The sequence below is a fragment of the Acomys minous genome (genome assembly GCF_964271855.1).
Source record: "Acomys minous genome assembly, chromosome: 16".
In the NCBI taxonomy this organism is placed as follows: Eukaryota; Metazoa; Chordata; class Mammalia; order Rodentia; family Muridae; genus Acomys; species Acomys minous.
In genome coordinates this window covers 10,621,988-10,692,562 of record NC_140498.1, presented here as the reverse complement: position 1 = coordinate 10,692,562, position 70,575 = coordinate 10,621,988, and the positions used below count along the sequence as shown (strand labels likewise).

General features: G+C 48.5%; 3 protein-coding genes across 4 annotated transcripts in view; 2 read left to right on the top strand and 1 right to left on the bottom strand.

Moving 5' to 3' along the window:
• TNFRSF13B (TNF receptor superfamily member 13B) overlaps positions 1-9,681 on the top strand; it is a gene marked incomplete at its 5' end in the record, with an annotated part of 143,367 nt that extends 133,686 nt beyond the window's left edge. For both annotated transcript variants that reach the window (XM_084763756.1, XM_084763757.1), the window contains 3 exons: positions 2,663-2,908; positions 8,650-8,820; positions 9,196-9,681. In XM_084763756.1, the coding sequence (XP_084619882.1) occupies positions 2,663-2,908; positions 8,650-8,820; positions 9,196-9,422 (644 nt within the window). In that variant the 3' untranslated portion in view covers positions 9,423-9,681. The remainder of the gene's footprint in view (positions 1-2,662; positions 2,909-8,649; positions 8,821-9,195) is intronic.
• Positions 9,682-19,648: 9,967 nt separating this feature from the next.
• Positions 19,649-43,902, bottom strand: USP22 (ubiquitin specific peptidase 22). The gene is made up of 13 exons (XM_084763739.1): positions 43,555-43,902; positions 37,218-37,350; positions 35,435-35,548; positions 33,117-33,218; positions 32,169-32,338; positions 29,324-29,471; positions 28,606-28,711; positions 27,120-27,278; positions 26,124-26,250; positions 25,004-25,095; positions 23,470-23,532; positions 22,878-23,027; positions 19,649-22,210 (listed from the first exon to the last, which is right to left on the bottom strand). The coding sequence occupies exons 1-13, from the start codon at positions 43,723-43,725 to the stop codon at positions 22,168-22,170; spliced, it is 1,578 nt and encodes a 525-aa protein (XP_084619865.1). The 5' UTR covers positions 43,726-43,902; the 3' UTR covers positions 19,649-22,167.
• Positions 43,903-63,084: 19,182 nt separating this feature from the next.
• ALDH3A1 (aldehyde dehydrogenase 3 family member A1) overlaps positions 63,085-70,575 on the top strand; it is an 8,651-nt gene continuing 1,160 nt past the window's right edge. The window contains exons 1-8 of the mRNA XM_084761870.1: positions 63,085-63,301; positions 66,122-66,288; positions 67,025-67,256; positions 67,775-67,860; positions 68,131-68,339; positions 69,100-69,217; positions 69,482-69,623; positions 70,348-70,514. Of these exons, the coding sequence (XP_084617996.1) occupies positions 66,127-66,288; positions 67,025-67,256; positions 67,775-67,860; positions 68,131-68,339; positions 69,100-69,217; positions 69,482-69,623; positions 70,348-70,514 (1,116 nt within the window). The 5' untranslated portion in view covers positions 63,085-63,301; positions 66,122-66,126. The remainder of the gene's footprint in view (positions 63,302-66,121; positions 66,289-67,024; positions 67,257-67,774; positions 67,861-68,130; positions 68,340-69,099; positions 69,218-69,481; positions 69,624-70,347; positions 70,515-70,575) is intronic.

Here is a 70,575-nt window from a genome sequence, read left to right as displayed (position 1 = left end):
TTTTCTAATTGTTCAGTAATTTTTCCAACCTTTTAAAAATGAAATGCAGGAAGAAGAGAAGAAATAGAACATCCACTCTCCCCCAAAATTCCACCAGAGAACTACTACAGCTGATAAACACCTTCAGCAAATTGGCTGGATACAAAATTAACTCAAAAAAGTCAGTAGACTTCCTATTTACAAATGACAATCATGCAGAGGAAGAAATTAGGAAAACTACACCCTTCACATTAGCCACAAGCAATATAAAATATTTAGGAGTTACTCTAACCAAGCAAGTGAAGGACTTGTTTGAAAAAAATTTCAAAACTCTGAAGAAAGATTGAAGATGACATGAGAAGATGGAATGATCTTCCTTGCTCGTGGATCGAGAGAATTAACATAGTAAAAATGGCCATCTTACCAAAAGCAATGTACAGATTCAATGCAATCCCTATCAAAATACCTACACAATTTTTAAAAGACATTGAAAGTTCAATTCTCAGCTTCATATGGGAAAACAAAAAACCCAGCATAGCTAAAACGATGCTTGTTTTTAAACTCTATTGTATTTGGGGGCGTTGAAGCCTCTACCCCCGGCTACCACCCTTTAGCCCTGGGTATGAGAAAGAATGTTAGTGGGGAGAGGGAGTTCAAACCCTTTACTTCTCCCACCTGTTTAGGGTCAATTAGGTTCTTTTGGGGGCAATAACAATCTCTATCAACAGCAAACACAGCAAGCAGTCTCCTCTGAGCCACTGCATTGAAACATTTCTCTATCTCCAACTGTCACACTGTCTATCTGTGGTCTCTCTAAACTGCTACATGCCACATGCCACCACCACACACTACACTTATCTCTCTCTCTCTCCAGGCTCTCCTATTTATCTTCTTCAGAGTCCTAGACCACACCCCTCTCTGTGCTGTATGAGGAAGGCTGTTACCAGCTGCCAAAGGCCATGCCCCACATGAGACAATTATCATCTGTGGACAAACTAAAACCCAAGCTAAAATCACACACTTGGGAATAAAACAAAAACATTTACATAACATAACTGAATTTACAAAGAAACCAAAACTTCCATTATACCTTTTCATTTCCAATCGTGTTTTTTCACTTGTGTATTTTTCAAACACTTACTGATTATGTTTCAGTTTTAAACTTATTTTTATGTATGCGCATGTGTGTACGTGTGTGTGTGTGTGTGTGTGTGTGTGTGTGTGTGTGTGTGTGTGTGTGTGTATAGGTCAGAAGATACTTTTGTAGTCAGTCCTCTCCTTCCAGCATGTGGTCCTGGGGACCAAACTCAGTTTATCAGTCTTGGTGGCAAATAAATATCTTTACCCACTGGGCAGTCTTGGCCACCCTTGTATACCTTACTTTTTTCCTTGTATACTTGAAATAAACTTAAGATCCATTAGTCTTAAAGGAGGAAAGCTCATAGGGTTTTTTTTGGGGGGGGGGGGAATGGGTATTCTCAATCCATCGTCACTTGGCTCTCTATTTCCTGGTGTGTAGTGAAGGAAGGGCAGCATCTCCCTTCCCAGATGGACCTCCTCCAGGTAGGACCATGTCCTCATAGCTTTCTGGCTGTGAAGCTGTGGATGAATTCACTCACCCAGGAGATGAACTATTCGCCAGCTGGGGTCTTGGGGGCATAACTTCTGCTCAGCATCACTACCTGTGTTGGCTGCTGTGGTTCCCACGTGTTACCTACACATCACCATGGCCTTTCCCAGATCCCTCCCCTACTCTCCAACGAGGGTTCTGGCTTTTCTTCTTCTTCTTCTTCTTCTTCTTCTTCTTCTTCTTCTTCTTCTTCTTCTTCTTCTTCTTCTTTTCCTTCCACAAACTTGAAGTGTGTTTTCAACTTCGGGAGAGTTGAAAATGCAAACAAACATTTTATATGGCAATGTAATAATCTAGATATTAATTTTGAAAAATATGTAGAGGGGGGCTAGAGAGATGTCTCAGTGGTTAGGAATATTTGACAGTTTTGCAGGAGATCCGGTTTTGTTCCTAGCAATTACATGGTGGCTACAATTCCTAACTCCAGTTTTGGAGATCTCATGCTGTCTTCTGAACTCCACAGGCACCAGGCAGGCATGTGGTGCACATACATATATGCAGGCAAAGCACTCATGCACATAAAATAAAAGAAATAACTCTTTCAAACTTTAAATATATGTAGAAAGACACCACATTTGAAAATGAAAAATTGTGAAGATTTTTTTTTTGTTTTGTTTTTTGTTTTGTTTTGTTGAGACAGAGTTTCTCTGTGTAGCCTTGGCTGTCCTGGACTCATTTTGTGAACCAGGCTGGCTTTGAACTCACAGGGATCCGCCTGCCTCTGCCTCCCGAGTACAGGGATTAAAGGCATGTGCCACCACCGCCCAGCCTGAATTGTGAAGAGTTTATGGGTCAAAGAAGAAACAAACCAACAGCAAACCCAGAAACATCTTGGACTGGGTGCAGGAAGATACATATAAACATAGATATAAATCTCAGAATGCAACATGCTAGAGAGCACCCAGGAGGCACGAGCATTCTGGAGTTACTGTTTTCACACTGAACTATAGGATTCATTTGGTTTTGTCTCTTCACTTTGACATAGTTTAGGGTCAGACCCCAAGCTCCTGGAAGTCCATAACACCCAGCAGCGTTGTTCTTTCTGCCCCACAGAGTTCCTCAGTTGCCGAAAAGAGCAAGGCAAGTACTATGACCATCTCCTGGGGGCCTGTGTCAGCTGCGACTCCACCTGCACACAGCACCCTCCGCAGTGTGCGCACTTCTGTGAGAAAAGGGCCAGAAGCCAGGCGAACCTCCAGCCTGAGTTCAGGAGACCCTGGGCAGGGGAGGTGGAGGCCAGGCTGGATACCTCAGGAAGGCACCAGGGAGCGGAGCATGGAGGCTTGCAGGAGGGCCCAGGTAAGTGGCCCAAGGCCAGCGCCTGTGGGATCTGAGGGTCACGATGGGTAGGAGGCCGGGCAGCAGGCTGCAGCAACAAGTGCCTTTGGTCCAAGAGGCCCAGACTCTAAGCAAACAGCCTGGGGCCAGGGAGGTCACTTCGGGGTAGGAAAATGTTTAGATGAAATTTTTAGAAGTCTATGGGACATTTTGTCACACATACATGGTCTACGGTGCTCACATCTGATACCCCAAGCACTTAGCCGTCTCTTTGTAGTGAAAATATTCATAATCTGTTTAAAGTTTCCCCTTGGTGTTGTGCAATGCTGGGGCTGGGCCCCGACACTCATGACACTAGTCAAGAAGTCAGCTGGGGAGCCATGTCTCACTCTGTTAGCTTCTGGGATACAGAATCTGTCGTCATGGGCTACCTAGCCAGCTTCCCAGGGTTGTCGCTTTCTACAGAGCCTCTCTGAGGTTCTTATTCTATGGGGTAAAAAGGCCCAGACCAGACCAGAGTTGAAGAGAATGATTCCGCAGGGCCTGGTGGGGGGTGGGGGTGGGGGATGGGGGTGGGGGTGGGGGTGGGGGTGGGGGGTGGGGGTGGGGGATGGGGGTGGGGGTGGGGGCAGCAAACTCTTGGTAAATGAAAGAATTAAACAATCAGAGGGAAATGGAAACTCAGAAAGACTTTGGTGGTGAAAGCTGGCATCTATTGGTCTGAAAGATGGGGCCCCAAGACCCAGAGGCACAACCTTTGAACTTGCAGAGGAATGCAAATTACATGGTTGTGGGGTGGGGGGGGGTAGGGGGGGTGGGAGGTATAGCTAAGAATAGAGAAGGAAGAAGGGAGGGTCTTGTCAGGGGCAGAAGGAGGAAGTGAGCTGCGTTTCCGTGTGAACTGTTTCTTGGGTCCGCAGGATGGAAGATAGGTCAGTTGCTTTTTTCTAATCCTCCAGGGGATTGGCTGATTTCTGGGAAATCCATGGGTGACAGATTTCCTGGGTCCTTGGGCTTGATTTAGGGTGCTGGTTTGGCACTAGGGCGGATTTCCTTTAATCCCAGACCTTTACATATAAGGATGGGGGCATCATTTTCTATCTGGCTGCTTTCTTCTGGGGCTGGGAGTCATTGTTTTTGGGGTTTTCAAGTCTGGGGTGATTCTAGAAGAAGTGTTACCTTTATCTTGTGTGGTGGACTAGGTGAAGGCAGTGATGCAGTCCAGGAGAAACCGCCATGAAAAAGATATAAAGGAGGTAGGAGAAAGGGGAGGAGCCAGGATGGGCGGGAACCTGGAGTCCATCTAGAGGGAGCTTTTTGCTGAATTTATTGCGCCTGGTCTTGAGCCAGTTTTGATCTGTTGGTGTGGAAGCAGCGCTGTTGCTGAGGGAGAGCCTGAGGGGGTGCGGCTGACCTGGAATCCAAGGCTCTCCCCAATCCTGCCTGAGGGGGTGCGGCTGACCTGGCTCTCCCCGATCCTGCTGTTCTCCTCTAGTCCTGGAAGAATGGCCTGAGTGGCAGGAGGAGGAATGGGTCCAACAGCCCGTTTTGCTCTTATTGATGTAGGTGTAGAGATAGAAATTGGAGCTTTGGGGGGACATTTTTCCTGCCACCCCCAAGAGTCCTGCCTTAAAGGAAAGACAGGGAGTGATATTCAAAATGGTTTCCTGGCGGATTTCCATTTGCAGAGTACTTTGAGGTGTGTTGGGCATGCCACATGGAGGAGTGTGCTAGGGACATGGCAGCGAAAGGCTGCAAGATGACCAAAAGAGACAGACTTATTTTTTTATTATTATTATTTTGTTGTTGTTGTTTGAGACAGGGTTTCTCTGTGTAGCCTTGGCTGTCCTGGACTCACTTTGTAGACCAGGCTGGCCTCAAACTCAGGTCGATCTGCCTGCCTCTGCTTCCCGAGTACTGGGATTAAAGGCGTGCGTCACCACGCCGGGCTTGACAGGCTTATTTTAATTAGCTAGTTCATTTTGAGCTAGACAAAAGGTATTGGTGTTGAGGGAACACTGGTAAGGGGAGGGGAGGTTCTAGGAGCCCACAGGAGGGTTAGGTTTGAATGGAGAGACGGGGTGGTAAGGATTTGAAAGGATTTTTCTTGACTAGGGAAGGCGGGTCTTCCTCCTTATCCCCAGCAATGCTGGGAACCAGAAGAGGTTGAGACAGATTGAAAGCGGATAGTACCAGTGAGGCGGGTAGTGCCAGGAGGGCTGTCTATGAGGAAGTGGTTCAGGGTCCTGTGGAGCAAAGGTGGTGATGTTGAGGCTGCTCTGGTGAGGATGGAGGGAGCTGACAGGAATGGGGTCTACGAACATTTAAGAGGGCCTTGGGAAGTCCAGCTGCTAAGGTGCCTTGAATAGATGTTGGGGTACAGCCCATTTAGGAGACCCCTCCTCACTGTTTCAAGGGTCCCCCAGTATCTTTATGGGTGAATCGAAGGTGTGAGGATGAGGCAAGTCAGACTAGAAGTAGGGCAGGGAATGCTTGATTGGGAGTTTGAGACTACTGAAGACTCACCCAGAAGAAGAGGGACAGAGAAAAAAACCTTGGCTAAGTAGATCAGGCACTTGGGAACTCCCCAAAATCCAATCTCTCTTCAGGGACCGGGCTTTGTTTTTTTTTTTTTTTTTTTTAAGTCTTTGAAGGGGTTTTCCCTCCTAATGTAGGGTTGGTTGGTCATCTTTGTTTTGTTTTGAGACAGGGTACTCCAGTGTAGCCCTTGCTGTTTCTAGAACTTGCTGTGTACACAGGCAAGCCTTAGACGCTCAGCCACCCACCTGTCTCTGCTTCCCAGGTGCTGGGATCAATTGAAGGTGTGCATCAGCGCAACCAGCGAGGGTTGGTTAGGACAGGTTTGAATGACAGTATAGCTGACTGGCTCACACCAGCAGCATCCTGATCTGGCCTTGAGCTCATACGGCCAGTCCTTCAGCAGAAGGTGGCACTGGGGGAGGAAATCCAGCAGGCCTTTGCTTTTGTCTCAGAGGAAGAAGCTGGCCGTCTTGGAAGTCCACCATCTTTATTACCTCGCCATGGCCTCTCTCCCTATCGGTCTGCTTCCCAGGGAGTCTGGCTAAGTCCTAGCCCCCCATCTCCCCCTTTTTAGAGGTCACCCTGGCTGCTTGAGGCTTGGAGGCACAGAGTGATGAAGAATGGGCAACATCCAGAGCCCTTGTGAGGTGGGGCCACCTAAGGGGCCATGATAACACTTACCAGAGAGTAGAGACCCAGACCATTAGACAGCGATGCCGGAGCGTGGTCTTAGAGCATGCGAGTGATGGAGCAGCAGCAACACACAGAGAGTGAGACTGTTGGCGTATTATAATTCTTATTGAGGGTGTAGTTAACATAGTTGGGTGGTTTTGCCCTTATTAGAGGAAGTAGAGAGGTCAAAGAACCCTTGACAAGCTCTGTCATAAGCATCAGTGAGATTGATGATTTCTTTGTTACCACTGTCCACTGTATGACGTGTACACACGGAGGGGACCATGTTTAAGTCCAGAGGCCGGCCACTGGGTCTCCTCTATTACAACTTCCTGGGGGGAATGTTAATAACCAACATTAATGATGAAAACGTCTCAACATCTTAATTAACATACGTTTTTCTTAGTAGTTATACTGCTGGCTGGACCCTGTACCAGAGCCCTGCAGAACGATAAAAATAGCTGTGCAGTAAGCTATCTGTTACATCACACTCCAGTTAGTATAAGGATGAATACCTGGAAACTAAGAGAAGTCTGTTAAAGCCAGCATCTAACCACCAACTTAAAAGAGAAACAGAGCAGGGTGGGGTGGCACACACCTTTAGAGACAGAGAGACAGACAGACAGACAGACAGACAGACAGACGGAGAGACAGAAAGAGAGAGATAGCATCCCATACAGTCTCTTTAAAATAGAATTTTCCAGAAATATCTCACGGACACTACATGGATATCCTGAAAAGTTTTCCCAAACCTGTCAGTGTGATGTACTAAATGCCCAGAGCAGGCCAGTCAGTCCATAGAGACAGCGGGTAGATGAATGTCGCTGGGGGCCAGGTGCGGGGAGATGGGGAAGGACCATTCATGGGACAGGAAGTTTTTCAATGGAGATAGAAATAGCCTCAAATTGGAGAGTGGAAATGGTCGCACAACTTCATGAAGATGCTTTTTAAAAACACTCAAAATTCACCAAAGTGGTAAATGTGATGGGTTACAAATCACACCCTAGGGCTGGAGAGGTGGCACAGAGGTTAGGAGCACTGGCTGGTTCTTCCAAAGGTCCTGAGTTCAATTCCCAGTGACCATATGGTGGCTCACCACCATCTGTAATGAGATCTGGTGCCCTCTTCTGGCGGGCAGGTGCACATGCAGGCAGAACTCTGTGTGCATAATAAATGAATAAATCTTTAAAACCAAAACCAAAATCAAATTACACTCTAGTTTTAAGAGCAAAGGTGTTGACAGCCCCCTCCATTCTCCATTCCACCCCGTCAGGGAACAGGAGAAGTAATGAAAGTGCACCTGGCGCACTTTCTCAGTGAGAAAACACCCCAAGCACCTAAGAGAGTCATAAAGGAGAATCTTCTGATTAACTTCATGCAACCAGTTCTGACTAACACACAGAAGGGAGCTGGCCCCTCTGCTCACAGAGGCCCAGGCCCCAAGTTACACTAAGCAGTTACTGTTCTACAGAGACAGGAATCCTAAGCTTTGGTTATTTGGACAAGTGGCGAGATTTACAGTGTAAAACATTGTCATTTCCCCCTCTGAGACAGAGCTGGGCTGCTTTTCCCAGGCAGCTGTAACTGAGGTCATCCCGTAGGCCAATCTCTGCTCTTCCTGATAAGAGGCATGAATTAGCACTGCCAGCCAGGGTTGTCCTCTGAACTGCCTGGCAGAGGCAGTGCTCCATTAGTCAAAATGTACTTTCGTGTAACTTAATGCTTTCTGAGAAAGCTTAGTGATACATCTTTTTATGCATTTACTGCTTTCACTTCCTCCTCAAGGGAGCAGTCCCCTACTTCCCTAGCACAGAGGATGCCTTAGTCCCTGGCTTGCTGGACCCAGGGGACGAATCGAATCGTTTGAGAGGAGAAATGGCAGGAGCAGAGCCTTGGCCTGAGGCAAGGTCTTAGTCCTGCACCCCAGTTATAAAGGGAACTATGCCCCATTTCCCAGAGCCTTTCCGCTTCACACCTGGGCCCAGACTCCTTAGTCAGCTCCGCGGGCCTGACCTCAAAGTCTAGGCCCATCCAGGAGACCCGAGGCTTGGCGGAGTCCCTTCCTTGGTCTATTATTACCCTTGTATACAAGTGTGCACGCATCCATCCATCCATCCATCCATCCATCCATCCATCCATCCATCCCTGGGTCTGTCTGCCTCCAAAGCATCTGGAGAAAACAGAATCGGCCAGCCCCAGAGGTGGTCCAGCTTTAAGGGAAAAGGTGCTATCCGTTTGGGGCGGAAACAGGGCCAATTCCCCCAGGACTCAGAAAGCACAGCAGTGAAGTCTTGGGACTGGGAAAGAAATACCATGTGCCCATCAGCACGGCTGGCCTGGGGATGGCTACTTGAATCGCTTAGGCCTAATGAGGTTAAAAAAAAAAAAAGCACAAGGTAGGGAGGGCATTTGGTTCTGAAATGGGGGAGGGTACAAGTAGCTACAGGCCTAAATATAACACCTTCCGAGAAGGGGAGACTGGGGAATCGGTGCCGCGTCCCCCTCGCACCCACGAACCTGTGCTCTTGTCTGTCTTGAACCACCCACAGGATTGAAGCTGAGCAGCGACCTAGTTCTAGTCTACAGCATACTGGGGCTCTGCCTCTGCACCATCTTCTGCTGTTTCTTGGTGGCCGTGGCCTGCTTCCTCCGGCGTAGAGGAGAGCCGCTTCCCAGCCAGCGTGCAGGGTCCTGTAGGTCACAAGCAAAGTCTCCCCAACGTAAGTGCGGAAAGCCACGCCTCCTCCCCTGACAAGCACCAGCAGTCGACTCCCCTCCCCCATCCACCACTACACCCGCTTCCGGGTGGACATTCTCTGAGCCCAGCGTCCTGAAGCATCATAGTAAAATCAGGTTCAAGCAACAAGGCCAGAAGAAAGGGTGGGTGTTAAGTTCGGCTTTGGGAGGAGATCTGGAAAGGGGTCACCCCGGGGCGGCAGCTGGATGGTTTCGGGGTTCAGAGAGAAGTGAGCCCAGCCTTAAAAGCCTCTTCAGGGGCGCACAGGAGAGCGAGCCCTGAAGTGGCTGTTGAAGCACTGGACCAGGCCGTGTGTCATGGTCCTTGGAGCATATGGCGTCCTCCTCTGTCCCCGCAGGGCCCGCGATGGAGGCTCCTCGCAGCGAGGCGGTCTTGCCACCCCAGCCTGTCGAGACGTGCAGCTTCTGCTTCCCCGAGCGCGGGTCGCCCACGCAGGAAAGCGCGCGTGCGCTCGGGATTCTCGACTTCGCGGGCACCGCCACCCAGCAGCCCTGTGAGCTCGCATCGGTCGGCGGCCTGGGTGTCTTGCGAGTGCCCACCGGGGACACGCGTCCCGGAGCTTGACAGCCAGTGAAGGAGGAGGACTGGGAAGTGAGAGGATGGAATGCGAGGGCTTGGGAAGTGGAGGACAAGAGACCAGATGAAGACAACAAAGAGGCAAAGGAGAGGCAGTCAACCAACTCGTGTGCTTCTCTTCAGTGGAGAAAGATGGCGAATGGCCAGCACCAGAACGTTGTCCTTACAAACAAGCGTTCTTTCTTAGGGCCTTGGGCTGATATGAGTGCAGAGTGAATGTTTTTTGTGAATTAAGTAAGTGTGTGTGTGCGTGCAAATGCTGAGTTGTGTCATGTGTACATGTCCATGTGCATTGTGTGTCTGTGTATTGTGTGCCTGTATTAATTTCATGTATATGTACACGTATATGTATGTGTGAATTTTGTGCACTCAGGTATGTGTGCACAGCGGATGTGGTGTAGCCAGAATAGTGAATGAAGGCCCCTCTGCGTGAAAAGTGACGGGTGTTTCCTGGACCTCAGCGGGAAGAGCAGGTTCCATTGCATCCCTTTTTTAGGAGTGCCTATGCTTATCTTTTCAATGGCACCGAAACCTCCAGATGCAGGAAAATATCCTCAGAAGCATTTTCCCAGCAAGCTTAAGGATGAGATTGTACACAGTGAGATTGCATTTCTACTACCCAGGTGCCTGGCAGGCCTGACCCACGGCAAGGGCCACCCAACAGGCGGCCCTGTTCTCACCACTCATAACTAGTAGGCTGCCACGCACAGTGTAACACCTACGACAGCTCTATCCTTGTCACTCTACAGTCTGTCTTCTGTCTCTGGGTCCATCCTCCCTTTTGTATTTCATGTTACAGTCTGAAATGGCTTCGTTTCGCCTTCTCTGTAAAGACTCCTTCTCCAAATAAGGACAAACTGAACCCACAGTGGAGGCCCCGGGAGACCACTCCTGCTTTATCTGTGTTGAAAAGTTAGCATCTAACAAGTTCTTGTCCAAGATGTGTTGAGCGAGCCTACATCATTACCGTGTGCACCATGATCAGCTTCCTCCAACAGGCTGGACAGGGACACCCTGGCTCCTGCGACAGACACGTGCTAGACGTGAGCCGAAGAGCACCAGCACATAAGCACAGACAACACTCCAGCGCTCAGCTTGTCTGGGAGATGAACCTGGTTCCAGTCTTTACGATCTGCAGTTTTAAAACCCAGAGTCTGGGGCTGGAGAGATGGCTCAGAGGTTAGGAGCACTGGCTGATCTTCCAGAGGACCTGAGTTCAATTCCCAGCAACCACATGGTGGCTCACAGCCATCTGTGGTGTGATCTGATGCCCTCTTCTGGCCTATGGGGGTAAATGCAGGCAGAGCACCATATACACAATAAATAAATAAATCTATTAAAAAAAAACAAACAACCAACCAACCCAGGGGCTGTAAACTCAAGATGTTTCTCAAGCTGGGGGTTGGGGAGCACAGGTGACAAGAACACAGCGTGAAGAGAGTCCAGCTCAGCTTCAGTCAAAGACAGTCCTGAGAGTTTTTGGTCAGCTTTTCTGTGGATCTTTTGTGTGAATTTTGTTTTTTACTTTCTGTCTGTAAAGAAAAGGCTCTTTGGCCAATTTTATCCATTGTGTTGAATCAACCAGCAGAATATCAAGCCAGCCTGACTCCTCTTGCATGGATCCCTTAAGACATTTTTATTAGTATATTATTAATTGAATAAAACTGGTTTTGCACAGCTTTTACAAAATTGTTTATAATGTGTTTTGTTAGTCTCTCCCACCCCACAACTCTCTCATCCCCCATCTCCTTCCTCTGGCCTCCTCAACACAAATCATTACCCTTCTAATTTCATGTCTTTAAGAAAAAAAAATCTGGATTCTGTAAATGTGAGAAAACCTAGCATTCTTCTTTCTTAATCTTATTTTCCTTAATACTCTTTCTAATTGCAACCATTTCCCCCAAAGATAATAAAAAATGTATTCTTTGTTTTCTTAATTTCTCACCTGGATTTCTGGGCCAGCCTCTTTGATGATACCTTTCTCCCGACCATGCATCAGTGTGCCTGTAAAGGACCAGGTGTGGACAACCAGGTGTGGTCTTCCTGAGGCTGCTCAGCAACTCTTCCTCTATAATAAATAACTTTTTTTGTCTTGTTTTTATAGTGGTCTGAATGTGATGCTTAAGGGTTTGTTGTTTTGGCTAATTTGTTTTATTTATCCTGTTTTGGGTTAAGATTGGGGGGGCGGGGTTGATATCGCCCTCTATCATCCATCTATCTAGATTATCATCTTCCTTCCTACCTATCTACCCATTTACCTATCTATTTACCTACATACCTATCCTCTATTTTCACGTTCTGAGGCCTTGTTGGTCTCTGTTTCTTTCTTCACCTGCTCAGTCTCCTCTTCAAGGTACCAAGGATAGATGCTACATCTCTCCCTCTCTCTCTCTCTCTCTCTCTCTCTCTCTCTCTCTCTCTCTCTCTCTCTCTCATTTTTTGAGACAAGGTTTCTCTGTGTTAGCCTTGGCTATCCTGGACTTGCTTTGTAGACCAGGCTGGCCTTGAACTCACAGAGATCGTTCTGCCTCTGCCTCCCGAGTGCTGGGATTAAAGGTGTGCGCCACCACGCCCGGCTTAGATGCTACATCTCTTACCACAGCTGCTGCCTCTAGTGGTTCTTCCTGACTTCCTGATGCCCCCATCTCTCTGCTGCCATCTCCACCTATTTGCACATGCTGTTTCTGTCCACTCCACTCTCTCTTGTAAAAGTAACTTTTATTCTCCTGGCTCAAGTGGAGAGGCTTACTCGGAGCCTCTTGGAGGCTTACTACCTCCATCTGCTAACCTAGGCTTAGCTCTAGAAGCTTCTAGCCTCTGTACAATCTAACCTAAGCCTAGAATGTTTTCAGCCTCTGAGACTTAGTGCTTAATAAGCTCACCCTTTCTTGTCCTTTCTGAGCTCTGGGCTGGCTGGTTCAGCTCAGCTGTTCTGGCTCAAACTCTTCTCCAAGCTCACTGATTCAAGCTGGCTTCTTTCTCCACCCAATGTTGTTCTGCTTGGGCCTCAGACTAATTTAGCAATCTACTCTGCTCTTCTGGCTTCTTCTCATTTCCTGACTCGTTCTGTCTTCACCTGAGTTCTCTCTCTGCAACCCATCTTTTTGTCAGTATCCTAGTAAAACTGCCTCTTACGTAGCTTCCCTTTCCTATCTCTTCTTGTGGGAGTTGGACATATCCTACTCTGTCAAATCTTCTCTGATTTGTCACTCAGACATCACTTTCAAACACTGGTGTTTCCTTCTACAAATTAACTTTACTTTCATTTGGTATTAAAAGCATGTACCACCATGCCTGGACCTAAGCTTTTCTTTACCTGATTCTTGCTCTATACCAGGCTGACCTTGAACTCAGATCTGCCTGCCTCTGTCTCCCGGATTAAAGGTATGTTTGTATTCCAGCTGGATCACACAGACCTAGGTCTTTGGATGTGATCTCTTGTCAGAACAGCCATGTTCTGAATTAACATTCCTCTAATCTCTCTCTCTCTCTCTCTCTCTCTCTCTCTCTCTCTCTCTCTCTCTCTCCCTCTCTCTCTCCCTCCCTCCCTCCCTCCCTCCTCTCTCTCTCTACCAAGCTGGCCTTGAATTCAGAGTTCCACCCGCCTCTGCCCCTCCCTGAGTGCTGGAGTTAAAGTTGTGCGCCACCATCCAGCATCGTTTATCTGTCTCTTGACAGTGGCTTTTCATTTGCTCTGACATGAGCAGGCCAGAAGGCTGGAGAGTTATTTATTCCTTCATTTCTGCTGGTCTGCTAGTAAGAGGTGGAAGTCAGTCTAGTTACGTACTGATGTGGGTTTGGGCTCTGTCACCTTGTTAACTTTCAGGGCCTGACTGGCTTCAGATTCCCCTAGTGCTGCTGGACTCTTGACGGCAGCAGAGTTCAGCATATACCTGTTCTATCTCTGCTTTCTGCTCTCCCAGGCTCTGACACACGGAGGGTCTTTAAGTGTCAGGAAGTGATTGTTCTTACCAAAACGGGATGGGGGCTATCTACAGCCTTTTTGCTCTCCCAGGCTGAGGCAGGCCAGGTACTCTAGACCCACGGGATGGGACCATCTAACGGCCTTTCTGCTTTCCCAGGCTGGGCAGGCCAGGAGCTCCAGACCCATGGGATGGGGCCATCTACGGCCTTTCTATTCTCCCAGGCTAGGCAGGCCAGGTGCTCCCAGGCCCAGGATGGAGAAATCTTCACTGATACCTTGACATCTCACCCCCAACAGGGCTAACCTCCGCCACTCAGCCACAGTAGAGGGTACTTCCTCTCCCCCCTCCAATCCCAATGGCCTGCACCTTGAGGCCAACAAGCTTTCCTGCCAGTTTGTTTGTTTTTTACCTAGTAGGTCCTGGAGTCTGATGAACTTCCTGCTGAGGTGGCTGCTCTCCCTGACCTAAGGGCTATGGCTGAGGGCCTCTCTGGTCTCTGTGCCCAGCACATGAAGGGTGGTATTAGGAGGAGAACCTGCGGTGCCTGTGAGTTCCCTTTGTGGTGAGGTGTTTGGATGAGGCTGTGCCTCCCCCATAAGGCTTTACTGATCAGAGAGGTATCATGGGAATGAAATGTGGTCCGACTGCTGTGCAGAGAGGCCTCAGGGAGGTGATGCTGTTTAGGTGATACCGGAGGAGAACGTGGTGACTGAATCCTGCTGGCTTTGTAAGAGGGAGAGAGACCAGAAGAGCTATGTGCCCATGCTGCCTGGGGGCTCTGGTGGCCCTATGAGAACGGGTGCATGCACCTTGTTTGCAGGTCCCACCCCACTGACCTACATGTAACAGAATCGTAGCTCTCCTATTTTGTAGGTGAAGGGTTGGAGGCTAGGAGAGCAGACTGCTGATACCCATCAGCAAGGACCAGCGGAGGCTCCCTGCTGTGGCCTTAGCCACTGGGGAACACTGTGTAGGCTGAACTGCTCCCAGGATGAAGGCAGTTGGAAACTCCATTTTAACCTAGAGTGATAAACCTGCCAGGACAGGATGACACACATGAGCACACTGGCATGGGAAGCAGAACAAATTCTTTCTGTAGACAGGGGAGTTGCTCATGGGTTCCTGGTGACATCCATGCTGTGACATCCTCAGAGGTGGAACTGACAAGTTCCCCTCTTGCAAGCTGCCAGCACTCCGTTCCCAGAGTGCACTTAACAGTGGCTAACAGTGAACTCCCCTGGGAACTGGTGTCTCTTACTTGCAATGTTCTGCCCTAACGGCATCATGGGAGGTTAGTGTTGGCTAGCTGCCTCAGCACAGCAGCCTGTGGCTCTCGCTCTACCCACTCCTCAGCCTCTTTTCTACACAGCACCCGGAAGAGTCTGCATCCGTCTCCCACTCAGAACACTCTCTGTGGCTTTTCTCACCCTCAAGGTCTGGAACCATTCACATGCTGGTTAATCAGGAGTCCAGGACTCATATGGGATCATTAGCTTTAACTCACATTCTTTCCTTTCTAGTGATGAAGGTCGCAGCCTGGTGCTCAGTGCGACAGAGCGGAAGGCTGTGACCCTGGGAGAGCCCCGGCCAGGAGGGCTCTGTTCCTGTGAATGGGCCAACCCACCTGTTGACTTGTTAATGGGCAGCTTTGCTACATGTGAGTGTTCCTGACACACGTCTCCCCTGCCGCACCATTGTTTACAGCACAGTACAAAGGGCCCTCACTGGATGCTGGGGCCGTGCTCTTGGATTTTCCAGCCTCCGGAGCTATGAGCAGCTAAAGCTGTATTTCTTCTAAGTTTCCCACAGATGTGGAATTACAGTAACAGAAATGGGCTCACTCTGCTGGGTCCAGACCATTGAATCTGCCCAGGGCCTAAGCACCTCTGTAGTGGATGTAAACATGTTTTTGTTCTGATCCCAAGTGTGGGATATGTAATGTATGTAAACATGTTTGTTCTGATCCCAAGTGTGGGATAGGGAACGGACTTGTAAGAGAACAGGTGATGTTTATCCACTAGAAGATGAACCACCTCATGCGGGGGCTTGGTTTTTGCCAGCTGAAACACATCTTAGTACAGACTCTGAGGGAAGGCGGGGCTTTTGGGTCTTGGTATTGTTTGGCTGTTCATCTCTCCGCTTTGAGACGCTCCTAGAGAGAACCGCTCCAGAGAAAGCTTCAGGGCTCCGGGTTCCGGCTGCTGCTGTTCCAGGTTCCAGCAGCAACTTTGGTTGAATTGCTGGTCTGCTGAAATCCTGCCGACTACACCAGGGGAATCGCTCCCAGGAACTGAGTCCAAAAAGGTCTGCTTCTCCTGTTCCCATTAACCTCTTTTCTCTCCTATCTAGGGTAGGTGGGTTGGAAGGGAGGTGTAAGCATTCAAGAACCTCAAATAAAGTAGGTTTGGAAAAGGTCAAAACCTACAGGAGGAACCTAACATGCTTTGGGCATAATAGTAACTTAACTTCTAATGTTGCGGAGGAAGATAAAAACTTTAAAGATACAGAGGTGCTGTTTCAGGGTGTCAGCAAAATCACAGCTGCTGTTGCAAAGTTCCTTCCTGCTTTATACCCAGAGGGAATTTTGTCTTGTCTTTGTCTTTTTACTGTATTACATTTTTAAAAAAGATTGGAAGGACTAATAGGATACAAAAACCAGAAGGGTCAGTAAATTCTACCATTCTGGAAAGGACTGCAGAGTTGGCTGTGTAACTAGAGAATTTGCAGGTAGAGGTTGAAGCATTTGGAAAGCAAAAATCACAGTTGGTAAAGGGAAAACACCTGGTAACAGAGAGCCAGTGTTTCCCACAATTGCTGCCCGACCCTGCTCCACAAGCCAGGTGTCCAGAGCACTAGCGTGTGGAAGGGGTTGGAGAAAACCGGGAAGCTGGAGAGGCTGTAAAGATTCTGGAGGAATGGGAAAGCAGACAGGCCAAAGGGGCTTTGGAGACATATATTCCTATAGAGGAATACTCTAGGGCCACACAGACACCATCAGCTTTTCCAGTCTCTGTGCGACATATCCCTGCTAATGATGGTGCTGAGGCTTATGATGAGATGGCACGGTGCCCAGTAGATATGCTAGATTTAAAGCATTTTAAAGAGGCTATGGTATGGAATGGAATGGAATGTATTCATCTTTTGTTAAACAAATGTTAACTGGGCTACGCAGCAAAGACTTATTCCCCAAGATTGGAAGGGATTGCTGTCAGCTGTGTTAGAAGCTGCTCCACAGTTACAGTGGTTATCGTGGTGGAGAAATGAAGCCACGAGAACGGAACAAAATACAGCAAGGGGGATAAGTGTTGTTAAAGATGAATCGCTTGGTGAAGGGCGTTATGCTGACTTCAGAGAACAAACCCGATCTGTAGATGTAGTAATTCAATAGTGTCGTGTTGCAGCCTTAAGAGCTTGGGACATGGTTGAGGAGCCTGGTAAAACAACCACTTCATTTCCTCAGGTATTTCAAGGCCCTGGAGAAGCCGTCACAGAATTCTTACAGGGATTGGGTTCAGCTCTAAATAGAGCCATACCAGACCCTGAGACCAGACAGACAGGCATTGACAGTGATCATGGCGTGTGAGAATGCAAATACTGAATGTCAGAGAGCAATTAGACCATTAAACGCACGAGGAGCCCGTTAGATGAATGGGTAAGAGAGAGCGTGAATTTTGGTTCTCAGGAGCATCAAAACAGTATCATAGGACAAGCTATAACTAGAGGTTTCAGATATCAAAACACCGGGTGCTTTAATTGTGGCAAATTTGGCCATTTTTCAAAGAAACTGTAAGGTTAAAAGTTCCAGACCTCAAAATAACAGGTGCACTAACTATGGAGTAAATGGTGCTCATAGAAGAGTACGAGGAGCTTCTGGCTGTGATGGTGATGATGTGCCAAGACTTCCAGGGTACTGTAGCCACTATGGGAAGGGAAAACGTTGGTCTATGGATTGTCAACCCAAAAGAGACATACAAGGTAATCTCTTGCCTTCAGGAAACGAAAGGAGGGGCCTGTTAGCTCGAAGCCCCGCAGCAGACAATGTGGAAAACGAAAACTAGGTATTGATTTAATACATGGCACTGAAGACAGTGCAGCTTTGGATCTGGCCTCAGATGTATAACCAAACTCCATTGCCTGCTGGAAGTAATCGTCGGGGGTACCAAAAGGAATGTTCGAGGACAGCCTCTATAAAACATGTACATAACAGCCAAGGCTACACAGAGAAACCCTGTACCAACTTTAAAAGGGCTAGCCAAAGGATGGATTCCAGAAACACTGGACAGAAACAGATACAGCTAACTTTTCCAGCGCTTGACCAGTATCTTATTTTTCTAAGGGTACCTAAAAGATGTTTTTACCCTGAGAAAGCAAAAAGTAACTTTGAGAATACAACACCCCCATTCCCAATAGGTGGGGTGGGTGTTTTTGGTGAGTTACCAACTTTTGTTATTGTTTAGGGGGGCTGGTTATAAGTTAGTAAAGATTACATTTAGGTTTTTGTTTTGTTTTTGTTTTTTTGTTTTTCTAGACAGGATCTGTGTAGCCTTGGCTGTCCTGGACTACCTTTGTAGACCAGCCTGGCCTCAAACTCAAAGCGATCCGCCTGCCTCTGCCTCCCAAGTGCTGGGATTAAAGGTGTGTCCCACCACCGCCCGGCACATTTAGGACTTTTTAAAAAAGTTTTACTTATTATTATGTATATAGTGCTGTCTACACATACACCTTCGCGCCAGAAGAGGGCATCAGATCACATTATAGATGGTTGTGAGCCACCATGTGGTTGCTGGGAATTGAACTCTGGTCCTCTGGAGGAGCAGTCAGAGCTATTAACCTCTGAGCCATCTCTCCAGCCCACATTTAGGATTTCTTTCTCCCTTCTATTCTTCTTGGTTTTTTTTCCAGGTGAAATACATAGTATAGACTCTGAGAATATAATATATATATATATATATATATATATATATATATATATATATATATATATATATATATATATATATATATATATATATAAAAACCCAAAACAGGAGGCAGGGCTTTTTGGGTCCTGGTATTGTTTGGCTGTTATCGCTCTTTGAGATGCTCCTAGAGACCTCTAGAGAATGCTTCGGGGCTCCAGGTTCCAGCTGCTGTTCCAGGTCCCAGCAGCAACTTTGGTTGAATTGCTGGTCTGCTGAAATCCTGCCAACTACGCCAGGGGAATCACTCCCAGGAACTGAGTCCAAAAAGATCTGCTTCTCCTGTTCCCATTAACCTCTTTTCTCTCCTGTCTAGGGTAGGTGGCTTGGAAGGGAGGTCTAAGCATTTAAGAATCTCGAAGTAGGTTTAGAAAAGGCTGAAGCCTACACACCTCCATCGGAAGCAGGCTTTATTAGAACTGAGGAGACTTTGTAGTCATCCCAGCGCCTGCATCTTCATTTTCTTTAAAGATTATTTATTATTATGTATAGAGATCTGCCTGCATGCCTGCCTGTTCACCTGCAGGCCAGAAGAGGGCATCAGATCACATGATAGATGGTTATGAGCCATGTGGTTGCTGGGAATTGAACTCATGACTTCTGGAAGAACAATCAGTGCTCTTAACCGCTGAGCCATCTCTCCAGGCCCCCTGCATCTTCATTTAACAGAGGAGAGACTCAGGGTCAAAGAGGGTAGTTGTTAGCTAGCACAGGAGACATTGCCAGGGCCACTTTAGTCCTGGCTGGGATCTGGTCTCCCAGTAAATGCTTCCTTCTGTCGTCAACTGCTTTCTGCGAGAGACAAAACTGGAGCGGGCGTTACATGGGTCTTCAGTTAACACTGGCCTTCAGACTTACTGCGTGAAAACACGGTTTCCAACAGTAATGAACCCACAGTGAAGTGAGTTAACTTTTCAAGCGGGTGGAAAAGCATCGTGTTCCTGGGTGGCAGGGGAACATGTGAATACAGAAGGGAGCTGAGAAGGGGAAGAGGCGTCACAGTACCTACTATGCACCTCTGGTGACTGAGGCATGTTCCCACCACACCTATTCTCCCCAAAGAGAACTTTATTGAGCCAGATCTCGCTGTGTACCTCTGGCTGATCTGAAATTTGCTATGCAGACTGGACAGAGTCCTGGCTGCCTCTACCTCTGCAGTGCAGGGAGGAAAGCATGGCCTCTGCACCTGCCTAGCAGGAAGGAGGGTTAAACAGCTGACCCATGGCAGAGCGGGCGGGCATGTCTACCCACAGGCATCCCAGAGCTAGCCTGCCTTGCCTCTGCTACCCACTATTTGGCTGCCTGTGTTAATAATGGGGTAAACAGCCAGTTTCAGAATAAAATGCAGCTTTATTATGATATAGGAAAGGAGAGTTAAGTAGCCCCTCAAAATGACAAAGGAAAGAAAAGTGACATAAATGTTTTGGTAATAAAACTTCTAACCACAGTACAATCATTTTTTTCCTTCACAATTTTTGATTTCAAAGCTACTTATAAATGAAACAAGCCACTTGTCAAAAAGAACAATGATTTTACACAAGGAAAGCATACACACCAAGCCAAACAGACGAGCTCTCAGGTTTGCATGGTGCAGCGAGCTCAGGCCCAGCTTGAGGCTCCTGGGATGAAGAGAGGACTCGCAGATCCCATCCTGAGTCTCCCACTGAGGACATCTAAAGAGAGGCGCTCTGTCGTCCTGTGAAGCTGGTGCCAGCGGCATATGGGAAGGGCTGCTCACCGCCCTACGCTAGAGGTAAGCAACGCAGCCCTGTGGCGAGACGCACTCTGAGCACATATACTGGGTAGTCCCTGGACAGGAAACCCTTTTCCTGCCTTGCCATCCAAAGGGGGAACTGAAAGAACCCCCCCAAACCCACTGCTCAGATATGCTGCTCCCTAACTATACACGCGTGCCTGTCCAGCCGAGCCATCAGGCTGAGGACCCGGGACAGAGGTAGGCCAGACAGACGTGTGTGGCAGTCATGGAGCTGGGTCGACCTCTTTGCCGCAGGTACAGAGCGAAGTGCTTAGAATGTCAAACCCACAGTAAAGGAGGGGAATGTATGTATTCGGATATAAAAGGTTAAAGTCACGCCGACAGAAAGCAGGTGCTGTCGTCTTCCTCCTCAGTGTCCCCAATACAGGTAGAGAGGGGCTGTGTGCTGTGGGGGCAGAGGAAGCAGGCCTGGCCAGCACACCTGTCATTTCCCCTGCCTATGGATGCCCCAACCATGAGAGTCAAGAAGGCCGACCTTCAGGAGGTTTTGGCTCTGGTTCCTGTAGGCCAGCTGCGGTGAAGTCTTTCCTATGGGTTTGTTCACAAGTAGAATGTGTTTCCCCAAGGGCATCTCCATAGCAGAGTCCCACAACAATGGTCTATGTCTGAGAATCTGGGCTCACCCATACTTCTCAAAAAAGGCTTTTTCTAAAACATGCTTCATGCCTGTTCTTTACTTTAAATGCAGAAACAAATACAATGGTGTCAGGGCAAATGTCATTCTATCACCACGAGGCTGAGGAGCTGGGCGCGGGACCCTGTTCTGCTTTTTTACAACCTGTCAGTGAAAAAAAGTTTTGTTTTTTTTTAAAAATCTGTACACATGATAATTATACGTAACTCAAATCACAGCTGTACTTGTTATGCAAACATGATGCTTATGTTACCTGCTATAAAACTACAGCTCAGAGCCTGGCTCTTAGGCAATACCTGCCTGCCCTGAAACTCCTGCAGTCAGGTGCCAACAGGCTACTGGGCAAGCACCACTGAAAAGGCAGTGGTATAAAGAGAAAATACCAAGACCCTAGATTTTAGTTTCTTAGAAGCAGACAACCTAAGCCTTGCCCAGAGATACATGCAAAATATCTTACAACAAACTTCCTGATTGACCCTGTTAGCAGAACTTTCAGTCTTTTTCTTCTGGCTGCCACTGAAACCAGAACAGAGAGGCAAGTGGATGATAGGACGCAACGCAGTCTCCACCTGGACTACCCAGCTTCAAATCTCACAGCCACTAAACCACCCCGGACAGGCAAAGGACCAAAGACCAAGAAGAAACATGGAGGATTGGGCCAATGGGACCACCAAGGAATATTCCGTCTACTGCAAGGCTCAAGGTAACAGGGACTCTGTCACTGCCAGGCCACCCATCGTGTGGGAGGAAGGCCAGGCACAGAGCAAGGAAAGAGCACTAACCAAAAAGCAAGACACTGGCTCTCAGGAGGAAAGAGGACCATCCAGATCTCCATATAAACTCTATAATCACTCACTTTACTACTATCACATTATGAAAGTCACCACTGTGGAAAAGAGCAAGGGGTAGGAAGACGCCTATTCCTAGAAAACAAAGGGCTGATGTTTCCACATGCAGTTGATGCTAAGCTACCTGTAGGACAGATGTGCTTGTAGCCTGTGGGTGGCCTCATCCTGGGCCGGGGGTGGGAGGTGGTTTAACAACTTAAGAATTCACTCTGCCCTTCATGCCAAAGGGCTGCTGCAAGCACTTTGCCGTCCTGCATCATTTGGTCTACTCCACAGCTTTGGCGGGCTCTTTTAAACCCGTGTGGGATGACAGGGGGAAGCACCAGCAGAGGCCCGTCTGCTCTGAGGACATCCACCCCCAGCCTACCACAAGGGTGAGAAGACAGGTGTGGTGAGGCAGCCCCTTAGCGCCTTTCCATCAAGGGCACATCCACTCAGCCTACAGCTCACCCCACCCTGACATGTCTCCTGGTGCAGGGGGGCCCCGTGTGAGGCTCGCCTGCACAGAGGAATACCATGGTGTTCTGATGGGGGGGGGGGCAGGGATCGTGTCAGGAAGCTTGTTCTTTCTTCTGGCTGGCAGGGCAGGGCTACTCGTATTCCAGGAACTGTTTGTGGTAGAAGAGCAGGTACCTGAGGAGGCAAAAGGGAAGTGGGCTCAGTCCTAACTTCCAAAATGGCCTATGCCAGTCATGAATAGTTCACAAGCCTGACTTTCCGAATGGCTACTATATCCCCTCAAGAAAGACACTGCCTGCCTCCCATCGCCCCACCTGACCACCTTGCTTACCAGGGAGTAAGTCACGGTGGCCTTGGTGACCTGTAGCTATTACCTATGCTGTTCACAGTGGTGCTACCTCATGCAGGGTCCATATCTCCCCAACCCCTGCCCAGTGGGGCACTCTCCATGACTCCTCTCCCAGGGCCCAGAGCCCTTTCTTGTCCCTGGGGCCAGGAATCCTAAGCAGGCTCAGGTCAACTGGGGACAGACCACAAGTAACAAAAGCAGCAAGGAGGCTGCCCAGAACCACTGCACAGCATGGTCAGGACAAACGGGGACCACAGCATTCGTTAATCTAGAGGCACAGACAGCAACTCTGTTCAGGAACACTCCCACCCTGTAACCATGACCTATAGGCGGCATCTGACTCAAGAAGCCACTGTCCCTTCAGTAACAAACCCAAACTAAGTTAAGGTGACTATCCAGAGTGTGGCAGATGCAGCCCAGCCGGTGGCTTTGGTCAGACAGGAGAGATGGACAAGCACCTGCATGGTTCCTCCAGCCCCACCCCAGACATACCCTTCACTGTCCAGCACATCCTTGATGCTGGCCTTGGTGATGATAGCATCATCACACTTGAACCACTGGTCTTTGTGCTGCCGGATGAAGCTGGTGTAGTGGCCACTCTCCAGGGTCCCTTGATGGTTAACAACAGCAAACAAGGAGTACCTTATGTGGAAGGAGACAGCATTTGAACTGTGGTCTGTTGAACTGGCCCAACACCTCCAAGCTAAAGCAGAACTTGCTGGCTGCAGAGCTGGGAGAGCCAGGCCGCATCACTCAGCTCTGGCCCAGCAAAGATAACTCCTAGAACTGCACTGAATGGAAGTGACGGCGGCAGTGACAACTTGCAGTTAAAGTAACTACTTTAATTCGTGCCACCTGACTGTGCTACCAATAAAAGGAATGGTACCAGAAGGAGCAGGCTCATTACTAAGCAGACCCTCCGACCAGAGAGGCCTCTCCAGTGGGGTTGTCACCAGGAGGGAGACTGGAAGATGCAAAGGACAGGTGGGTGGCCTGAGAGATGGGAGCCGAGCATGTGCCCTTCCCTACGAGCCATGGGCATAAGCCCACTCACCCTGCCCCCAGGCCCTGCAACCCCACGTACTTGTTGTCATTGTTGAGACTGTCCAGGGGCTGCTGGTACTGCCCATTCATCCTGCTCTCTTTGCTGTAAGAACAGTAATAAAAATTACTAACTCACCAGAGACACAGGCTCTAATGACAACATTAAGGATGCTAAGAGGTGTACTTTATACACACCGGTTTCCCTAGGCACACTATCCCCATGTGGTGGTGAGAAATCCAGCTTGGCTAGAGCTGTCTGGCCTCCTAGTGCCTATGGCTGTACACACCCCTCCACTCCCTGGAACCTAAAGTTACTTGCTACCCCAGAGGTTTCTGATGTTGGCTTTGTGAAGAGTTTTGCTTATAACACACCAAATGAAAGAATTCCTACCAACGGCTGTGTGTAAGTTAGCCCCACACTACATCCTTAAGGAGCCTAAGAGACACCATGAAGTATCTCATGGCAGCAGGCTAGGTAGACTGGGAAGAGTGGCTGTACAGGAAACGCCAAATTTCAAACTAGTTTGGTATGTTTCCCTACAGCCAATGCAGAAGACAGGAAGACCTGTGAGACCTTGCCATCAGTGACAATGTCACCCCATTTTCCACAGCTGATGGTCTGTGACATTTCAGTAAAAGCTAAAGGCCATCAAAGGCTCATAATGGGAAGCCTGCTCAGACAGCCCATGGGCGGAAGTGTGGCTTCTGAAATGCACTGTCTGCATTTTGACTCTCAGAACTGTGAACGGGATCCATTTAGAAAACCTGTGCAGATGGGATGAAGGATGCTGAAATGAAGCCTTCTAGACAAGCTACCCCTCCCCTCACCACCAGCACCTAGGAAACAGGCCACTGAACGAGACAAATTCAGGAAGGGCCTCGGGCCCAGGGCAGTAACAGACACAAACGGATCCAGAACCTCAAGGAGCTGGATGAGCCAAGGAGGAAACCCTGTCAGGATCCTTCTCACCAGGTTTCATAGTTCTGACTTCTATTACTTGAGAAAATAAATTTCTATTGTTTTAAGCCACACTTATAGCTGCCAGCCACAGAAAGCAAACACACTAGCAAGCACTGCAGTTCTTAGAAGGTTAAACCTTATGTGGTCTATGACATACAGGATTTAGTCTCAGAGAATCCACTGCTGCAATTCAACCCTGTTTATCTCTATTTCAAAATCTGTATCCATCAACCAAAAAGGGCACATGTGGTCTGCCTGTGACTCTAAATGAGTTGCCAAGTTTAAAAGGTGAATGATTGACGAAGGGTCCACAGTACAAATGGGCAACCCAAGGTAAGATCAGGGTAAGTATTGAGGCTGGAGGGCTGGAGAGATGGCTCAGAGGTTAAGGGTACTGACTGCTCTTCCAAAGGTCATGAGTTCAATTCCCAGCAACCACATATTGGCTCACAACCATCTATAATGAGATCTGTATACACAATAAATAAATAAATTTAAAAAAAAAGTATTGAGGCTGGGGAGGGGAGGCCTACTTGGCTGTAATTGCCTGGTCTAAAGCCCGGCACTGGGTGATCTTCCTCCCCAGTAGGACACGGGGCACCAACCCTTCTACCTGGAGGCCATAAAGGGCGTCATGTCCAGTTCGAGGGGAAAAGACACGTATGTGGTGATCTTCCTCCGCAGTTTGGCTGAGTGTTCAAATCGCTGCAGAGATGAAAGAAGGGGGGAGGGGGGACAAGTGAGCAGACGGAGCAACTGTTGGGCTACCCAGCCTGAAGCAAGGGCCCTCTACTCACTGATTTTCCAGCAGCACAGTCCTTCCTTCCTGTCTCAGCCTTCTCCCTAAGGCCAGGATTATAGTTGTACCATACCAAGCTCAAACTGATCTTTCCCATTTTTAAAGGGCCATTACAATAAAGAGTAAGAACAGAGATCATACGTAGCTTTTAAAGACTCCGAAACTAGCCCTGCTGTTCTACCAGAGGCCCTTGTTTGAATCCCAGCACCCACACGGCAGCTCATATAACTCAAGTCCCTGTGGACCTGACGCCTTCTTCTGGCTTCTGTGAGCACCAGGTTTGTATGTGGTGCACAGACATACATGCAGGCAAAACCACCACCTACAGTAACAACAAGAAGACTCAAATTCCCAGTACCACCTGGCTTTCCCCACAAAGAGCCTTTCGACTCTGGACTAGACCCAAGACTATGGTCTTTTCCTTCTGCAGCTTAGCGTGGAATGCAGAGCCTTGTGCATGTTAGCTAAGAGCTCTACACTGACTCATATCCCTGGCCTGGGCCCAGGCCTATTTTCAGTGGAAGAGTCAAAAGAGGAGCTGGGAAAAATAGCAGCTCAGAGTGCTGCACAAGCTTGAATACCTTAGTTCAAATCCCCAGCACCCACAGAAACCACCGTAGGCGGACTATACACCTGTAACCCCAGTGCTACGGAGGCACAGGAGGACCACTGGGCTTGCCAGCCTCAAGCCTCCCTCCAGGTACAGTGAGACACCCTGTCTCTATGGAGCAAGGTGGAGTGTGGTACGAGCAGGATGCTGATGTCTCCTCTGGCCTACTCTGGCGGACAGAAGAGTCAAATGTAACCCCACCTCCTACAGCAGCTCCTTTCTGCCTTCACTCTCTGTCAGCAAGAGGAGCTCTTTGCTGAGCTGCTGAGCTTGAGGCTGGGCAATGCTAGGCTGTCCCTGTGGCTGGTTTTCTGGGAAACTCACTTTGAGATGGAAGCAGGCCACAATGGGCAGTTTCTTCATGGTGAGCTGCTTTGTGGACTCTTGGTAGCTATGGCAACCACTACACTTGATCTTGGCACTGCTTCCTAAGTGCTCTGGTCTGGTAAATCTAAAAGGCATTTTAAAAAAGTGGAAAGAGGAGAGGAAGAGACATGAGAAAAAAGGGGAACAGGTTATTTTACCACCCACAGTATCCAGCAGCAGTTACAGGTGTCATATTTTACAACAGAAACTTTGTTTTCATCTTTTCCTGATTCTCTTAAGTGTGCGCGCTCCCCCCTTCTCTCTCTGTGTGTACACATATATATTAGTACTAATGAAAGGTCTAGGGAAACTATAATTTTCTTTACATCCCAGCAAGTCAGCTTGTTCAGACCAACAGAGCATACAGTCACACAAAGCTACACAAACATGACTCAATAAACAAATGGCGTGATCACCCACAGGCTACCAGTCAGCAATGGAATGGCATAATTTGGCCCCGTACACAATTCTCTGGGCTGCCAAAGATCAACAAGTGGAAAGAGTCCACCTCACAGGTGATGTGCTGTGAGATTCCACTCACAAACCTCCCTGAGAAAGCTAGTACTAAACTGCTTAGCTGAGGACCAGACAGGGCTGCTGTTACAGATGAAGGCACTGCTGGGGTGGGTGGGTAGGTGGATGGATGGATGTGTGTGTGTGAGTGATGTTCTTGCCTACACCAGCTTCAGCATCCTGCTGTGACATGCACGTCCCCCTCTGTGCTGTGGGGTGTCGTGATGGAGGACTGGGTGAAGGTACCGGGATCACCATGTCGCCTTATAGCTGCAGGATGATCTTCAAAGACCTGTTAATTGTGTTTGTTTCTTTTTTTGGGTGGGGTGGGGGTGTCATTTTTTCCTCTTGTGTTTTCTGTTAATTTTAAAAGATTGAATCATGTAGTAAAATGGAAAAAAGAAGTGGCATTCTGAACCAATACTGCAGAACATGTCTCACCTTCGCAGGCAGTCTGTTAGAGTGGTGGTGCCTGACGCGTGGCTCTCCCCATTAACGACACTGCCCTCGCTCCCTGGGCTCAAGGGCCAGAACGGCGTGGAAGATCCCGGCAGATCCAAGCTGATGTCCCAGAAGGGGTCTATGGTGGTGGAGACTCCGCTGCAGGAAAAGATGAAAACACACGAGGAAAAAAAAAGAGAACACACGAGAGCACATAAGGATCAGTGTCTATTGTGGTCTCTGAGGCAGCCTCTACAGATAAGCCAAATACCCTGCCTGCTCTGTCCATTGTCCACAAGATACCTCAGGATAAAACAGGTATCTACCGTAAGGACTTTGTTTAGGGGAGTCTGGAAGAGTATAATACCTGAGCTACAGGCAAAGCTGTGTTCTGGGATCCACTGCACAACACAGTAACTGCTGACAATGCTCAGAAACTAGGATGCCCAACGGGCAAAGACAGACCTTTGTGCACAACAGCACAGGTCAAACTTGGCAGCCCCACAAATAAGACTGCTTTATATTAACAAGGAGTTAACAAGGCTGACTCCTGCCAGGGGGCTTAAATTTCAACATTAAAGGGGCAACTCAAAATAGGAAATTGGCTAGGTAAGGTCCAAAATTCAATACCACCTCTTGCTAACATAGGCCAGGAGGGAGGAATTCTACATTGCTCCAAGACAAGGCTTCAAAGGAGCTCTGCTGTACCCTGGGGACCGTGACCAGAGTTTTAGAACCCAGGAGTGGAGTAAGAGCAGCAGTATGTGTGGGGTGAGCCAGAGGAGCGAAGACAAGGCATGTTAGGGGTGGCTGGGGTGGGCTTCCCTAGCCTCAGCCAAAGGGTCCTCCTGCTTCTGAGGATGAAGCTGTAAGCAATGCCCACACCTGTGATAACGGCTTTATGTCAACAAATAGTAAAGGAGCCAATGATCTGCCATCCCAGGGCTAGTGCTTTGGCTCTTTGTCTTGAAGACTAAGGAAAGCAGAGAACTATGTGTGAAGCTGCAAGGACAGCCTGCTGAGTGCCACCACTGCAACATGCCACGGGCTTCCAGCCTCAGGCAATCCGCTCATTTCCTGTGTCCTTTCTACAAGTGGTATTTCATCTCAAATGACCAGAGAGAGCACAGCTGTTTAAGTAAAACTGCCCCTCACCTGCGACTAGTGTAGGTGCTCCACTATGAGTGCTACACTCCCTAAGGTGCTGCTGAGCCTTGCTGACTGGGAAACGCAGCAGGACGTGCCCTGGCCGACTAACACTCACCGTGACTGTCCAGCTGGTGGGAGCACTTACTGGCCGACTAACACTCATGGTGACTGTCCAGCTGGTGGGAGCACTTACTGGCCGACTAACACTTGTGGTGACTATCCAGCTGGTGGGAGCACTTACTGGCCGACTAACACTCGTGGTGACTGTCCAGCTGGTGGGAGCACTTACTGGCCGACTAACACTCATGGTGACTGTCCAGCTGGTGGGAGCACTTACTGGCAGACTTGGCATGTAACGTCAGACTGGAGCCCACCCGTGAAGATTTGGTCGATGATGCAATTGCAGTGGTTAGGGTTGTTAGCTTTCTTCCCGTTGTCATCACCTGATGACAGAAATGTGTGATTACCATTAGTAATGTCACCAAAATAATATAAAGCAGTCAGAGTCCACATACACCCAGCAAAGGCAGGAGGACACCAAGAATTCCAACATCTATGAAGAGTGAAGGGGTTTATGTCAACAAGAGGTCTATCTGGTGGCAGAGATAAGATGGGGTGTGTCACTCTTCTTTCTTTCCTGAGATAGGTTAAGGTATCTCTGACTGGCCTTGAACTGGCAGAAGATCTGCCTGCCTCTGCCACCTGGGTGCTGGGATTATAGGTCTGTGCCAGCACACTGGACCTGGGACCTTTAACTTGTTCAGAAATGGGAGGCTGAGTCAAGAGGACCAGGGCTTTAGGCCAGTATGAGCTACACAGTGAGACCCTGTTTCCAAAAATATCCAAAGTCAATCAATACTAACAAACTGTAGAGAACTCCTTGGAACAACCATGCGATTTCCCCTTCCTGGAAATAGAACCCGACGATACTGTCTAACAGGACAAATCAAGCATAGGCTTATGGTTACCTGGGTGAGCACCAGCCTTGCTCTGCCTCATTTTTAAGGAAACTCCCCAACTGCCCCAGCCCAGCAGGGAGATGGTGGCAGGCCCACCTTTGCAGTGCCGGTGGAGGACGTCCAGGGCTGCAATGAGAAACTCATGTGCGTCCTGCTGCTCATAACCCGCCAGGTGCCGGGCGTGCGTCCACACCAGGTGCAGCAGCTTGTACGGAATGTGTGGGGAGCGGTGCCCCGAGTAAAACTGTTTAGAGAGAAGGAAAGGGACAGCTAGGACACCTGCCAGTCTTCATCACATAAAAATTTCACAGCTACACAGACTGAGTAGAACTAGTTTGATCAAAAGGGTGTGCTTTTTTTCCTTTTTGCAAACTATATTTTTATTTGGACTCAGTACATTTGAGTCTCGTTTTCCTCTATTTTATTTCCACAGATAAGCCCACAAACAGCAAATTAAAGTGACTGATTCTATCCAATGTTTGTCTCACAAAACCCCTCTTGGGATGGTGTCCGACTGACTGCATGGCCACTGAGGCCACTGAAAATCCTCCTGGGAACACAGGGAGGACAAACTGCAGCTGGCCTCATGGCTTGCAGCACCCTCAGGGAGCCAGGCAGATGTCCACTGCTGCAACACTAGACCTCGAGGCTCGCCTCCACACCATGCTTTCCTGCCAGCAGAAAGCCCAGGGAGCTCTGCTTGTCTAACACAGAAGCAGGGACAAGACCAGCTCGTGCAGGGAGGTGTGGTTTTCTTTTCTGAGCCAGTGCCTGCCTGAGCCTCTTCCTCACACGGCTGCTGACATTTATTTCTGTTTTACTGTGTGGCATTCCGGCTAGGTGTCATACCTGACTGGGACAGAAGGGCTGAATGTTTCAGTGTTGGGAATATTTGCAAAGACATCAAAAAAATCTGAAAATGTTTGAGTGCTCAGAATACTGTAGGTCATAGAATATTTGGATTTCAGATTTTTCAGGGATGCCAAACCTGTGCCAGCAGATCTTGAGGCCACCCTCTTGCTCTTTATCAGTGGTCTACGTATATGTATACATAAACCCTAAACTCTGGAGGATGTGACACTCCTTATTCCTCCCTCACCCAGCTGATGTCGCTGCTTTGTAAACAGCTGCCAGGACCAAAAATGTTGCCAATATAAACAGCTACTGAGTGAATGAGGCTCCTGAGCGTGTAAGCCCTTTTTGCAATGCAGGAAACCAAACTCTGGGCCTCAGGCAGACTAAGCAATTGGTCTGCTGCTTAGTCTCATCCCAGACTGTCTGTGAACTGAGAATTACAGGTTCATTCATAAGAGGAACAACGTCACACACCTCTTCTAAGGAAAGATGACACGGTAATGCCAAGGGCCAAATGCCCACTTAGGTGAGAATGCACTTTGCATGTACATCACTATTAAACCAGGGCTTCTTTGGCCCGAGACGCTACTTCACGGAAACCCACAATACAAAATGACATTAAGAAAAACCGAGTAGATTTACACAGCACCAAAGCCACAGCAGACTGTTTAATACTGCTTACTGAAAACCAACAACAGCAACAAAAAATTAACAACTTAAACCAAGGGGCTCGAGAGAAACACTTTACACAAAACCCTGTATATATTAATGCGCTTACATTTTCCAAAAGTAAAACCTGGAAAGCACCCACAAGTGTCTCAACAGGAGTCACCAACTGCACCTCGGCCACTACACAGAAGCATTCTGTGGCAAGACAGCCCCCATGGGCCTTGATGTAACATGCCAAGGAGACACAGAAACCTGGCGGGGACGATGGAACTGCACACACACACACCGCTTGGGTCACCTGCTACCATCCATCCTTCTCAAGTGCACAGGACCAAGAAGCAGGGGGACAGAAAGCCCCCTGCCAAGACAGGGTAAGCAAGTCCTCAATAGTTCCTGCCTCACAAATATGTCTGTCAGATATACTGGGCCATAAGCCTGAAGATGATGCTCCAACATTAGAGTTTTGGGTAACTGCTCAGGCAGCAAACTGTCTCTTTTGTTTTGTTTTGTTTGTTGTTTTCCTTTCTCATTTTGGAAGCTGCTAACTCAAAGTTTCATTCCTTTTCAAGTCTCTGATGGGGCTGAAGAGCAGATAGTTTAGTCTTACAATCAACCTTAGCTGTTTAGGAGTTAAGATGTTTTAAGTTGACAGAGATGAGATGATACTGATTCTCATCAGAATTTTAGACTCACCAAGATAGAAAAGATGCTTCCTACAAGGCTGCCAAATGTAATTAGCCAAAACATCACGGATGTAACATTCATATAATCCCTGGTTCTCCTTGCGGTATGTAATTTTTTTTACTTACATGTAATAATATAAATTGTATATGCCAAAAATAAAATACAATCTTTAGAAGAAAAAAAGGAGGTTTCTGTTCAAAGCAGAGACTCACCTCATTTCTGGGATGGGAAAAGAAGTTATTTCAGTTCTGACACCTCGTCTGAGGCCACTAAAATTGTAGGTCTTGAGACCAAGCCTGAGCAGGTCCCAACCCTGAGCAAGGACATGGATGGGCACAATAAAACGTAGCTATGATTAGATCAAGGACACAGCCTTAGCACCGTCTCTGTGTGCTGCCAGTCTCCAGGGCAGAAGCCTCTGATAAAGCACACTTGGGAAGGGGCACATCTGCAGAGTTCCTGTATGGAAGTGGCAGACAAGAGGATTCTCGGAGACGACTGGCTTCCCTGAGTTGACTCCGCCACCCCTGCCACTGGAGGGCTCCTCTCCTTGGCGAACACTGCGCCTCCAAAAACCAAACTCTAACAATCCCACTGTAAAAGCCATGTCTTCCACAGTACAGGCATAGTGAAGAATAACTAGGTAAGGGTTTCATCAACTACTTCCTTCTCTTTAAAGACGGGGTGGGAGGAGGCAGTTGTCCAGCCATCTCGCTCCAGCAGCTGCACTTACCTCCTGGAAGAGAGAGGACATCTCACAGACCAGGCAGGAGCTGGGGCTCTGCATCTCACAGCGGTGCCTGTCTGACAGGAAGAAATCTCTCAGCAGCGGGGTGTGGGTCAGCGCCTGCACGATGCAATTCATGAAGCACGTGTTTCCCAGGTTGATCAGCCCACGCAGACCTGGACGGGAAGCCATGGAAAGCAACAGGGTCACCTGTGCCCTGAGCTCAGCCCCAGGACCAAAGCTTCAGTTACATCTCCGTCACTAGTCTCTCATTCAAGCAGTCCGAGCAGGAAAAGTGTAGTTCTCGCTAATGTTTTAAGTGGACTGCAGGACAGGCGCTCATCACTTCACAGGATTAACCAAACGCATTTACTGCAACCACAGGCAAGTCAGAATGGAGCCTCGCTAACAAAGCGAAGTGTTTTCAAACAAACTCTAAAATACACTTCCTCCTTTTTAGAATATAAGGTCATTATCGGGATGTGTGTGTGCATGTGTGCTTGCCTTTTAATCCCAGCACTTGGGAGGCAGAGGCAGGTGGATTTCAGAGTTCAAGGTCAGTCTGGTCTACAGAGTTCTAGGACACCCAGGGCTACACAGAGAAACCCTATCTAGGGGTGGGGTGGGGGAAGAGATGTGGTGAACACCCTCACTGACAATTCATTTCTCCATGAGAAGCAGCTTTGACCAAGACACTTGAATCCTTTCAAATTGCAGATGCCAAGGAACTGGAGGGGACCATCTCCACTCAACCCTCTGCATCCCACATACACAGCAGCTCCTGAAGACCATGTGCTTAAGAGCTGGATGCTGAACAAAACCAGGAAGGACACCGAGGCAAGGCTCAGACAGAACCGCTGTACTAAGAAATGCAAGGTTTTCTATCTATATGACAGTCTGGGAAAGACGTCTAAGCAGGACTGAAGACAGGCACTCCGCACACTCCGCACCCACCGATGGTACAGTTGGAGGTGATCTTCCGCCGCTTTGGGTTGTGCTTCAGCAGTTCCAGCTCCCGTTTGGTTGGTTCCCAAGTTGAAAACTTCTCCCCAACGCCTAAGAAGATGGAGAACAGTCTCAGGTACTATTAGCTAAGCTCTCTTGTAAGCAGAAGCTTTGATGACTTGACATGCATTGGCTGCACTTCAGAGGCACCCTTCTGTGGTGAGAGAGGTGCCAAGATCACTAACAGGAGTTTCCCTCAGTTGAGTGCCTATGGACATGCCATGTTTATTAGTCAAGGAAAGTAACACGACCCACCCATCAAAGCACCAGACACTGTTTCTCAAATGCCTTGGATCCTAGAGTAGAGACAGCAGCATCAGCTCCAATGGGACAACTTAGTAATTCATCAAAGATCTTACAGTAAATGACACTGATATTTGAGTCTGAGGTGCAGCTTGGTAGTAACACACTTGCCTAGCACATGTGTGGCCCACGTTCGATCCACAGAATTACGTAGGAAAAAAAAAACCACACTTTGTTTGTTGTTTGTTGAGTTATGGCCTCACTGGTAGCCCTTGCTGACCTGGAACTTGCTCTGCCCATCTCCCAAGGGCTAGGACTGTGAAATCATGCAGCACCCCAGCTGCAAATGCACTTTGATCTACCTGCCGGACACACTGCAGAAGACTGGAAGCCATGACAAGGATGCCCGAAAGGGAAGGAAGAGCACACTTCACTCTCACACAGCCTACTCACAGGGCCGCCTTCCTCACTAACTCAATGCACTGTAAGAGTGCATCACTTGAGCTGGGCAGTGGTGGCGCACGCCTTTAATCCCAGCACTCGGGAGGCAGAGGCAGGTGGATCACTGTGAGTTCGAGGCCAGCCTGGTCTACAAACCGAGTCCAGGTCAGCCAAGGCTACACAGAGAAACCCTGTCTCAAAAAACCAAGACACAAAACAAAATAAAACAAAAAACAAACAAAAAACCCCAAACAAACAAACAACAACAACACAAAACCACCAATCAAACAAAAGTGCATCATTTGGCCAGACGGAATCAGAATGACTTTGAAGAATTGTTTTATCCTGGCACATGTATATCTCAATTAATGGTTCTTGTCTTGCACAAAGAAATATATCCCCACAAAACAGTAGTGTTTTGAGGGGCCAGGAAAAAAAAAAAGCAAGTCAGAGATTTCCTCCAGAAACCATCTGCTAAACACAAACCCCTGACTCCTATAGCACCTGTTTCTACTCCCTCAGGACACTGCTGTGCTGACTAACTTTTTGCCACCTGGACACAGCTAGGATCCTATGGACTGAGGGGACATCAATTGAAAAACTGCTCCCATCAAATTGGCCTGTAGAGAGTGTCACTCCTGGGCAAGTAGTCTTGAGGTGTACAAGAGAGATAGCTGAGTCACAAAAAGGCTACAGTGTGTCCAAAATCAGAGGTATTTGCTAAGATCTTTGTGAACGTTTATTATGATGTAAGATTTCTTTTTTATGATGGGTTAACAGAAGTTCCCAATGCCTGCAACCAGCAGGAAGTGAGTGGCTTCCACATGTGTAACAAACTGAAGGATTATCTTACTGAACTTTACCAAGAGACATAAGAGTTTATACTTAAGGAGTAATTGTCACCATATTGTCAAGCTCTCAAGTTCTAAGTTGTTTACTAGATAATATGTAAGTTTAGGAAATAAAAATTACAAGGAGGCACTTCTGCATGGTACCTGGACTTTGCCTCACCTAGAACACATACATATGTTGTCAATGCTGAGACAGGCTGTTTTTGCTATATATGAAAACTATTAAAAAAAAAAAGAAAAAGAAAAAAAAAAGATCAAATGTGTCACTGTGATGCATCTAACTCTACTGCCAAAAGCAGCTTTTATCACTCAGGCACAGGAACATTTCAACGGTTTTTGTTTCTTCCTTTTTTGTAGTACTGGGGTTCAAGCCCAAGGCTATGTTTATGCTGGGCAGCAGCTGTACCACAGAGTGAGACACCAGCCCACCGAGAAGCAATCCAGTACTCCACTCTGCCAGGGTTGAGGACTGAGTAAGAAAAGGGAGGGACTGTACAGTGTAGCAGACCCTCCATGGGAGGATGGACACAGCCTGGAGTTTTATGGTGGAAGACACATCCAACCTTGCCTGAGTACCAACAACCCACTTCAGCTAAATCTCCATGCTTCCTGTAAGCTGTATCACTGCCACAGGAAAATTAGGACTGTTTTTTTTTCTCTCTCCTACCTGGCTCAAACCAGCTTCCCTTACCACTTTCTGGTCATCTAAACTTCTAAGTATGGTGAACGCACCTTGCAGCTTCCAAGCCTTGCGCTGCTCCTCTTTGGCAATGATTTCTATGTCTTTGTCGTAGATATAGTCCTGACACAGGAAGCAGTAAATACCTCCATACATCAGGTCAATAGCTGCAGACAGAGGAGGGGAAAGAACAAAATTCAATATAGCACGACAAGGAGTACTTCAGGCAGCACAACATGGAGCCAAGGGTTCTAGACACCAGCTGCCCAGAGCATCTTCTTCTCTGAAACGCAGGAGCTCTAACTGTGGGGTTTATCCAGGGTGGGTGAATGTGTCTGCTGTCTCCAGAAACTTCCCTGAAGGCTGATGGAGACTGGGAGACACACAGTCTCTTGCAAAGTACTAATCCAAGGAACACGACACTACACTTAAACTGCACTAGTGCAGAACTCAATACTAGGGCAAAACTTCATGGAGTATTTATTTTAGGTCCCCAGGAGTTCCCAGCAACCTGCCTGGAAGTGAGGCACACCCTGCACAGATGACAATTCTGCAGGAGAGGCAGCAGCTGTCTGCTGTTCTTGTCTTGACTCTGTGCTGCTCCTCCTCCAGGGACAGGTGAAGCAGGGTCTACTCAGAACACCTTGACTTCACAGCACGGAAACCGAATTGATCAAAGCATTTGTTCCAACTGCTACTTTAAAATTACGGGCTGTATCATGAGAACTGGGATTGGTGGGCCACAGGAATAATTCCAGGTATCATTTTGTGAGGTGCGGCCAGATTTTAAAGTACATGTAACACTGAAACAACTATTTTGTGATCACAGTGGAATAACTCTACAACAACAGAAAAAACAAAAAATCCAAAACCATGGAAAAAAGAGTAGATGGGACAGAAACATCCCCCACTGAATCAAAGGAGAAATCTCAGGAAAATTAGAAAACTATTTCAAAAGAAAAAAAGTATAACCTGCTGGGCATGGCAATGCATGTCTTTAGTTTCTACTGGAAAGGCAGAGGCAGGTGAGTTAAACTCTACAAAGAGAGTTCCAGGACAGCCAGGGCTACACAGAGAAACCCTGACTTGAGGAAAAAAACAAATGGAGGAAAAAAAAAAAAAAAAGGAAAAATCTATCACACTAACACTTAGGGACTTGGGAGGAGGCAGAAACGGTGCTAAGATGGAAAGGCTGTAAATGCTTATCTTAACCACAAGCAAGCCAAGTGTGACAACGCACGCTAGAATCCCAGCACAATGATGGCTGACAGAGGAGGATCCCATGTAAGGGGCCAGCCTGGGCTATATGACAAGACTGTTTCAAAAAGCAAAGCACCTGCTGGACATGGTGGGAGCAGGACAATCAGGAGGTCAGGGCTATCTTTAGCTACGTAGCAATTTCACAACATGACTCTTGCCTCGAACCCCCACCCCTAACACACACACACACACCTCTACTTCAGATACCTGATGCCATACAATGCTCAGCTGCCCTTTCAGGAACCTGCATTACTGGAAACCAGGAAAACTCCTTGCTGAAATATGACACCAGTTTAAAAAGCTTCAAGCAAACCAGCTCTCAGGGAGGAAGAAGCAGGTGGATTTCCAAGAGTTCGAGGCCAACCTGGTCTACAAAGTGAGTCCAGGACAGCCAAGGCTACAAGCAACCCTGTCTTGAAACCCCAAAAAAAAAAGAAAACAAACCTTCAAGCAAATGGTACCACCCACTTGAGTTCAGTTTCAAAAGGACCACTGGATCACAGTGGGCTTTTGGAGAGATAACATACTAACCGGGTCAACGCCTGCTCTGGTTCCCCCTGTAGGGGGATGCCTTACCCAGGTTGTGCCGCTTTGACTTTGCATGGTCGTGGATGTGTTTCTTTGTGAAACAGCCAAAGAAGACACAGTAGAGGCACGAATGCAGTCGGTTCAGGTGGATGCCGCAGACATGGCAGACACAGGACTTTGCCTGAAATTTACATAACAAGTTATGAGCAGTGTGGACACAACAGGAATTCCTAAGGGGAAATATGGAGCCCAAGTCAAAGGATCATAATTGGGCTAATGTGGGAGGGAGGACGGGGCTTACCACTTTACAACACAACTCCATTCTTCCGTCCTCCCCAAAGCACTTAGTTTATTTAGCTCAAAACAAGATCAATAGGAGACCAGCTATGATGATGCCATCCCATTCTCCCACTCAGTCCTGACTGGCACCCCAGGCCAGTGCCACCCACACTCCAACCAGCAACTCATACCCAGCCACCCTTAACCCAGGTTTCATTTTGAGATTTGAGAAATCAAGGTTCTTAAAACGAAACAAAACAAAACACAGTGAGTTTTAAACAAAACCAAAAAGTCCTCAAAATAAAGCAACCCAAGAAAAGACACATGAATCAAAGCAATACACAGGAACAAAAGAAGAAAAGTCCACTGTCAAGAAACAGGTCACAGGGACCCAGCAATGTCATCAAAGCACATATAAACATGGTCAAGAATGTGTGTTTGTAGCACTGTGGGTCAGGTATGGAGGCGGACGAGCTCACTGGGCAACCAGGGCAAAATTTGACACAGCTAACAGTAAGAATGTATTACTTACACCTAATAAAAACAAAAGGCACCCAAGCCTACTAAAATTACCACCATACAAGCATACACACTAGCTTTGCCAAAGTCTTCATGTGAAAATTTCATAAAGCTGCAGTGGGAAAGACAAAATAAAGCCCATTTTTTATAACTGTCACAGTAACAACTGACTTAAACAGAATCACCTGAGGACACTGAAATCACTGGTGAAAATAACAACGTTCCTTAAAAAAACAATGGTCCTTGCAAAAACAGACCAAATATCTACCAAGTCAACGAACAGGTAAGTACACAGTGCCACTGCTCTGTAACAAAGACATGCCCATATGGGAAAGGACATGTGACCACAGGATACAAAACACACAGAACAAGTCAACCCTCGTAGACTTGCAGCTGGGGACGGTAGGGGGCAGATGCAATGTACCAACATCTCAATACTCCAACCCACGCTCCTATGTTCCTGTGACAGGGGACGCTGGTGTACTCTGTGCGGTGTGGCTGCATAGAGAAGTGTGATGGCTCTGCATCTGTGACTTAGACAACCTGGCTTCTGCTTTTTCCCTGCTAAATCTGTGACTGAGTCTGAATCCGGGGCTCCCAGCAGGCCTACCTGTTGAAGGTGCCAGCCACTTCTCACTATAAGCAGCTCAGGGAGTTTAGTATCTGAAAGCAATACACGTCAGTACTTAAGTATGGACGGTGTATGAAGATGGCTGTATTCTCTCGTTACTCCTTGGCAGCGTTCACTAATACAGTCTAATGAAACTAAGTCCTCATGCTTATGGAAGCCAATGGCAATAATTACCAAGATGTCTACACCTGAATCTTAGACAATTTGGGGAAGAGAATGGTAAAAATGGGCCTGGAGATGGTTCAACAGTTAAAAGCATTGGCTGCTCTTACAGAAGACTCAAGTTCAATTCCCAACAACCATGGCAACTCACAACTTTCTATAACTCCAGTTCTGGGGAGGTGACACGCTCTTCTTGCCTCTGTAGAGGTCCATGATGGTACAGACATATATCAGATAAACACTCACATGAAATAAAATAAAGAATGGCAAAAATGAACCTATGAAACTACATAAATATAGAACACTTGTTTTATGACATGTTATTTATTGTAGGTTTCTTTTTTAAAAAGCAAAGTATTTAGGCAGTGGTGGCGCACGCCTTTAATCTCAGCACTTGGGAGGCAGATCGCTGTGAGTTCGAGGCCAGCCTGGCCTACATACAAAGTGAGTCCAGAACAGTCAAGGCTACACAGAGAAACCCTGTCTGGAAAAACAAAAAATAAAAAATAAAAAAGCAAAGTATTAAACTGAATATGTAAGCTGTATAACACCTAGATTTATAAATAATGAGACAGAATGTTCACAGCTGTGTTATTTCTAACGGCCCCAACACAGGGAGTGAAAATATTCATCATGAGCATAAATAAATGGGGTACTATTGACCAGTAGAGTATTATGCAGCCAAAGGAAGGCGGTAATCTGAATCGTGAATGAATCTCAATACACATAACACTGAGAGAAAGGAGCTATGCTCCCATCACACCGAGTACAGAGGCAGGCAAACAAACCAAATGCCAAGAAAGCCTCAGTAGCTACCTATGAAGATGAGGTAAAGACTGACAGGAGACATGGACTGTTCTCCTCTGTGGTACTGTCCTATTTTTAAAATGTAGTATTTCCTTGTGTGAGAGGGTATACAATGTCACAAGGGGCATGCAGAAGTTAGAGAACCCCCTGTGGAAGCTGGCTCTCTCTTACCGCACTGGTCCTGGGATCAAATTCATACTATCAGGTTCAGTGGCAAGCACCTCTACACACTGAGCCATTGCACTGGCCACTGTGGTAGTCTTTTATGTCTACTCTATTAAATCATCAAGATGTACACACCTTTAACAGACGGTTTAAAGAGCAGAATACAAAATAAACAACACAAAGAGGATCTACATAGTTAAACTAGTATGTGAAATGATGCAGAGGCAGGCGGATTGCTGTGAGTTCGAGGCCAGCCTGGTCTACAAAGTGAGTCCAGGACAGTCAAGGCTACACAGAGAAACCGTGTCTTCAAAAACAAAAGCAAAAAACAAAAACAAAAACCCCACAAAACAAACAAAAAACCCACAACAAAACCCACAAAAGAACTTAAAACTCTGGGCCAACTAAAACATGCTCAAAATGAAATCTCATGCTATCTAAGCAAAGGCAGGTGCTAATCATAGACCAGGTGAGGCTATCCTATCTAGAAAAGGTGACACCAGACTGTCTAGCACTAAATGCAGACACAAGTATCTCCCTTCCTAAGAGACTAAGGTGGGACCAAAAGCTGAACCCATGTGAACGACTAAGAGACTAAAGTGGGACCAAAAGCTGAACCCATGTGAACGACAAGTCAGAGATCTAAGGTTGTAGTCAGGATCTTGGAAGAGGGAGGCCAGGATGGATCTTTCTAGAGTCCCAGCAGGGAAGCCCTTCTGACATTTAGCTCGAGGCCTGGGAGTTGTACAGTACTGTCACTTGTTACAGCAGCCCCAGGACAGAGGCAGAAAGTTCATGTCAGCCATTACCCTAGTTTGCACGGTACTAAAACTGCTAAGTTTTCAGATGAATCCCCAGTCATCCTCACAACTTAGGGTCAGCATGAAGTAGCCAGCGAGCGGCACAATGTGGTACCCAGGGTGCTGATGGGGTGCTGTGGAGCAGTACAGCTGGCTTGTAGAGCCAGTGACAGCTAACTGCTTTCCACCCACAAACAGTGGTTGTTGTGGTCTCTGTGGAGGAATGTACTTCCTGAGGAGGCAGCAGCCCATCTAGGGTCAGCCTGTCATCAGCCAGCACCCAGAACTACTCTGCGAGCTGGTGGAACTGGAAGTTAACCTGGAATAGGCCACACAGGGAGGCTTCACTACAACACCTTCATTAAGGTGCTGGGTCTAAGTCACACTCACAAGCTGCAAACAAACCCTGACATCCACAATTTTTTTAGTTGTTAACTTCTTGGATTTCTTCCTCCTTCAGAAGCTCCCCTTCCACATCGCTGCGCTGTGAGTCTATACTCAGGAGTGGCACAGCTCAATGACAAGGGAGCCCATCTCTAGCTCACTGGAAATTTCTACTGGTTTACAAAAGGCTGCAGCAGTTTGCATTCTCACCAGCAGTGTATATAAGAGCTCCACTTATCTGGGTATTTGCTCTCATTTTTTCTTGAGGCTAACCATTTTGCCTGGGGTGAGATAGGATTTCAGTGCAGTTTTAACCAGCATTGTACTGATGGCTGAAGATGAATAATTTTCCAGATATTTACTGGCCATTTGTATTGTTGTTGTTGTTTTTTCCTACCACTATACATGGCCAAACTTTTTCAAAAAGAATAATTGACAGGCTGGAGAGATGGCTCAGAGGTTAAGAGCACTGACTGCTCTTCCAGAGGTCCTGAGTTCAATTCCCAGCAACCACATGGTGGCTCACAACCACCTGTAGTGAGATCTGGTGCCCTCTTCCAGCTGGCAGGCACACATGCAGGCAGAACATTATCTGCATACTAAATAAATAAATCTTTTTTAAAAATTGACTTGTGAAATGAAAACATCCTGAGCTAGATGTGTTGGTGCATGCTTTTAGTCCTGGTACTCAGGGAGGAGGAGGCAGAGGCAGGGAGTCTCTAAGTTTTAGGCCAGCCTGGTCTACAGTGAGAGTTCCAGGACAGAAAGTTATACAGAGAAACCCTGTCTTGGGGGAATCTGAGCCATAGGAAACTTCAGGAGTGAAGTTCTGCGCACACTTCAGAGCACAACCACCTGCCCTCCTCTCCTGCCTCCCTGTAGTCACCACATGTCTTGTGAGTGGTGCACTAGTGTCTCAACTCTCAGTTGTGAAAATCATTTAATAAAGAACTTCTAGCACAGTGGAAATTTAAATATTAAATTTAAAAGGAATTAAAAAGGAAACTTCATTTCCTTGTGTGGTGCTATACAAAACTAGAGTCTAGGAAGATAGAGAAAACAAAAGATGAAAAGAGAAAGGGCATGGGAGACCAACACACACACACACACACACACACACAGAGAGAGAGAGAGAGAGAGAGAGAGAGAGAGAGAGAGAGAGAGAGAGAGAGAAAAGAGAAAGGGGAGGATTCACATTTCCCCCATAAAAATGACTTTACAACACATCTCAACCAAAGAAGCAACAGAATGGATCAGTGTTAAAATTACGACCCATGGAACACTGGTGTCAATCTTGCTCACTTCTGCAATCCCAGTCCTCAAAGGGCTGAGACAGGAGGATTGGGTGTTTAAGGTCAGTCTGGGCTATACAAAATACGAAATAACCCAACTAGTATATTTTCAGTCTAGTTTTTTTGTTTGTTTCAGTATATGTTTCTATTACCAAAAATCTCACTCTGATCCTAAAAGGCTATGCGTTACAGGACATAAGCTTTTAGTCACCTTAAAAGATTAATATATATATATGGCGGTGTCTTTCACCAAGAATGATAAAAGACAAGTTAGGCTGGGCGGGAGTAACGTTCACCTTTAATTCTAGTAGAGACAAAGGCAGACACATCAGGCCAGCCTGATCTACATAGCTAGTTCCAGGACAGCAAGGGCTACACAAGAGAAACCCTGTCTCGAAAAACTAAAGAGGGAGAATTAAATACTTAACATACATCCCAGCACATGTGTCAGTTTTCTAGTTAAGAAACGCTAATCAAGATAGAAACACAAGCTGGGCATGGTGGCACATGCCTTCTATCCCAGCACCTGGGAGGCAGAGGCAGGTGGATCTCTGTGAGTTCGAGGCCAGCCTGGTCAACAAAATGAGTCCAGGACAGCCAAGGCTACACAGAGAAAACCCTGTCTTGAAAAACAAACAAAAAAAAAGGTAAGATAGAAACACAAGCACAATCCAGTTTTCACCTTCAACACCAAATTGTGATAAGGAAGTGTAAGATTAACGAATAACGTTTCCCGATTTACAAATCACTAATAATATAATCATAGTTGCTGAGATTTACAGGACCGGAAATGCTGCTGTCAATCACCTCCTACATCCTACAATTCCGCTTCAAATCTCGAGTGCGCAGAGGCCCTGCCAGCCTCATCTGTCCGCGGCGGATCTCAGCCCCTGCACCTGGCTGCTATCCACAGAACCACCTTGCAGAACCACGACCCCCCCAACGCGACCTTCGCATACAAGGACTACTCCGCAAGGCAATTTCAGACTGATCGCCAAGGCGGAGTCTTCCTCCTCTGACCTTCCTATTTTTTGCTCAGGTCTTTCCCACCCCGCACGTCGAGGCTTCCCCTAGCTCGTCTCCCACAGCGCCGCCAGGCGGTCCCTAGTCCCCTCCCAGCACCGCGAGGCTTTGCCTCGCCCCTTCCCCTGCCCCTCCCCCGCACCGCGAGGGTTCTCGCTCTCTCCCCTTACGCCCCTCCCTGCTCCGCGAGGCTTCCCCACGCGCCTTCCCCGCACCGCCAGGCTCCCTCCCGCTCCCTCCCCACACGCCCAGGCTTTTCCTCTCCCACCCCCACCACACGCCCCGCGTCCCAGGCCGGAGAGCGGTGCAGGCCTCCGACGCACCTTGCGCTTGCGGGCCTCGGCCGTTCCGCTCCACACGAAGCACTGGTAGATGGCCCGCAGGTTTTGCTTCCAGTTGTCCACCTTGAAGCTGCCCAGGTGCGAGCAGCCCGGCGGTGGTACCGCCAGCTCAGCGTCCATGGCCTCGACCTCAGGCTCGGGCCGGGCGACCATGGCGGGCAAGGCCCGGGCGCGCGGGGCGGGCGGAGACGGGGGCGAGGACGACGCCAGCGCGGCGAGAACAAAGAGGCTGACAAAGACCGCGTGAAGAACCCAGACGACAGCAGCACCGACAGCTCTCGCAGCTCGCTCCGACTTCGAAGACGAGGGGCGGGGTGGGGCGGGGCTGTCCGAGGGAAAGGATAACGTCACCCAGGCCTGTGGGCGCAGTGCGCAGGCTCCGCCACTCTAGGCCCCGCCCACCAGCCCTCCACTCCGCCGCTAGCTCCAGCGAAACGCCGAAGGCAAGGGGGCGGGGCCAATAACAATCCCGCCCTCGCGTCGTTCCATTGGTTGCTTGGCACGGCCTGCGGTTATCATAGGCTGGGGGGCTGGTCCGGTTTGCTTTGGAGCCGCCCCCGGAGACGCTAGCGTCGTGACATTTCCAGCCTCCGCTTGGAAGGCGGGGCGTACTGAGGATTGGTTCGGCTGGCTACTGAACCGGTTTGCACCGGCTTGAGCTCTGCCGCAAAGAGGCGGGGCGCCGGACGGGGTGGGGCGAGACTTGCGTTTGCGCTTTCTCTGCAAGGCGAGTTTTCCAGGTTGTGAGTGTTGGTCAGTGGGGTTCCTTGTGTGGGCGTTACTGTAGAGATTGCCATCTTGGCGACTGTGTTGGGTACCGGAGTGCCACAGCTGGGGATTGGGCGCGACAAGAACAGACTGGGTTTCCTTCCCTGGGGCCTAATCCAGCGCTGTCCTGTTGAACTAGGATGCCAGCGGCATACGAATTTTTTTAATAGCTACATTTTTCCTTTTTTTTCCAACAAGAAGCAGATAAAATGTATTTTAACAAGCAATGCAATAAAGACACAATATCATGTGAACGTGTGATAGTACAGATTTTTTTTTTTTTTAGTGAAATACTCTGTAATCTTTGCATTGGCACACGTTCGGTACAGCATATTCCATTTGTACTAGCCACATTACACACAAATAGCTACTATTAAGTAGGGACGGTACACCTTATAATGCATTCAGCCCTCCTGTCTGGGGGTTACATATATGTGCAATAAAATTGTATCTACTATGTAAGTAGAAGTTCTCTTCCCCTATCATATGAGCTAGGTGTCGAACTCTGGTGACAGGTACCTGTGATGTGGAGCAGTGAAATAATTTCACCAAGATAGAAAAAGGCAGAAATAGTTCATCAAATGCACTGCGGTAACAGCAGCTAGCAGGCAGGCAGTGCAGAGCAATTATCAACAGGTACTCCGAGGGGCTGCTTTTATAGTGAGACTGGGCTGTCCTTATGGAAACAGACAGCATTTCGATGTCAGAGTTCCCAGGAGCAATTGCAGTTGAGGCTTGTCTGGTTAGCAGCAGCCCGGCCTTGAAGCAATGAGTGTCACACGGGAACTTAGATATGGCTTAGCACGCTGTCTGACCGCCTCTGCCTCCTGAGTGCTGGGATCCAAGGCGTGCACCACCACGTCCCGCTCAGCACAGGTTCTTTACTCTAGTTTTCCATCCATTAAATCCTACAGCTTTGCAGCGTAGGGGTCAGCCGGGTGTGGTGGCACACGCCTTTGATTCCTGCACTCGGGAGGCAGAGGCAGGTGGATCTCTTGAATTTCGTGCCTACCTGGTTTACAGAGTGAGTTCCAGGACATCCAGGGCTACATAGACCCTGTCTCAAAACAACAACAACAACACAGACAAAAAAATCTGTGTTGAGGACAAACTAGCGGACACTCACAGCCTCTGCCTAAAATGCTTTCCACTACACCAAGAATCACATAGTACATACTTCCTCATCTCCCAGGCTTCATCAGGAGGAGGCGAGGGGATTAGGGTGTGCTTTATGGTCCTGTGGGGACCAAACAAAAGCCATCTTGCACCAAGCCTCTGTCTTGCCCCCAGAGTGAACTTCCCCCATGTCCCTAACCCTAACCCTAACCCTAACCCTAACCCTAACCCACAGAAGTGCACCTGGTAACATCTCCCTTACACCCGGGGGTCAACTTATAAGGTGAAAAACCCACAATGTTACAATAGATTAAAAAAGAATTAGATAAGATTCCCCTTGCAGCTTGGCCCAAACCCCCTACCCTATCATACCCTATCAGCGTTAAGGCCAAATTCCCTATAATCCCCTTACCCAATCATGTAACACCAAGGCTTGGAAAGCCTCGCTTGTGGTCTTTGCCTTTATAAATCCTATATCCTGAGGAATTGGGGCCGCTGCCTTCCTCAGTTTCTGGGGAACTGACGGTCCTTACTCTGGAACTTGCTCAATAAAGACACCCTGTATGAACTGCATCCAGCTGGTCTCTGGCAGTCTACAGGGGTCTTGCGACTTGGGCATAACAGTCTGGTTACCGTTTTTTACTGTTTTTCTTGTTTTACTGCTCTAAAAACTAGGTGCATCTAATGGTCCAAAAAATACAGTATCAGTCTGCTCACTAACGGCATTGCCAGAGAGGAGCGATCTGGTTCCTACAAGATGACCACTTCTGCACCAGAGTGCAATTTTGACATCGTGGATAACGGCTCTCTTCTGGAAGGTGGTCTGTCCTAAGAGGCTCTAGTTTCCTGAAATCCAGGCTGACTTCAGCCTTAGGACCATGGCTTATTTCTGCCTTCAGTCTAGGAGGGCAATGAGATAGGTTAGCTACGGAGACACTCCTTTGGTGTTTAACATCCTGTATGAAATCAAGCAAGCGCCTGGCCCAAAGTAAACGGGACAGGCACAGAACGGAGGCAAAAGGACCAGGCTTTTTATCCTGTTTTTAATTCTCCTCTTGGCCCAAGTGGGAAGCAGATGCTTTTAAAGAAGCAGCTTCTAAGTGTCCCTTATAACATCACTTACAACCAAGAGCTAGAAGGGCACCAGCCTGAATAACAGTTAGAGACACTCTCCAAAGAGCGTCTATTTGGAAGTTGCAGAGACACCTGCGGATTGGGAAGTGATGGGCATGCTCAAGGAAGTTGAAACGAGGGGGAGAGTTTTAAAGGCGAAAAGGTGATGGGGGTGTATCATGGTGGCCACACCCTTGCCTCACACGTTATGAGACCCTAGGTTTGAACCCCAGCACTGAAAAGGAAAAAGGACAAAATGGGTTCATGGCCTCTTAGATGCAGTGTCTATTGGTCTTGGAGACTGTGGTGGTTTGAAAGAAAATGGCCCCCCCCCCATAGGCTCATAGGGAACAGTACCACCACGTTCAGCAGTGCCTCAAAGTGTGGCCTTGTTGGAGGAAGTGTGTCACTAGGGGCTGGCCTCACATTTCAATTGTCGCAGGTCTAAAGAATATTGGAGGTAAACATTGTTACAGAAACCTATGCATATTCATGAGGCTAGTCATTCATGAGCTACATGCAGAACAAGGAAACCACCTCTCCTGAGTTGTCACAAAGTTGTCACAAAGCGGACGCCTCACCCTTCATAGCTTCCAGCTCTGATTTTGTGTAGGCCTGACAAGAATGATTTCATCTTGGTGTCATCAATTTTCACAAGGGAAAAAAAAAAAAAACCACTCAAGACTGAAGGAAGGAGGCCCAGGATGCGAGGAGGTGCGCCCGTGAAGGGAGCAGCTGCTTCTGGACCGCCTGGCCATGCGGTGCCTGTTAGGTGTCAGGACCACCCCCGCCTTGGAACCGTTCCTGCGGGCTGCCCTTACTCAGCAGTGTTTTATGAGACTGTGAGCCTGCAGAACGGCTTTGAACCACGTTTTCATATTGAGACACACTGATCTTCAGAACCCCAGGATCACAGAAAGCTGGCTAGCTGACCTACCAGTGAGGCTGTGAAAAGGTCCTTGAAGCTGAGAACAGACAGACCACATGCAGAACCTCAGATGAGGGGTTCTCAAACAGATTATCCTGTAGTTTCTGAGGAAACAGGACCTGGGCCCAGCTCAGGGCTGTGTTAACTTCATCTTCGTAAATCTTGTTTAACTAAATATATCAAAAAGGCTGCTGAGCTTTCTTCCACTCTGTAGTCCTTGGTCCTCTGGACCCCCTCCCTCTCCCTGGGCTGTTTAGTGTTTTGTTGGTTGGTTGGCTGTTGTAGTGCCAGGCATGCACCCACCACTGAACGGATCCCCTAGATCTTTGCCGGTGTTTGAGAAGCCCAGGTTCCTTTGGTAAGATGTCTCACTTGCTGCATGGCAGTTGAAACATTCACTGACTGTGTGTGTGGATTATAGGCTTGTTCCTGGTAGGCTTGTTAAAACTGGGAATAGTGTGTTGATAGGCTAACAGATAAGAAGGAAGTTTTAGAGCTGTGAAACTAGTGAAAGATAATCCAGAACCTTGCACACTTTAAAAGAGAAACACTAGGCCAGTGGGATGGCTCAGAGGGTTAAAGGTGCTTGCCACCAAACCTGACAACCTGAGTCTGATCCCTGGGACTCACTTGGTGGCAGAGAAAACCAATTCCCTAGTCCTCTGAATTCCACATGTGTGTGGTGGCATGCACACATGTACCCAAATACTACATTATCACCATCATTATCATAACTTTAAAAACATTTGAAAAAAGAAAACAAAAAAGTTCATACCTTGCTCTCTTGAGCAACCATCACAACAGCTGTCCTTTCAAATTGATGCTGAGACCATCTTTTCATGGTGAAACATACACCTGAGGCTGGAGAGATGGCTCAGCAGTTAACGCTGCCTCCAGGGGGGATCTGACACCTCTGTCTTCCAGGGATACCTGTACATGTATACAGGTGGACACATATACCTAACTATAGTTAAAATCAAATATATCCTAAGAAGTGTGTATTTGAATCTCTTTCCAGGTGAAATAGCCTTTTAAGCATCTTTTCTAGGGCCCCGGAGGTATGGTTTAGTGGTAAAGTACTTGCTTGACATGAGTGAGGCTCTGGGTTCTATCTTCAGCACTGCAAAAGTAGAAAAAAATAAAATCAGTCATTAAGTAAGAGGGCCTCCTCCTCCCTCTCCTCCCTCTCCTCCCTCTCCTCTTCCTTCTCTTCCTCCTCCCCCTCCTCCTCCCCTTCTTCCCCCTCTTCCTCCTCCCCCTCCTCCTCCCCCCCTCCTCCTCCTCTCCACCGTCTTCCATTTTTGTGGATCACATCTAGAACCTCACACATGCTATAATTTGTTCTTTGTTCTTTCTACGGCTCTAAAACTTCCTTCTTATCTCTTAGACTATCACGGGACTTTGGGCTGTCCTAGTAGACCATGATCACAGGAAAGTGTCCTTGGATGCAGCAGGCCCCAGTCCCTGAGACCACACCAGGCAGTCACTAGAGGGAGCTCTAGGACCTCCTGAGACGCATGGGGTGTGACAGTTGTTAGCGGAGCATCCTGTGTTTCCTGCTTATTTCTTGTTGTTACCTGATTATTTATTGTTATTATTATTATTACTATTATTATTATTGTTGTTGTCGTCATCATCATCATTACTATTTTTGTATAAAAAAGCTGGCCTTAGAAACAGACTGACACCAAGAAGAGACTTGATACCCTATGAGCATATACAGGGGGAGGAAGTCCCCCTCAGTCACAGTCATAGGGGAGGGAGTAAGGGGAAAATGGGAGGGAGGGTGGAATGGAAGGATACAAGTGAGATGATAACCATTGAGATGTAATATGAATAAATTAATAAAATAAAATTTAAAAAAAAGAAAGAGCATCTGTCTTCTAAATTCTCTTGATGTAAAATGATAATAACCCTTCCTTGTTTCTTCTGCATCAGAGGGTTTGGAGAGTGTTGTTGATATAATTCAGGATTTGAAACTAAGAGTATAGAAAACAGCGCCATAAGAGCCATGCTTAAGCAGACTTTGGGGATGTTTTCCCCAGTGTGTTTAACATTTGTCAGCATTTTGGTTTGTTTATACTTAATGTGCCAGTAACTGTCCATTTTGTGCACATCTCTTGAAATCCTGTACACAATTTTTATTATATAACAATACAGCATAATGACTTGATATTTAAAAGAAAAGAAAAGAAACAGACTGACACCACAGTCTGGTTGCCAAATCCAGACTGTGGCCCTGAACAGCCAGTTTTTATTCAGAGTTCAATAAACTTCCATCAGTCTGAGTCTGGTGTTTGAGTGGTCAATGTGTAGCTCCTCCTGAACCCATAACAGTATAAGACAGAGGAAAATAAGAAGTATGGGACTTTTTCATTGCCACTAATCTCTTTTTTTTTGTTTGTTTGTTTTTATTTGATTCTCTAAAAACTTTTCAAAGGTATAAATATTAACCCAAAAATCTATAAGATTATTATGTATATATAAATTGTCATACTAGTAGTCATACAGAGTACTAACTAATTCTAGAAATGAGCTTCATCTAGCTTCAGGTTTGGGTCTGAAGCAGGTAACTAGGAACAAAGTTTGTGTCCCTTGGATGTACTTAACAGATTGTGTTCCTCAGGCTTTTCAAAGATCTGCTGAATATGGCATTTAAAATGTCTAAGTTCTCCCCCATCTCTAATGGTGACCTTCAAGGTCTCCACGAAGATGACGGGGCCCTGCAACGACAAATCCGCCTGGCTCGTGGTAACACTGACCCTTGGGCGAAACGTCCCCATGCCTCTCCCGCCACCAGGTTCTGTGCTAACAGTGGACACCTTTGGGTTGGCTGCTGAGTTCTACCCGGCCAGGATTGCCACTAAGCTAACAGACACCACCCAAAGACCAGCTTTGGACTATATAAACTGCTCAGGACATTCAAACTGCCGAGTTCATCTAAGACTGACAGAAACATTTTTACAGAATTTTGACTAAAAAACATTTAATCTTAAGACCGCCAAATACAATCAAGCTGGACATTGTGGAAAGCGTGGCAGACATAGCTTCATTATTGTGAATAGTTTTTGCTGTGTTCGAGTTAAAAAAAAAAATCTTTCCTTTTTAGACAAAAAGGGGGGAAATGTTGCAGGGTATTTGGTCATACTGTGAACCCTCACATCAGGGTATTCCTCATCACCCTGTGTCTCTAGCTCCGCCTCTCTTCCTAGTACTCACACTGTTCTGCTTCCCTTTACCTCCCACCTCTCCATCACACCCTTGCACACTGTAGTGGCTCCTGCTGTGGGCATGCCATGCAGCGGCAGGCAGGCCTCTGGGAGTGTCTTCACAGCAGCAGGTGGGCTGCTGTGTTGCAGTTCAGGCTTGACTGGTTGGTTGTTGTCTTAGTGGGTACGAAGTGATCTGTGGACGTGGTGTTCTGTGCGCCTCCTGCACTCAGAAGATTCTCTCTTTCCTTAGATTTGGGGAACTTGGCAGCTCTGTGGAGTCAGGCTATGAGTTCAGAAGCTAGCCGTCTGGATCCCTGGACCTACTTGTGAAGATTCCCCAAACAGAGACTGGCCCATTTTTATGGTCACTTAGGCCTGCGCTCCACATTGAGAAGAGTCCAAAGGGCTGTCATGAATCAATCAGAGAAAAGGATTACGTCAAAAGTCTAAAGCCATGAACGCAGAGCAAGCCACTCAGAATGCAAACAAAGCAAGCACTCTGCCAAGCAAAACAAACTTTCTTGTCACATAACCAAACAATTACTCAGCAAATGGCAAGCAATCCGAATGTACCTGGCTCCTCGCAAGGCTTTAAAAAACGATTTATTCTTTCACCATTCCCACACTCATATATTAATACCCACGAACAAAGTACTTTGGTCACACTATCCCCATTTTCTCTTATCTGTTGTCTTCTGAACCTTTTCATCTTTGAAAAAGGTCACCAACCATGTGTGTATGTGTGTGTGTGCATATGTGTGTATGTGTGTCCCATCACATTTAATTAAGCTTGCCTGCATGAGCATGGGGGTGGGGTTATTTAGTTGAGCAAGGGCAACTTACCAGTGGCAACAGCACTAAAGAACATGATTCCCCAGGCTGGAGAGATGGCTCAGCAGTTAAGAGCAACTGGCTGCTCTCACAAAGGTCCTGAATTCAATTCCCAGCAACCACATGGTGACTCACAACCATCTACAATATGATCTAAGGCTCTCTTCTAGTGTGTAGACATACAGGCAGGCAGAATACTGTATGTGTAATAAATAAATAAATAAATAAATAAATAAATAAATAAATAAAAAGAATATGACTGCCCCTCCCCTAGCAACCATCAGCTGCCTGTAGCTCTTCTGGGGATGGGGTAGGGCCTTAATCATGTCTTTGTTCTGTTGTGGCATGTGGTGCTCCAGATCATGTTCACAGCCACAGCTGCTGTGAGTTCACGAGTGCTTCAGCCAGGTCATGTCTAGAAGTCAGTACTTCCCAGCACTGCTTTCCCGTCCTGGGCTTCTTACATACTTCCCACCCCTCTTCCTGATGTCCTCTGAGTCTTGCAGGTAAGTACCCAACAGTCACGTATTCTCAGCACTTTTTGCCAATGGTGAGTCTAAGTGCCAACTGCAGCCCACAGCAAGCAGAAGCATCTCTGACCGAGGAGGCTGAGAGCAGCGTTACTTAGCCCGATTGTTGGGGCTCTTCAGGACTCTGTCAGGGTCCTTCTCTTCTCCGAGAGGTCCTCTTAGACAGGCGCTCCACTTGTCCTCTTGGTTCTGCATTGTTTGTTTGGTTTTTGGTTTTTAGTTTTCTGAGACAGGGTTTCTCTGTGTAACAGCTGGCTGTCCTGGAACTCGCTCTGTAGACCAGGACGGCCTCGAACTCACAGAGATCTGCCTGCCTCTGCCTCCCGAGTGCTGGATTAAAGGCGTGTGCCATCCCACCTACCCACCCCTCTATTCCCCCCGACTCCTCCACCCCCCACCTTGATTCTGCTTTGATTATAGCTGCAGTGTGACACAGTAGAGTTTCCAATGTGGCCACACCTTTGTGAATTGCTTTTGGCCTCTTTTCTTTCTTTCTCTTTCTTTTCTTTCTTTCTTTCTTTGTGTGTGTGTGTGTGTGTGTGTGTGTGTGTGTGTGTGTGTTTGTTTTGTTTTTCAAGACAGGGTTTCTCTATGTAGCCCTGGCTCTCCTAGATCCACTTTGTAGACCAGGCTGGCCTTGAAGTCACAGCCATCTGCCTGCCTCTGCCTCCCGAGTGCTGTTATTAAAGGCGTGCGCCACCACGCCCGGCCGCTTTTGGCCTCTTTTCAAGATTTCTTCACAAATTGGCACCAAGAGCACAAAACAAACTAAGGTCTTGACTGTGAGAAACAGTTTTCCAGCCACTTTCCAAATCATAAAACCAAACAGGCAGCATGCCAATTACAAATAAGACCAGTATGTGCTATAGCTAGGCAGTGCCACAGGTGGGTGTATGAGCACCAAAGTTATGTTTTACATTTTAATTATTGTGTCTAAGAGATCTGTGAAAGAAAAAATGCCTCTAACCTGTAAGCCCCTTGCCCAAGGACAGATACTTCCTGAAATGCTGGAGGCTGTTGTCTATGTAAGAGAACAAGCCACATGTTTTTTGACTCCCTAAACATGTTTGTTTGACTCAGCGGCACCAGATGTGCTTGACCATATGTGGGCAGGAGAAATGCCGGGATGTATGCTTGCTCCTAACTGAATGTAAGTCGGGGTACACAGGCAGGAAGTACGCCAGTATATGCTGGCCCCTCGTTGGACCTAATGGGAAATACGGTGGCCTTATGGGTTCGCTCTTTAAAGCCTCTGCAGAAAGTAATTTGTTGCCATTTTCTGGGAAAGTCCATCATCTTGGCTAGTATTTAATTAAAGTTTGCTTTAAACTTGGCTCAAAAATTGTGGAACTGGTCTTTCTCTCATGGGTCCCAGGGTTAACAGTGGTGGGAACGTGGTCCACGAATGAAGCTGTGTTGAGGTTTCAGCTCCTGGGAATCTGACTCCCCCGCTGAAGAGACTGAAGTGATCCATCCAAGGCTGCTGCTGTGTGCTCAGTCTGCAATGCTCCTGAGTTACCCTGACTTCCCTGTGTTCATCGCTGCCTGATTCAGCCTCCTGCTGACCTTGTCCCATTGTATCATAGGTTCTGGGGACCTTGTCCCATTTCTCCGCCCGGAAACAGGATGTAAGATGTTGCACCTTAATAAGCCTGCTTGGCATAAGACAAAGCTTGTACAAGACCTTCAGATCCCTAACATGTCTGTCTCCTTATCTTCTGATCTCCTGGACCTGAAGAATGACCTGGTTTGGGTTAAACACAAAATAGTTAAATTTAAAACAACAACCACAGAAGCCGAACAAACGTACATGGAGGCGGCCTCCCACACTGACCCTGGTCCACACTTGAGATGTCCTACCTCACCCTCAATCTCAAGGGGATTGTCCAGGTACTAGGGGCATCAAGCTGAAATGTGAAAAAATTTTAAGGCTGTGAGATAAAGACAACATACATATAGACAGAAAGACGAGAGCCAGCTCAGCCTTCCAATACTCTGTGGGTGGTAAAGATGCCGAGAAGACACTGCCAAGAGAAACGCATCAGTAAAACCAAACCCAGGGGCAAGGGAGTGATCTGCCTGTTTCCTGGACCAGTTAGGGGCTGTCTCTGATGATTAGGAGCACACTGGGCTGTCTCTAATGACAGGGAACACACTCCAGGTGGTAAAGTACAAATGCACTCATAAAACCATCACTAGCACAGTGGGCAGTTACCCTTGCCTTGCTAACATGGTAAAAATCACAGTTTGAGGGGAAGACTTAAGAAGGCACAATGGGAGCAGATGCAAGCAGACGCCACCTCTACACGAGATAGCATGCAGCACGGGTCCCTGCCTGTCCCGAAGATGCCTTAAAAGCTCTGCACCTTTGTTCTCCGCCTGAGGCAACTTGGGATTTTTTCTCCCACATGCTGGCTCAGGTACAGGAGCAGAGAGATGCACTCCTGTGCTTGGAGCCTTGCCCAAGACTTCTGGCAGAGGCCTGGAAATACACAGAGTAGGTACACATGTTGCTAACAGTGTGCAGTTACCCTTGTCTTACTAACATAGGGAAAGACACAGTCTGAGGAGGAGACTAAGATGGCATAATGAGAGCAGACACAGAGAATTGTGGGGTGAGCACAAACGGGAAGTGGGGTTTTGGGCCCCCAATATCAAAAGATCACCCACTGAACACTTGTACAGGCCCAGTGAAGAGTCCACCTGCTTTAAGCTAGAGAAAAACAGTATATATATATATATATATATATGTATATATTTTATTTTATTTTATTTTATTTTATTTTATTTTTTTCCCGAGACAGGGTTTCTCTGTGTAGCCTTGGCTATCCTGGACTCACTCTGTAGACCAGGCTGGCCTCGAACTCACAGTAATCTGTCTCCCAAGTGCTGGGATTAAAGGCGTGCGCCACCATGCCTGGCTGTAACTTTATATTATTTTTTAAATTACATTTTATTAATTAATAAACTGCCTCAACTCCCAGGTCCCGTAAGTTGTCCTTTGACATCTGTACACATGTCTTGCATGGCACATATATAACCTCTGCAAATCTCCCTCCTGCATACACACAAAAAAGTTAAGTACTTGAAAAATATTGGGAAAACAATTAAAATAAATAAGAACTCTTCATCTGAAACATAGTAAAATTACATTCGATGGACAAATTGGAGTTAGATAACTTTTATATTGGAATAAGAAGGGGGGGGAAAAAGCCAAACAAAAGAACTGATGTAGTTTAAGTACCAAAAGAGAGGAGAAAGGAACCCATTAGGATTTACATTCACATTGATATGTAGAACAGCAGCCAAGGGGGGGGGGGGCGGTCCGTGTGTGTGTGTGTGTGTGTGTGTGTGTGTGTGTGTGTGCGCGCGCGCGCGCGCGCGCGCGCGAGCCTTTAATCCCAGCACTTGGGAGGCAGAGGCAAGGCGATCACTGTGAGTTCGAAGCCAGCCTGGTCTACAAAGCGAGTCCAGAACAGTCAAGGTTACACAGAGAAACCCTGTCTCAAAAAACCAAAACAAACCAAAACAAATCCAGCCACCACCTTATGCATGACGCCTGAGCTCTCGATGCCAAACACTTTCCATGGCAAAAGCAAAAGGACAAAACCTACACACACTAAGGTGTGAGAAATGAGACATAAGCACAGACCTAGGAGACAGCAAAACGATTTTTAGAGGAAATACACTCAACACTCTGGCAACCAGTTTAAAGACTTGGAAGAAATGAATTCAGCAGAGCCTCTTACATGGGGACATTGAGGCAGAATCCCTTACTTGTGTGACCTCGGGCCAATCATAGCCTTCCTGTGCCAGGTCTGCATATGTACAATGTTCATGTCTCATTGATGGTTGTGAAGACCGAATAAGTTAAAACCTGCCGTGTGCTCAGAGCACTCCCTGCCATACGGCAAAGACATGGTTAGGGGAAGTGGTGTTATTACACACCACAAGTACAGCAAGCTATCTACCTACAAGAAAAAGAAAATCCACTTGCTTGAAACGTAAGATAAATTCTTGGTGAATTTAAAGTAGACAGTGGAGCATCGAAAATCTTTCAGGAAAACCAGAGACTTAAAGGAAAAACTTAGGGGAAGGGAGGGCCCTCCTGACCCAAACTGGAACAAAAAGTTGTGCTTAGCTACATAAAAATTTATCAAAGAGGACAGACACCACAAAGCCCCTCACACATGAGTGAGTGGGCGAGGGCGGGGTGCTACCAACAGATGCAAACCGACAGCCTGTGTGAGAAAGCGCTACCCAGACCGCCACACAGAACAACACACCCCATCAGCCTCTTGTCAAAGCAAACAGACTGGCAGGGTCAGCGTTGGTGGGAGGGCATCCGGCAACACCCTAGGGAATTAAAAATGAAAACAACTGCCAGAAATCTTATATAAGAATAAAATCTTCATTAAGCCCAAGGCCCTTTGTAGAACCTTTGCCTTTGCAAACTGGTTTTTCGTGAACTGGAGACACAGTGCATTTTATGTGGTTTATACTGATACCCATAGAAGCAGTGCGGTCACTCTGTCTGGCGTTCTTGGAGCGGTTGTCCCCGCACTCCAGAGTGGGAAGTACAGCAAAGAGGTGGATGGGAAGACACTGTTTTTTGCTTGTATAAGCTCAGCTGTTGTGTTACCAGCCATGTAAGCCGGGCTTCTGTTACTCTCTCTAGCAGCAGGGAGTAAATCAACTTGTAAAGAGGAGATGTTTACTTTGGCTCATGGCCTCGGAGCCTTGAGTCCCTCCCTACTCAGCTAGCCCTGTTGCTTTGGGCCAGTGTCTGCACAGCATGTGGCGAGCATGTGGCAGACGTTCAGATCATGGGGCTCAGAAACGGAAGAGAAAGGATAGAGGAGTGGGCTTATAACAGCTCCTTCAAGGGCGTGTGGACGCCAGGGGCCACACATTCACTCTGTCTACAGGGGCATTCCAGACTATTGGGAAAACAAGGCATTCCTGCCAGGCTCCTTACAAACTGGCCACGTGTCCCACGCTTTCATGTTCTGTGTGTGTTATATAAGCACTGTTTGGAAAACGGGGGAGTATTTTTAAGATTTTGAGCCAAGTAAGAATGAAATCAAGGCTGGGCCAAAACATCCCATCACGTGTGTGTGTGTGTGTGTGTGTGTGTGTGTGTGTGTGTGTGTAGATCTCGGGAAGAAAGCAAGCTTAGCCCCTCTTTCTGTTGCTTTACAGGTGACGAGAAGACACTCGGTCTCTGGGGTATAATCTGAAGGAAGCCTTCCCAAACCCGGAGAGACCACTAGTGCCAACTCGTGTGCCCTGGCATGACTTTCTGGCAGGCCGGCTGGCTGTGACCTCTGTGGGAGCAGGAGGCCCTGCAGCTGGGTCTGGTCTGGGTGTGATTCAGGTAGGCAGTGCCTGGGCTGGGCAAGCATTCCTGTTGCTAGGCTGCAGGTGCCTAATTCACAGTGACTTGCATTATACTGCACCCTGCCCGGAAGCCTAGCTTAACCGGGGAAGACCTGACATGGCCCTCTCCAGCCTTCCACTGTGTTTTCTGCCCCACTGGGTGACCTGATTTCATCACACACACACACACACACACACACACACACACACACACACACGAACACAGGTATTCAGAGTTGGGGGCTTAGTTGTTAACTGTGACTCCACCTGTTGACTGTAGGAACTGGAGGGGACACAGAAGGGTTAAGTCCATATGGGAAGCTATATAGGGAGCCCACCTTCCCAGTCATTGTCATCCAGTCCCAACAGTCAGATTCCTATATCAGCAAGTTCCACTACTGGTGCCTCATCTGGAAGCCTCTATGGCGCTGACTCCTAGCTGGCCGGAAGGAGCTTCAGAAGGTCTTGGGGTGGAGGAAGACCTTCTCATCCCCACACGTCAAGGATAAACATACATGAGCACTACAATTTCCCTGTTCATGTTGACAGGAACCCTGGGTGAGGGCATGCTGTCAGGCTCTTACTACAGGGCGCTCTCCTGCCCCCACGACAGGGGCCTCTCTGGGCAGATGGTGCTGTGTACAACCGTCACTTAAGGACCGTAGTGATGCTGGACTACAGAGCAGTTCCACAAATCGTAAACTCGTTCGGAACAGGGAGACGGTTGGACAAGGCCTTAGTTTCCATCCGTAACACTGCAAAGGAAAAATAAGTAGATAAAAGCTCGAAAGAAAAAAGTATGCCAGGCGTGGTGGTGCATCCCTTTAATCTCAGCACTAGGGAGGCAGGGGCAGGCGGATTGCTGTGAGTTCGAGGCCAGCCTGGTCTACCAAGCGAGTGCAGGACAACCAAGGCTACACAGAGAAACCTTGTCTTGAAAAACAAAACAAAACAAACAAACAAACAAAAGAAAGCTCAAGGCTTCACACACTGTGGTGGTTTGCATAAGAATAGCCACCCATAGGCAGATATGTGTGAATGCTTAGTCATTAGGGAGTGGAAAGAGTTAGGAGGTGTGGCCTTGTTGAAGTAAGTGTGGCCTTGTTGGAAGAAGTGTGCCATTGTGGGGTGGGCTCTGGGCTTCCAAAAGCCCAAGCCTGGCCCAGTGGCTCTGTCTCTTCCTGTTGTCTTCTGATCCGGATATAGAACTCTGAGCTCCTTCCCCAGCACCATGTCTGCCTGCATGCCGCCATGCTCCCCATCACGATGATAACAGACTGAACCTCTGACACTGCCAGCCAGCCCCAATGAAATGCTTTCTTTTATAGGAGTTGCCGTGGTCAACAGCAACAGAAGACTAACTACAACACACACTGTACAAGTCACTTGTTTAGAGTATGTATTAATTTAGAAAAATGACTCCGTGTTGGATAGTTTTATGTCAACTTGACACAGGCTAAAGTCATTTTAGAAGAGGGAGCCTCAATTAAGAAAATGCCTCCCTGAGATCAGGCTGTAGGCATGCCTATGGGGCTGTAGGGCATTTTCTTAATTAGTGATCAATGGGGGAGGGCTCAGCCCTTGTGGTGGTGCCGTCCCTGGGCTGGTGGTCCTGGGTTCTATAAGAAAGCAGACTGAGCAAGCCGTGAGGGGCAAACTCGTTCGCAGCACCCTCCATGGCCTCTCCATCGGCTCCTGCCTCCAGGTTCCTGCCCTGACTGCCTTTGATTGATGAACCTGCTCTATGGAACTGCGAGTGAAATAAACCCTTCCCCCACCCCCATCCCGACTTGCTTTTTGGTCACTCTGTTTCATCACAGCAATGATGAACATATAAACAACACTTAGTAAACCTAACTGAGACAGACTCTATTTCTCTATAGCCCTGGCTGGCCTGGAATTTTCTATGAAGACCAGGCTGGCCTCAGACTTGCAGTGGTCCTCCTGCTTCTGTCTCTGGGGGGTGCTGGGATTGGACCATGATATATGTTTAAGCACATGCCCATTACCAGTCAGTCCTTTCATCTGTTTCTCTGCCTCTCCAGGGTCTGTCAACCACCCCTCTCTTTTCTGTCTCTGTGAATTTGCTTTTCCTGAGCATTTCCTGTAAGGGAGCTATGAGACACGCAGACTGGCAAGCATCTGGCTCCTTTCACGTGGTCCTATCTTTTAAGGTTCATTTGTGCTGGGGCCCACGTTTATCATTCATTCCCTTTTGTGGCCGTGTGTTCATTGCAGGGGTGTGCCACATACTGTTTGTCCATTCATTGATTGCTGGGCATTTGGGTGGTTCCCATTTTGGGCTTCAGGAGTTACCGTGCTGTGTGCTCTCCCCTGCACGCTGCCTGTAGACACATGTTCTCACTTCTTGTGTGTCTGTGTGTGTGTGTGTGTGTGTGTGTGTGTGTTGCGTGTGTGTGCATACTCTGTAACGGGATGGGTGGGTCATGATAGCCACATATGCTGCACTCAGAGGAGCAGTCACATTGTTTTCCAAAGTGGCTACACCACTTTACGTTGCCATGACAACACTTTCCGGTCTGACTTGAAGCTTCAAGTGTCTATGAAGTGCCTGAGGGTCTCTCCACAGGTCTCCCTTGCTTATTCTGATTCTGGGGGCTTTTCTTATATACAGATGGTCCACCAAGGACAGAAGGCTAACAAACCAACACAAACTGAAAATATCATTAAGTCAGGTCGCGGGTGTAGCCTAGGTGTTGCTATTTGCCACAAGAGGTGGCCAGGGTCAAGCCCTCAGGAACCCAAGGATTGCATATTCTCCCAGAGTGCAACAAAAGGGCACCGACTGATGTCAAATGGGAGGAGAGACACAATCAGGCCTTCACCAGCAAAAGTCCGTCTAGCGTGTTTGGAGGTGCCACCGTGGGAAGTGACAGTGATTGGAAGAGCAGGCTGATGGTGCCCAGGAGCCAGAACAGGCCAGCCCAAACTGGAACCAGGTGTTGAGTGAGAATGGATTACCAGGATTTGCAAACTTTAACACCGGAAAGTAGGCATCTGAAAGAGTTCCTGTTACAATCCACGCTAGTCCACAACTGAAACCTTCTTTCTATAATGCCAGAATACTAGGCAAGTACCCTACCACTGAGCCACAACTCAGCCCTAAAACACAATTTTTTTTTCAAGACAGGGCCTCTTTGTGTAGCCTTGGCTGTCCTGGACTCACTCTGTAGACCAGGCTGGCCTCGAACTCACAGAGATCCACCTGCCTCTGCCTCCTGAGTGCTGGGACTAAAGGCGTGCGCTACCACCGCCTAGGCTAAAACACAATTCTTAATAATAATAATAAAAAAAAAAGGTGAAACAACCCTGGAGATGTTGTTCTTCATCAATTTAAATGGCTCTGAGGCTGCCTGACTTATGTCACATAATAGTAACGAGGCACTGCCACTGCTCATGACAAAAGCAAGACTAATTACCAGATGTGTCCCTCTGACCAGCTGCTTACTGCTCCCCAGCCCACAGTCTAGCTCAGTCTACAGCGCTCTGGGCCTTGGAGTATGGGCCCTCTCTTCACTTCCTGCAGGCCACAGCCACATTACGCTGCCTCAGTGACAATCCTCAGCAGAGACACCACTCTCCTCCCGCATCTTGCCTTGGCTTGCTGTTCCAAGCCCCTACTGGTCCTTGTCTGAATGCCCCTCTCTACCCAGAGGTGTCCCTCATCTCAGCAAGCTAGGCACACTCCCATCACTAGTTTCCACATTATTTTTGAACTGTTTTCTTGATTTCACCATTTAACAAATGTTTACTAAAGCATCCATTTTGTGGATTTCCAACACTTAGTGAATCCAGTTCTGTTGGGTGAGGGAAGGCCAGAGAGGGAGGCAGGTGGTAGGGCAGCATAAGACTATTGTGTGTCAATGAACAGCAAGGACGTGTTTTCAGCAGGCAATTTTTGCCTCTGTGTGGACATCATAAAGCACACTTAAGCAGACCTAACTGGTATAGACCTCCTGCAGAGATCAGCCACTACTCCCAGCGCCACCATGAACAAAACCAGCATAAAGTTAGGTCAAAAAAGAGGAAATCATGTAGCAACCATAGTATGCATGGGGCAGCTGCTGGCCTCACACGGCACACTTTTGGGGGGGGGTGGCTTTCTGCACTGTGTATTCAGATGCTGATTTCTGCACCCAGAGATCTGCTTGTAGTCCGGATGTTGGCGTTGTCATTATTATTGAAGTATCTCGGGTCTCAGTGTTAGGTGACGGTTATTAACCATCACCTCTGATTGGTTAATAAAGAGCTGAACAGCCTATAGCAGGACAGGAGAGTTAGGGTAGGACTTCCAGTCCCAGAGAGGGAGGATCCCTGGTGAGGACCAGAGAGGGTGAAGAAGGTCACCAGGGGCAGAGTTGTGACGGGGACATGGACAGAGCAGGAACAGCCAGGACGAGACTAAGATGACTGGTAACAGGGAGCGTGGCTGGGAAGTAGGCCAAGCCAGCATAGCTGGGTTAGAATAGCTCACTCTCTGTCCAGCTATAGTGCCTAAAGCTATTACTGACACATATAAAAGACCCCTGTCATTATCTAGGATCTAGAGAGGGCAACAAAGAAAAGCCCTTACTTTTAATTTTACCTTCCCCCTTCCTTTCCTTCTTAAGATCAGAGGGATACGCTTTACAGTAATGATAAAATGAAAAGCAAATACAAACCCAGTAAGTCTTTACTTAGCATCAGGTATTAGGCCCTGTGATGTATGTGCTGCAACAGCTGCCATGGCAGAAAGCCAGCAGACAATAGACATTTTCAATTCCATTATAATCTTATTACCCATAACTGTAGACATGGTGCGCCCGGGGGGCATAGCTGCTCTAGAGGAAAAGACTGAAGAGGACAAAGTGGTGCTATTTGCTGTGGCATTGGAGCAGAGCCATGGAGTGTGCAGATTAAGGGGAAGGTGAGAGCACACATAGTCTTTGGGCTCACAGCCACTGTGGGGACCTGTTTTCTTCTGAGAGAACTGAGATGCAAGAACAGCAGGTGGCTAAGAGGGCAAAGGAGCCTGGGAGAAAGAGGCCAAGAAGCCCTGGTTATGGTATAGGTGTGGGCTGTGCTGACTGTGGCACCGCATACCAACCTATACACCGCAGTGTGGTGCCGACCAGGGGCTCAGAGAACGCTGGCTAAAATGCACGGGAAGGGACTTCTAGCTTCTGTCCTCCGTGGGTGGTCACAGGCAGGACATTCCTGGCAGTTCTGGTGGGACCTGGCCACGTTCTCCACTAATCTTTGGGGGAACAGGTCCACATCCTATGGGGGACTCCTGTAGAAATCTCCCAACCAGCAGGTTGTGAGTCTGTGTTTTAGTGGGACCCTAGTCCCTGCACATAGGACAGTGGCAGAATGGGTTGTGAATTTCTGGCCTACCTTTTCTGGGTGCTGTGCACCCACTGCATGACTGGAGCTCACCCGCTGTAAACCTTACATAACAGAGAACTCATGGAACAGCAGCTGGCAAAAGCACTTTGGAGAATGGATGAGGTTCGTGCCACACTGAATTACTCAGTGGCCCCCACGCCCAGGGCAAACACAGGCTTCTTCTGAGGGCTGGCTGAGAGCCCGCACAAACTTTCACAGGCCCATCATGCATTTCAGAACAGAACAAAACAGACAGCCCAAGAAGTAATCTTCAAAACCTGTGTGGAACGGAGGTCCGGATTATGCTGCACCCAAATTTGAATATTGCTTTATCCTCGTCACGCGAACTTCCTGGGCAAGGACTCCAGGGTCCAAGTGGGCGGGAAGGAGGGTCCTTAAATGTGTGCTCTTTTGGCTCTTACTCATTCCAGGAGTCCCAGCTGCTGGAGGAGGCTGTGTAGAAGGTAACTGTCCTCGTCCCTCTTACTTTGTCTCTAGGTGGGAGCATGTAAGCACAGCCTGCTTGAAGCAAGAGCCTTGAGAGTCTGAGACTTTCGTCCACTCTGAGGGCAACTGGTCCAGACCCTGCCAGGCCAGCATTTCCTGACTGGGTGCATTGATTGCCCAGCACCAGGTCTCTAGAGTTCTGTTATCTGCAACTCTGGGCCAAGAAAGTCCCAGAGACGCACAGAACACAGGAGCAGAGGTGGCCTTTGGGTGAGAGACCTTGGTGTGCACAGCTAAGCTTTTCTGCTTCTGGAAATGCAGGGCTGAGTGGCTGTGTGCTTGCACTTTAGAGAGAGTCGCACTTTAGAGAAAGCCTGATTCCAGTGTCTGTCGCCTGTGAGGGCAGAGGTGGCATGTCGAATGTTTTCAGCCTTACCTTCCTCATCTGTGGAACAGACACACAACTGACCTTTCTCTGTGAGTGCTTTTACAGTGCAGTTAAAATCAATCTCCCTCCATCTCTGTCTCTGCCTCTCTTTCTCCCCTTCCCGTGTGTGTGTGTGTGTGTGTGTGTGTGTGTGTGTGTGTATACAGGTGTACGTGCCATGATGTGTGTGTGTGCATACAGGTGTACGTGTCATGATGTGTGCAGCTTAGCAGACAGCCTGGGCTATCAGTCCCCATCTTGTCAAGGCAGGCTCTACTCTTTGTTACTGGCCGCTACCCAGGTATACCAAGATAGCTGGCTTGTGAGGCTGCAGGGGTTCTCCTGTCTCTGCCTCCCATCTTATAGCAGGAGTTGTGAAATTTTGAATACGTGCTACCACACCTGGCTTTAGTTGGGGTCTTCGTATCCAAACTCAGGCCTCATGCTTTGAGAGCAAGTACTTCCACTAAGCCATCTCACTGGCTCTATATGGAGGTTTTGTGAGGATGGGGGGGGGGGCGGGGGGGCAGGGGGGGCGGGGTATGAAGTAGTACTGAGAATGGGGCAACTAAAAGGAGTACTAGCAGGAAGGTGTAACCCCCAAGGTGGGCTGGTTCAGAGGAAGGAAACCCAGCTCCTGTCCCACTCAGGTGCCCGGGTGCAACACCAAATGCAGTTCCACCCGTCAGTGACTCTGTGAACAGCGCAGTGGTTAACTGGCTCACGGAGGAGGCCCAGGGACCTAGCTTCGTAAAGACCACTTCATTTTGGGAGGTGACGTGAGGAGTAGTAAGCTCAACCCAGCTTCACTCACATGAGGTTCTTGCCCTTCGGTCCCCTACCTCTGTGGTTCGTGGCTGAGGTTGTGTGACCTTGGTTAGACCACGGGGTAGGAAGAGGAGTGCAATCTTGCTGCAGGGTGGCATGGCTGAAGCTGTGGCCATCAGGAAAGACCTGGCCCACAGGCTGGCAGGACCAAGGGGTCCAGTGAAGGACCTGCCCAGTCTCCCGGTGGAGCATAAGGAATGGGGTGTGGCGTGCCCAGATTTGAAGCCTGTGCGCCAGCAGGGCTCCTATCGCAGGGTGGGAAGTCTAAGGGTCAGCATCTCTGGGTGAGGGAGCGGTGAGGGAATCTGAAGCCCAAATCAGGCAGGCTCATGCAACCCACCGAATGGGTGTCTAACATCGTTAACTACTGTATTCATGTAATATTGTGTGGGGGTTGGGGCACTTGCTGTGTCTGTGTACAACGGGAATAGCTTTCCTTCGCACCCCAGGGTTACCTGCCATACAGTGCTGGGTCAAATATCTCTGGAAGGAGGGTGAGGGGTTGGCACCCGCAGCCTTCTGTGCAGTACAAGTGACAGCTTCTTGGGAAGAGAGAGGAAGTGCTATGGAACGCACCCTCTTTTGTTCAGCTTTGCAGCATCACTGCGTAGTCTCCACTCAAAGATGCAATAGAATCTCAGGAAAAGAAGCTCACTGCAAAATGTCAAATGCCAAAAAAAAAAAAAAAAAAAAAAAAGTGAAGAGCAAGATCATTGCAGCAGGGGTGTAGTTTGGTGGTAGGAATGCAGTTCCTGAGAGGGAGAAGAAGGGAAGAAGACAGAAAGAGGGAGGGAGGGAGGGAGGGAGGGAGGGAGGGAGGAGGGAGAGAAAGATGTTACCAACTATTTTCCTCTCTCAGCTGCTCCCCTCCCCTCACACTCGGGCTACCCCTACTTTTCCTTCACTCCTGCACGCACACACACACACACACACACACACACACACACACACACACACCACCTGTTGTTTGGGTGACCTGTTTCTTTCTTCCCCAGGACACAGGTGTGGCAGGCAGAGCCTTTGTGGCTGTGCTTGATAGTTTTCTGTCTTATTTCTGAAGAATCCATCACCCAGATGCCACAGGACTCCTCTAAGCCTCCTTGGGCTGTGGTTACTCTTAGGCTGTTTCCAATGTATGTCACCAGCAAACAGTAGGCACTCTCTTGTTTGTGGGTGTTCAGGATGCTGTAGTGACTCGAAACTCCCGCACAGACCTTTGGTGTGACAAATACACACTTAAATGAATCCGTGGTCTGTGGGTACTCTGCCTAACCTTAAAAGTGGATTGTTGACTGTTTACCAGAAAGGAAGCTGCCCCAATTTGCAAGTAGGTGGGACTGGAGGGTTGCCAAGAAGGGGTTCCCCCCTTCCAGCCTATGGCAGACTCCGCTTAGGATGAGTGTGGGTCACTGAGATGTCAGGAAAGCCAGCCATCTGAGCTACGAAAGGCGATCTTCCAGCAGGAATGCGTTTTGAGTATTGAGGGGTGAGCCAGTGCCAGGGTGCTGGTGCCAAAGCACAGCCCAGAGCCGAGGATGTGGCTGGCCTCCTTCCTCTCCTACAAAGTGCTCTCTATCCCCAGGTAGAATGAGCAAGATCAGTAACATCGTGAACCGGGCCCGCGAGGCCTTTAACTCAGGCAAGACTCGGCCGCTGCAGTTCCGAATCCAGCAGCTGGAGGCACTGCAGCGCATGATCACTGAAAACCAGTTGGCTATCACAGCTGCGTTGACAGCTGACCTGCACAAGGTGGGTGTCCTGGAGGGCGGGGCTGGGGTGGGGGTTGGGTGGGGAGCAGCTACATGAAGGGACTAGCAGGGCTATAAGGCACAGGAAGAGTCAAGCCTTGAGCGTGGCTTCCTCGCTCCTCCTTGACCCCTGGCGTTGCTCCAGCCACTGCTCAGGGCAGAATCAGGAGCCTCCGAATCCACAAGCCTTTTGCTGTGTGGGGACTGACTGGAGTCGGCCTCCACCCTCCGTGTGGCGCCCACCCTCTGCCCTGTCAGTACTCACTCGACTACTGTCTTTGCTTCCCACTTAAAGGCAAGAATGAGAAAACTCACTCTTCTGCCTTCCCAAAGTCAAAACTTTTCAGGAAAGAGATGCGTATATATGCCACCTGCGTTCCCTCTCTCTTGCTCCCCACCATCCCTGGAGGCTCTGGGGTCCCCAGCTGCCCCAGATCCTGCCTCCTTCTGCCATAGTTCTGGCTTTTTGCCTGTCACTCTTGGGCCCATCTTCCCTGGTGGGGGGTTGTACCTACATCTACGTACTCAGCCCTGTGACCGCCCAAGCTTTCCCAGGTTCCGGGCTCAGTGCGGTCTATAAGCCTTCCACACAGTCAGTCTTCAGCTCTGTGTCCTTTCTGTGCCTTTTCTGTACCCCACCACCCTGCTGTGGACGCCATGTTAGACAACCAACTCACCCAGGCCAGCAGAGCCTTCCTTGGCTGCGGGCCTCAAGTTCACACGGAGTCTCTCCCTAGAATGAATGGACCTCCTACTATGAGGAGGTGGTTCATGTGTTGGAGGAGATTGAGACCATGGTTAAGAAGCTCCCAGAGTGGGCTGAAGACGAGCTGGTGGAGAAGACTCCGCAGACCCAGCACGATGAGCTCTTCATCCACTCGGAGCCCCTGGGCGTGGTCCTGGTCATAGGTGCTTGGAACTATCCCTTCAACCTCACTGTCCAGCCCATGGTGGGTGCCATTGCTGCAGGTACGAGGTCTCCGTTTTGGAAGGACTGTTACAAGGAGGTTGTGATGACCAAACCATCTAGCCAGGCCTGCAGGCTGGCCTTTTCATACCTATGGGGAGTGGGTGGCCATGGGGGTCAGGATTCTTTGATAATATGTGACCGAAGTGGCTAGAGCCGCTCTAAGTGGCTAGAGCCGCTCTCTCGTCCAGCATGGGCATCTCTTTGTGTGTCCTTTCTTTTCCCGCAGCCTTCCAGCACTGCTGAGGGGCAGGTGGTGCCTCTCGGAGAGTGTGTGCCAGTGCGTGTACCTGTAGCAGATGCTCATGTGTGTGCCTGTGTGTGCCCCAGCATTGTGTTCCTATGTGTGTACCTGTGCTTCTCAGCATGAGCCTGCATGCACTCACAACACGCACCTGGGGCTAGCCTCCCCCGTCCCCCCCCCCCCAGATGATGTAACAGAATCTGCAGGCCTAGTCATTGGGTTGGAATTGTCTTTGAGGAGGTCTCCTGAGGATGACCCCGACTCTGTATTCTGCAGGAAACGCGGTAGTCCTGAAGCCCTCAGAAGTGAGTGAGAACACGGCAGACCTGCTAGCCACACTTATCCCTCAGTACCTGGACAAGGTGAGATACCCTCTAGAGCTCCAGGATGACCGTATTGGGGGTCAGGTCTTTAAAGCTTGGGGGACTAGATTATTTAGAGCAAGTGGGAGGAGTCCAGCTCCTAACGGCAAGTGGAGCCCTTGAGCCAGGAGAATGACTTGCCTGCTAGGATACCCAGGTGAGTACAGAGCTGAGGGACTGAGGGGCAGCCAGTTTGCTATTGCCCATGCTGTGTGTGGAATGGGGAGAGGCCGGGTCTTTGCTGAGCCTCCACTGTCTCTTTGCCGGAAGGATCTGTACCCGGTGATCAAAGGGGGTGTCCCTGAGACCACGGAGGTGCTTGCCGAGAGGTTCGACCACATCATGTACACCGGAAGCACAGCTGTGGGGAAGATTGTTATGACTGCTGCTGCCCAGAACCTCACCCCTGTCACCCTGGAGCTTGGAGGAAAGAGCCCATGCTACGTGGACAAGGACTGTGACCTGGATGTGGCCTGCCGGTAAGGAGGCGTGGCCTCAGCTGGCTATGGCTTCAGAGGTTTGGGATGCTACCTTGGCACAGGTGATGGTGCCAAGCTTTATGACACTGTGACAAGTAATAATGATGGTCCCTGCCCTTAGGGAGTCTATAGTTTGGGTTGGTAGAAGTTGAGAGGGGCCACCATTCATAAAAGTCTTCCTAGAGGAGGCATCCAGAGAGACCACTGACTCTGTGGGCTTCACGAGGGGTGGTGCTCTAAGTAAAAGCTTCAGGAAAAGCAAATGCGGGTCACTCAAGTCACCAACCCCAGTTGCCCACTCTGCAGCAGGTCTCATCTGAGATCTGGACAGCATGACCTGGAAAGCTGGGTCACTCGCTCAGAGTCCAGGATGGGACTCATATCTGGACCAGGCAGGCCTCTGGCAATCTCTGTACTCCGCATATATGGAGGGGTCCAAGTACCGGTGTCACCTCAGAGGCCATGCAAGGCTCTGAGAATGTGATCAAAGTCACAGAGCACTCACCCCAGGTCCTCAGAATGTCCTCACTGACACCATGTTTATGACATTAGACACACTGGCTGCAGGAACCCTTGCAGTGTGATGAGGGGTTGGGCAGCTCCCTGTGTCTGCAACTGAGTGGCTGCTTAGGAGGACCCACGGTGGCAGCACCGAGCCCCACAGACTTGGCCTCCATCGCTCAGCCTTCAGTGCCTTGCTCTAGAGCTTGTGGATGCTCGCAAGGGAACTCCCATGATTCACAGACTGTGTTTTTCACAGGCGGATTGCCTGGGGGAAATTTATGAACAGTGGCCAGACCTGTGTGGCCCCAGACTACATCCTCTGTGACCCCTCCATTCAGAACCAAATCGTGGAGAAGCTCAAAAAGTCACTGAAAGTGAGTATGCCCCGAGGGGGGGAGTGGGGGAAGTGCAAGGCATGCAGGCCTCAAGCAAGGACTTTGAGAAATAGTAGGTACTTCTCTTTTCACAAAAGAAATATGCACACTGCAGACAATGGGGAAGGGGTACAGAGCACAATGGGGTGGGGGTGGGGGGGCAGCTCTACTCAGTTTCCCACACAAAGGCCATCATTGCCCAGCAGCTAGGAAGCTGTGGTCATGACAGGGCCGGGTCTTCCCTGAAGCCTCATCTCTTCTTAGGATTTCTATGGGGAAAATGCTAAGCTGTCCCGTGACTATGGGAGAATCATCAATGACCGTCACTTCCAGCGGGTCATAGGCCTGATTGAGGGCCAGAAAGTAGCCCACGGAGGCACCTGGGATGCGGCTTCACGATACATAGGTGTGTGTTCTGCCTTGAGCAGTGCTGCCTGTTTGCCTGGACTGCCGGGGTCTACAGCGAGTCTACAGCGAGTGGACACAGCCAGCCAGCAGGCAGGCTTTCCCAAAGGGGGCCTGCAGAAAGCTCTGGGGGCTCTCAGAAGGCAGACACTGAGCACAGCTCTTAAGGAACCCCTCTCTACTGCCCCCCCAGAAACCTCTCTCCCACAAGTCAGACATGGGCCTCATCTCCACCTTCAGTCTGTGAATGGAGCCAGCAGAGGCCACGAGAGCTCAAGGCAGGCCAGGCTGGGAGGAACTCCCAGTGGCCTGGCAGGAGCAAAATCTGTTGGAGCTCTTTGGTCCCCAGTTACCAGGGAGACAAAAGAATTATAGGATGGGCACGTCGGGTCAGCCGATGTAATAGCTGTCCCTTCAATGTTCACTGCTCAGCTTACGCCCCCCTCCTCCCCGTGCAGGTTAGTCTATAGACATTCCCATGGTCCTCCATGATGGAGTCCAGGACACTGGGGTTGGGAGAAAGTGGCCTTGTCTCTGCCCCACATAAACTTGGTAGCTTTGTTTGCAAAAGAATACAAGTAGGAACTAGATGTTGGCACTGGCGTGTGTGTGTGTGTGTGTGTGTGTGTGTGTGTGTGTGTGTGTGTGTTTGTGTGTGTGCGCGCGCGCGCTGGGGACTGGGGGTGGATTGGCACAGACTGACCCGGGCTCACTTCCTTCCTCAGCCCCCACTATCCTGGTGGACGTGGACCCCCAGTCCAAGGTGATGCAGGAGGAGATCTTTGGGCCGGTGCTGCCCATCGTGACTGTCCGAAGCTTGGATGAGGCCATTAAATTTATCAACCAGCGCGAGAAGCCCCTGGCGCTCTACGTGTTCTCCAACAATGAGAAGGTAGGCCGAGGACTCCCCCTCCCAGATTCCCAGCCCCTCAGGGATAACACTCACATGCCAG

Coding starts and splice junctions, on each gene's coding strand:
- USP22 (XM_084763739.1), bottom strand. CDS start 43,725: ATGGTCGCCCGGCCCGAGCCTGAGGTCGAGGCCATGGACGCTGAGCTG. Junction 35,549..37,217: donor GTCAAAGCGGCACAACCTGG/GTAAGGCATCCC, acceptor CTCTGTCTGCAG/CTATTGACCTGATGTATGGA. Junction 23,028..23,469: donor AGTCTCAACAATGACAACAA/GTACGTGGGGTT, acceptor CTTCCACATAAG/GTACTCCTTGTTTGCTGTTG.